At 33.7% G+C, this 66,181-nt stretch overlaps 2 protein-coding genes, 2 long non-coding RNA genes and 1 pseudogene across 5 annotated transcripts; 4 read left to right on the top strand and 1 right to left on the bottom strand.

Annotated features, from left to right (window-relative positions):
• The first annotated feature begins 16,269 nt into the window (after positions 1 to 16,269).
• Positions 16,270 to 17,741, top strand: LOC125844511 (uncharacterized). Its single transcript, XR_007444153.1, has 3 exons — positions 16,270 to 16,595; positions 17,161 to 17,220; positions 17,684 to 17,741. It is a non-coding gene; the product is annotated as an uncharacterized LOC125844511 (long non-coding RNA).
• Positions 17,742 to 18,574: 833 nt separating this feature from the next.
• Positions 18,575 to 20,446, top strand: LOC125844510 (uncharacterized). Its single transcript, XR_007444152.1, has 5 exons — positions 18,575 to 18,671; positions 18,917 to 19,056; positions 19,266 to 19,341; positions 20,037 to 20,234; positions 20,327 to 20,446. It is a non-coding gene; the product is annotated as an uncharacterized LOC125844510 (long non-coding RNA).
• Positions 20,447 to 22,451: 2,005 nt separating this feature from the next.
• Positions 22,452 to 26,194, top strand: LOC125844501 (replication protein A 70 kDa DNA-binding subunit B-like; annotated as a pseudogene).
• Positions 26,195 to 29,035: 2,841 nt separating this feature from the next.
• Positions 29,036 to 35,709, top strand: LOC125844500 (serine carboxypeptidase-like 51). Its single transcript, XM_049523815.1, has 13 exons — positions 29,036 to 29,272; positions 29,762 to 29,856; positions 30,004 to 30,111; positions 31,284 to 31,524; positions 32,275 to 32,318; positions 32,448 to 32,515; positions 32,679 to 32,784; positions 32,893 to 33,092; positions 33,193 to 33,262; positions 33,481 to 33,531; positions 33,870 to 33,922; positions 34,733 to 34,865; positions 35,607 to 35,709. Exons 1-13 carry the CDS (start codon positions 29,137 to 29,139, stop codon positions 35,682 to 35,684), a joined length of 1,383 nt encoding a protein of 460 aa, XP_049379772.1. The 5' UTR covers positions 29,036 to 29,136; the 3' UTR covers positions 35,685 to 35,709.
• Positions 35,710 to 35,931: 222 nt separating this feature from the next.
• LOC125844495 (uncharacterized) lies at positions 35,932 to 64,185 on the bottom strand. Of its 2 annotated transcripts, none has more exons than XM_049523807.1 (25): positions 63,664 to 64,185; positions 59,163 to 59,348; positions 58,565 to 58,639; positions 57,163 to 57,241; positions 51,775 to 51,839; positions 51,474 to 51,563; positions 49,256 to 49,345; positions 49,012 to 49,098; positions 48,710 to 48,793; positions 47,640 to 47,759; positions 47,452 to 47,483; positions 47,227 to 47,359; positions 45,774 to 46,229; positions 44,488 to 45,029; positions 44,353 to 44,416; positions 44,137 to 44,239; positions 43,781 to 43,956; positions 41,603 to 41,725; positions 41,166 to 41,236; positions 39,621 to 39,683; positions 38,391 to 38,463; positions 37,064 to 37,183; positions 36,887 to 36,964; positions 36,468 to 36,518; positions 35,932 to 36,380 (listed from the first exon to the last, which is right to left on the bottom strand). In XM_049523807.1, exons 1-25 carry the CDS (start codon positions 63,895 to 63,897, stop codon positions 36,279 to 36,281), a joined length of 3,297 nt encoding a protein of 1,098 aa, XP_049379764.1. In that variant the 5' UTR covers positions 63,898 to 64,185; the 3' UTR covers positions 35,932 to 36,278. The 2 variants fall into 2 exon arrangements, with proteins under 2 accessions (XP_049379764.1, XP_049379765.1); XM_049523808.1 differs by having other exon boundaries at positions 59,163 to 59,330; positions 63,664 to 64,184.
• Between the last annotated feature and the right edge of the window lie 1,996 nt (positions 64,186 to 66,181).

Genomic DNA, 66,181 nt, shown 5'->3' with positions numbered 1-66,181 from the left:
TGATAGGTTTCTAAGTGTTGAAGATGAAGACTTGGTGAGTCCTCATATATTCGAGGACAATACCCCATTTGTTCTTTTATGTCTTTTTAGTATTGTTTAAGTTGTGTATGGGATTGGTCCCGAATTTTGTACTCTAAAGTATTAGATGGTTTTGAGACATCATGTATAAAGTCTTCCGCTTGCCATTGTTTCTTTTTCTGAAATGTTTTCTTGGTAAAAAAAGTTTTTAATTCTTTATTTTTTTAGTGTCTATGCGATGAAGGAATGCTAAGAGGCTTGTATTAGACCTCTTCGAGGTCGAGTACGCCGGTTACGACTAGGGGGTGCTCCCGGGTCGTGACACTTAGCCTGTTCCCTAAGCTTATCACCCTCAACTTGCTGAGCATGAGTCATGAGCCTAGAGATGTTCGTGTCTCCCAACAACATAGCATTCCTGGAGAGTTGGTTAAACTTGAGCCCGTACTCTTGGACAGTCATGTTACCCTACCTCAAGTTCATAAATTCTTAGGCCCTTGCTTCTCTCAACTCCATGGGGAAAAACCTGTCCAGAAAAGTTTCCCTAAAACAGTCCCAAGTAATAGGAGCGGCATTTGTACCCCTGTTCTCCTTCCGCTGAGTATACCAGATATGAGCCACCTCCTTAAGTTGGTAAGATGCTAACTCAACCCGATCATTCCAGTGACCTGCATTACCTCAAAGATCTTCTGGATCTCATCCAAGAAATTCTGGGGATCTTCACCAGTCTGTGATCCTAAGAAATCAGGCGGATTCATCCTAACAAAGTCACAGACCCTTGCTGCTGCTGATCCACCATTTGCATTCACAGGAGCTTGAACCCGCTGATTGTTCTGGTTAGCGACACTTTGACCCAACATTTGAATGGAATTCCTGAATTCAGCAATTGAGACTTCCTGATCTGGAACTGGAGGAGCTGCGTTTCCATTTCTGGCATTCGCATTCCTGGCATAAGCTCTACGAAGAGGCATGATCACTGAAACGTAGAACGTCGAGTTAGAATGGAATTAGATCATACCTTACGCACGATAAGAGTAACAAGAAAATGAAGTTTTCCTAAAATCACTTTGTAGCCTCCTTCTCATTAGATGTGGTGCACTTCACACCCATGAAAAGGACTCTACTTAGTGCGGCTTTTCAGACATCCTAGGACTCTTAAACCTAATGCTTTGATACTAAGTTTGTCACTCCCCAAGCTACCACCGAGACGCGGACACGGGACCTAGGACCACAAGTGATCCCAAGCTAACCCTGCTGGCATGATCATGAGTATACTAAAGATAATAAATTAATGCGAAAGCTAAATCATAAATAAATCTGAAAAGATGGGGAATACCCATATACTATAGCTGAATATATCAAATCTGAGAGTTTAATACAAAAGAAATATCAAACTCAAAACTCTAAGCTGAATCTAACTATGTCTGAAATAGGCCTCTAACTGACTAGAAATGCTGGGACATTCCCCAACTAAGTCTAGAAAATCTGAAACTAAAGACTAAAAGCGATAAAGATAAACATGTCACCAGTCCTCGGAGAATGAGGACTCACCACTGGTGCTGCTGAACTAAAGAATGGAAACCGATCTAAGCGTGATCTGAATACTGAGAACCTGGACCTACATCACAAGAAGATGTAGCGCACGTATGCGTCAGTACTTGAAAGGTACTGAGCATGCAAGATAGAGTAAAGCTGAAATAACATATAACTGAACAAAACAATAAAGCAATGAAATAATCTGAACATGATATAGATACTGAATGCTGAGCTAACTGAATGCAATGACCAATTTATAACATGCTGAGACTAAATACTGAATATACTGACAAAATGGTCAATGCAATAGAATCTGACTGAACTGTGGGAGCTACTAATAACCGACATAAAACCACATGAGCTAAATGTGGAGTCCGATGTATACGCCCCATCGAGAGGACCCAATATACCCTGCCAGAGGTATAGAGGCATGCTGGCGTGATCACTAAACTGATGTTGCCCACAGAGGGGACTTACACCTACGTGGCTCGTAGTTCTGGGACTATATGGGTACGCTGAAACCCTAGTCCAACTCGGTATTATGCTACTCCCAATGAATTAAGTGGTTAACTGGTTATGACTGAATTTCTGTAAATACTGGATAGCTCGAAACTGAACATGCAAACTGAGAATGCAACAATTAATCTGATAATGATGCATTCATAAACTGAGGCATGTAAAACTGAATACTGAAATATCTGACCTAGCATGTGTAATTCAAGAACTAAAGAAATACATAGCTAGGGTTCTGAAATTCATGCGATAAACTGAGCAATAATATGATAATCTGATTTGGCACATTTAAATAACTAATTCATGATGATCTGTTGAAATTCTAGAAACCCTAGGTCTGTTCATAATCATGGAATCAAGAATCTGACTGAATTCTAGGGACCTAATGGGCGAAAGGAACCCACTAGTGAACTCCCACATACCTGGTGACGAATCCCACAAAGAAATCTTTCGATTTTGGGGCTGGAACTGAAAAAACCTCGTTGCGTTCTTGAACTAGGGTTCTTGACCTTTTTTCTCCTTCTTGATTCTAATTTTCTAAGTTTTGATTAATGATTTTGACTAAGGTAAGTTCTAATTATGTTTCTAGGCTTAAACTGATTAAAACCTCATGATTTAGGGTCTAAACGACATATTTTAGGGGTTAAATGAAATAGGAAAAGACCAAAAGACCCCTGAATTAGCTGCTGTCAAAGTGACTAACGGACGGGACTGACGATCCGTCAATCAATCGACGGTTCGTCGATTGGGTCCGTAGGTCGAGTCTGCCTGACAGGGCTTCACTAAAACGGGCATAACTTTTTACTCGGAGGTCGGAATTTAGCAAACTCGGTGGCGTTGGAAAGATAATTCAATTATCTATATAACCATAGGTCATGGGATACATAATTCGTTTATTGCTAAAAGTTATGACCATCTGAACTTGACCTATCAATATTTTTCATCTAACTAGCTGCTAACCTCATCTACGGTCAGACCTACGGACCATGGATCGAATGAAGGTCCGTGCTGGTCGACTGTAGTTTGTGTCAAAGGCTGGTAAGGGAAGTCTCGATCCACGAACACAGACCACGGCCCGTGGTCTGATCTACGGTCCGTGGGTCTGTCCGTGAGTCGAGAATTAGCCAAATTTTCTGACTGAGTTCTGCGGAAGTTTTCTGTCACGAACCACGGACTTGTAGGACGGACCGTGAGTCTATCTACGGTCCATGGATGGTGTCCGTGAGTGCCACCTGTAACACTAGAAATCTGAAATCTCTATTTTCGAATACGGGGTGTTACATTTTTCATCTAGGGTGTAGGTTCGGGCCGTGACAAAACATTGCCAATAGAAACTAAATTAGCCTTACCAAGTATCCTCTGACTTTCTTCTGCAATCACTAGAGCATAAGCCTTGTTAACACTTGGAGCTCATTCTATCATCATAAACTCGCTCCTACACTGGTTCTAGCACTCATTCAATCCCAAAAGAAATTGCATTAAACGTTGGTACTCAAAATGAACAGCATAGGTCTGTCATATAGCACAGGCACAACCAGGACAAGGCATGAGTCAATCATATTCCATCCACAACTCTTTAAGCTTGGAGAAATAGACTGAAACTAATGAGACTCCTTCATTGAGTCTACCAATTTCCTTGTGCAAGTAGAATATATGAGAGCCATCCACTTTGTCAAATTCTTGAAGCTAAGGTTTTTTTTCCTCCTAAGTTTAGAGGATTACTACTCATTTCGGAATGAAATAGGCTTAAATGAAACAACATGATTATTCAAAACTCTTATATCTGACTTCCCAACTTGCTCGGGTAGAGCAGTATAGCTTTCCCTAGGCCTAAAGTTTCAATTCCTTTTACCTGTATCAATAGTCTAATATCAAATAAAGGTGCTTCGCAACAAGTTCAGAATCCAAATTGTGCTCTTCATGTGGACGGACAATAGTTATGTATTTTACTTCAAATAATATAGAATAATAAAATGTGCATCAAGTCATTTTAAAGTTTGGTTATTCCCATATATGTATTTCTGTTCAGTATGGATAGAACATTGCAGTAAATAAACTCACTACATTTCTTCTTTTGGTCTCTTCTGTTTCCTGTTCAAAAAGAACTTAAAATAAACCTACAAACTTTACTATCTAGACAGAGAATATTACTGAAGTGTCTAAAGTTATCAGGGCAGGTTCAACTAAAAGACAACTGAATACAGATGTCAACTTCATTTTAAAACATGACTAATTCAAACGCGAAGTTAAGCTCTACCTTAGGCGTAAAATGGTTATGGCATGAGCGCTGAAAAAATGCATATCATCATTTCAAAATTAAGAATAATATGATATGTTGAACTTATGATATCACATTAGTATCCAAGACAATAACATGTCAAAGAAGTAAGGGAAATCTGCACAGTTACTTTAACTTTTGAGTCCTTGGATAAAATTTTATTAATCTACATAATCGTTTGTCCTAGATTTCATGAAAAGCTTAAACATCCATTATGTATGTTAAACGAAGTGTTTTATTGACTTTGATCATACTTCTTAAAGAATTTTTCTGTGTGATATGTAAAACATTCATATGCGAAAACCGTGATCAGTTATTTTTATTAGTTTCAATAGAAGAATTACAGTCCAAATATTGTTTATGCTAAAGAATCATTGCGAAGAGGGAAAACTAATTTAATTAGCCTTATATAGGATGAATGTGATAGAAGCTCAATGTGATAGACATGTTCTATTCCTAATCTGTCCAGCTGTTGACAAAGGGTCTATGATGGTGGCTACTCCCATTCTTCTTTCGATATATATTTATGTCTGTATGTCCTTCAATTTAAGGACAATTTGGTTCTTATCTTCAAATAATTTGCTTTTTAGCTTGAAATTGCTTCCTAGAAAACAAATTACCTTATTCTGTTTGTATTATTTTCATTGTAATTCTTATTTTCCCAAATGCTACATTGATATATCTCAAATGTATGGTATTTACATTATACGCGTCCAACATGTTTGATCATATACGTGAAAACTACTAACACAATTTTGCTGCCTTTTTTTAGAACCTAAATATTTTGTCCCATATCAGTCAACAACTCAAAAGGTATGTTATTACAAGACAAGCCTAGTCTCTTCTCTATTGTTTATTTTTTGTGAAAAAATATGTTTCAAATGTATGTGATTTGATCCCACCTGTGTTTCTGTTGAAATCATTTACTGTTGTCTTGATATGTTGGTTTGACTAGATGTGAGACAGAAACGTACACAATTGAAATACAGAAGGATTTTGTGAACAAAATTTGTGCGGTCACTAATGCGGCAATATTTTAGCAGTCAATCTTATTGAGAAGAAATCAACGAGAATAGGTGAAGGTTCTACAAACCAAATTCTCAACGTTTAGTAATAACATTTTGCTCAACTGCCTATTATTTTGGTTACCTTTTTCGCCTTCTTATGCCCTACATTTAAGTTTGCCAAAAATGAGTTATTTAAGCTTTTGTTTGAAAGCCTGCACCAAAGTACTTTGTTCTAAATTGAAATAGTTAACTGCACATGAAAAATAATTTGGCTTGCTTGCAACAGGGCTGATGAAAATTAAGGTCAGAAAAATTAAGAGTAGATCATTAGACACCATTCCTTAAATTCTGTCTGATAGGAGGTAGAACATGTAAAAAGTTTTGATTTAAAGAACCAACCTTTAGAGTAATATGTGTATTTATGTGACGACAGGTCGATATTGCTTGTGCTGGATAGTATGAGTTTTAATCCTAGACTGTGAACTGATGATGATATATTGATGAGTTTATCAGTTGTAGATATGAAATTTTTTTCCTTAGCTACATCACTTTTTGACGTGGCTCTGTTAAGATTTTATCGGAGCATTTTCTGTTCAAAATATCATATTATTTTTCTGATTAGAATTAGTATAGGTTTGGTTCACCAGTACTATCGCGTCTATTTGATTTCCCCTCTCCTATTTTCGATTAGCTTTAAGTAGCTATGACAAAGAATGATTCAAGATTTGAAGTTTATAAATTGCTCTAGCGATGGATTTGGTTTACGGTCACATGTTTTCTGTACATTTAATGGAATTGTTGGTAAAAATTATTGCCACAAACTCATAATCTTAATAGTTGCTTGTACTCCCCCACGAAAGCGCCACTCATGAAACCTCTTTATATTGATGTACCTCAAAAGCGCATTATAACAAGCTTTCAAGCTAGGAAGTACATGCAATCTTTTAGCAATTTTTCTTATTTAGATTTTATTTCATGAAAATGGAGATAAGATGGAACTTGGACAGTAGGAACACCTGAAGATTATCCGTATTTTTTAACCAGAATCACTTCACACGTATGAATAAAAGTTGGGTTGCTTTGAAATGGTGACGAGTCATTTGCAAATGCATAGAATATGTCTAATTTATTTTCCATATGGTGTCTTGAGTCTATTTTAGTGGTAATAGTGACTGATGGTGAGAATATTGTTTATTCTACACAGAATTTTGGAGTACATAGTGTTTTTAGTTCCAGAGAAAAAATCTTTAGCTTATATTTTCTATTGACATCATGTTGCTATTTATGTGTAATTACATAGCAAATATGCTTTCTGCAATTTTGTTAGGTATACAATATTACTTTTCGTTGAAATTAACTCTTGGCATGAACTAATTACTTCGATTTTATCAATTCTAAATATGATTCAATATTTGCAATAATTATCTTGCTTTAGTGATGGTGCGAGACAACCTGAGGAAGTTATGTTTTTCCTTTCCATTCTTCGAATGATCAAAACTGTCCAACACAATAATAACAACAGAATCGTCCTTGGCAGCAACATAAAGTTGTTTATATGGATGTTGAACTACCAAACGAGCTTCACACGGTCAAAACATGTTGTATTAGATAAGTTATCTTTGATTTGTTGTAAAGTAGAATGTTATGTCTTGGAAGACAAGATATCATGTAATGATTGTAGGAAGAAGTACTCATTAAATCAATTGAAGAAGTTTTCTATGCATACTTCCATCGAAACGTTGTAATACTTATATCATGTTTGTCATTAGTCCATATTGGGCTCGTGCTGGCACATGCCTTTATTATTGTCAATTCTACGTATTTTTCCCACATTACATTAAGTTATAAATTAATTTAACAAATCATGAATTACTTGAAACAAAAATGGAAGAAAATAGAGATAATGTGTTTGCCCAAGAAACAACTTCTGACAGAAATTTGCGTCGGCGTACTAGATATGCACAAATGTCACCGGAGAGAAAAGAATCATTTTTATCCCAGCTAAGAAAAAAAAGGGATGAATCAAAAAGACAAAAACTCCTTCATCAATCAAATAGCACTGGCGCTCTTACAATTAGCACTTATTCGTTATCTCCTCAACAAGGTCAGCTAACCATATTCTTATCTTCCTTCTGTGAAATCTCTCTTCTGAATATCTATAGCTATAGTTACACGCTTCAACTGACCTACTCTTACTAGATTTATTTTGCTCATTTTGTAGTTGAAGCTTCCAAACCTACAAACCTACCAGTTACTTCAACTAGAGGAGAACATATAGTTAATTGCTTATCTACCTTCGAAGTAGGTCAGTTCAGAAATATTACTGCAACTATTTTGACTATATTCATTTTTAATAATTACCTAGCTGTGTCTAAATATTTCTATTCCTCATACTAGGATCAACATTAACTGCATCTCATGTTGCAAGCAAATTAACATCAAGACGTACTGCAAATAAAGGTAAGCTTCTTTCTACCAAAGTCATAAAAAAACATGTATTGTTCTGACTTTATATATAACAAATAATTTCTTTTTACCATGCACAGGTAGAAATAAGTTAGAAGTCAATCTACAAAATGATAATTTATTGCCAAAAGATTACTTACTTTTAAAGAAAGTTTCAAATTGCAAATTTTGTGCAGCAAAAAGGTTTCAATATGAATCACCAGGTTTTTGTTGTGATAATGGATCAATTAGACTAACTTCTCATAACATGCCTACTAAGTTGCGAAATTTGTTCTTGGGTGACTCCAAAGAATGTCAATATTTTCGCACTTACAGTAGAGCCTACAATAATATGTTTGCCTTCACTTCACTTGGAGTACATTATGATAGAGAATTAGCAAAGAGAAATCGTGGCATCTATACATTTAAAGTCCAAGGACAAATGTATCACTTCATTGATGATTTGATACCCTCAGCAGGAAAAGCAAAAAATTTACAGTTATATTTCTATGATAACGAAAATGAGCTAACAAATTGAATGACGTTATCAGATAATCTTAATGAGCTGATTGTTACAAAGCTCATGGATATACTAAAACTTAATCCTTATTCTACTTTTCTAAGATCGTTAACAGTTGTTCCAAATTTATCTGAATTTTACATTGCTCTAAACTCAAGTTCCAATTTAGACCAAAGAACACATAACTTACCAACTGTATCCGAAGTTGGGGCAATTTGGATTGAAGATCAATTAAATGATAAAATTTCCACACCACATATTAGAATTTACACTCATAGTAACAAAAGCCAATTGGTCAATTACTATTATGGATGTTATGACCCATTACAATATCCACTATTGTTTCTTTATGGTCAAAATGGCTGGCATTGTTGTTTTAAAAAATTCAACAAGACATACAGTTATTCCAAAACACAAATTTATTGTGAATATAAGCAGCTACCAAGTATAATGAACATGACTTTTATTGATAGACTCCTTCACATCGAATCTACAGTTTTCTCAAAAGGATTAAGAAAAAGAGAGACTGTTTCTTGTCGTGAATATTATTGTTATAAAGTTCAGAACCAAATGAAACTTTACATTCTGGAAGGGTATTTCAACAATACATAGTTGACCAATATATCAAACTTGAGGCACAAAGATTAGATTTTGTTTCATTCAATCAAGATCTATTTAGAGTTGAAGCCTTTCAAGGAATTATTGATTTATTGAGGCAAGGAGAAAGAGATGTTTCCAATATTGGGAGACAAAAATTCCTTCCTGGTAGTTTCATAGGAGGCCCAAGAGATATGCGTAGAAGATATATGGATGCCATTGCTTTGGTACAACATTTTGGAAAACTAGACATACGATGACTTGTAATCCTTGTTGGCCTGAAATACAAGAACATTTACAGCCAATGGAAGAAGTTCAAAACAAACCTGATTTAGTTAGTAGAGTATTCAGAGCAAAAGTAGAAGAACTTAAAACAGATATTAAAAAAACCAACATATTTGGAAATGTTGCAGCTTTTATGTATACAATTGAGTTTCAAAAACGAGGTCTTCCACATGCCCATTTTCTCATTATACTTATGGATGAATATAAATTGCTAACACCATAATCATATGATAAAATTGTATGTGCTGAATTACCTGATCCCCATATTGATCATCATCTATACAAACTTGTGACCAAGCACATGATCCATGGTCCTTGTGGCTATTTAAATCCTTCAAACTCTTGCATGCAAAAAGAAGGAAAATGTAAGTTTAAATATCCAAAAGAACTTACTGAACAAACAACCAAATGAAAGAATTCGTATCCTCTTTACAAAAGACCAAAAATGATCAGACCAATCAAAGTTAGAGGACACAACATTGATAATTCTTGACTGTTCCGTACAATCCGTTTTTACTGAAGAAATTCGGTTGTCATATTAATGTTGAAATATGTTCTGACATTAAGGTTGTCAAATACATTTACAAATATATTTGCAAAGGACATGACAAAATTGCATTTTCTGTACATAATAATGATACTAATGTAGAAATAGATGAAATTAAAGAATACCAATCTGCTAGATGGGTTTCTCCACCAGAAGCTGCATGGCGTCTGTTTGCTTTTTCAATAAGTGAAATGACTCTAAGTGTTTGCCAGTTGCAATTGCATCTTGATGGACAACAATTTGTTTATTTCAAAAATAACCAAACTATCGATCAAATAATAAACAATCCAATGATAAGGAAAACGATGTTAACATAATTTTTTCCTATGAACAAAATGAATAACGATGCTATAAATCTCAATTTACTATATAAAGAGTTTCCCCAACACTTTGTATGGTTATCATCATACAAAATGTGGTCACGTTGAAAACAACGCCTTACTATTGGACGTATTGTCACATGTCATCCAACCGAAGGAGAAAGATATTATCTTAGGTTGCTTCTAATGAACGTAAGAGGACCAAAATCATACGAAGATCTACATACAATGGATGGAAGATGCTACACTACATTCAGAGAAGCTGTAGAAAAAAAAGGCTTATTACATTTTGATAACAACTTAATTGAGTGTATGTCTGAAGCTGTAAGCTATCAAATGCCTTATAGTTTAAGAAGACTATTTGCAACATTATTAGTTTATTGTAATCCTGGTAACCCAAAAGATCTTTGGAAAAAATATGAAGACTCTATGTCAGAATATTTTAAAACAATTTCAAATGTTACAAAAAATGATATCCAACAGTTAGTTTTAAATCATATCAATGAAGTTCTACTTTCAATAGGACGTAACATAAATGAATTCAAAGATATATTTGGAAATGTTAGCTCTTCTAAAACAACTAATGAGGCCAAATAAATATATTTCGAAAGAAATATAGTAGTCTCTGAAGAAGATATACTTCTACAAAGCAAATTAAATGTTCAACTAAAAAGGGCATATGACATAATTCTTGAAAGAGTATATTCCAATAAATCAGGAGCTTTTTTCATTGATGGTCCTGGTGGAACTGGAAAAACTTTTCTTTATCGAGCTTTGTTGGCTGCTATAAGAACAAAATGATGCATAGTTTTGGCAACTGCAAGTTCTGGTGTGGCAGCTTCAATACTTCTAGGAGGACGAACAACTCATTCACGTTTCAAAATTCATATTGACATCGATGAGAATTTCATTTGCAATATTAGTAAACAAAGTTCATTAGCGACTCTAATTTGAGATTCAAAGTTAATTGTTTGGGATGAAGTCTCAATGGCAAAAAAAAATACGATTGAAGCTCTTGATACACTTTTAAAAGATCTTATGAATACAAAAACACTTTTTGGTGAAAAAGTAGTAGTTTTTGGGGGAGACTTTAGACAAACACTTCCTGTTGTTCGTAATGGAAAAAAGGATGACTTTATTAGTCAAAGTTTATTATACTCTCATATTTGAAATCATCTCGAAAAATTGTGCTTATATGAAAACATGCGTGCAAAAAAAGATCAAGCATTTCGTGCATATTTAATGAGAATTGGAAATTGACAAGAAAAAACTAACAACTGCAACAAAATTGAAATTCCCAATAATTTTGTCATTCCCTTTACACATGAAATAGAATCTTTGAATCTTTTGTTTAATGTAACTTATCCTGATTTCCATACATTCTATTCTAATCCATCTTTTATAACTTCCCGTATTATTTTGACAACAAAAAATGATTTTGTTCATGAAATAAATGACATGCTTATACATAGATTTCCCGATGATGCTACAGTCTATACAGCTATTGATGAAACAATAGAACCAAATGATCAGTGCCAATTTGAAGATTTTCTGCATACCTTACATCCTGCTAACTTACCACCTTATAGATTAACTTTGAAAAAAAATTGTCCAGTTATATTATTAAGAAACTTAAATCCTACTGAAGGTTTATGCAATGGTACACGATTGATATGTCATGATTTTAAGTCATATGTTATCAGTGCTACTATTTCCAGTGGTGATTTTAAAAATAAACATGTTTTTATTCCAAAGATACCATTACTAGCATCACAAGATGAGAAGCTACCAGTTTCCTTCAAAAGAACACAATTTCCGATAAGGTTGTGTTTTGCTATGACTATAAACAAAGCTCAAGGTCAAACATTAGATTTTGTTGGAATATATTTGCGTGAACCAATTTTTTCACATGGACAACTTTATGTTGCTTTATCTTGAGCAAAATGTTCAGACAACGTAAAAATATTAATACTCCCGCCTACAAAAGAGGACACCAATGATCATTCTACATATAATGTAGTTTATGACGAAATCATTCGAAAAGCATTCTCATTATACTTTTAAAACCAACAAATGTAACAACTAAGCACCCTCATGCTAGACATTCTTAAATTTTGGATTATTTTACTTCAGCTGTTTTTAAAGATAAGTAAGAGTTAGCTCGCAATCATATTTGAAGATTTTAAGTTTAAAATTTCAGCTTTCAATTCAGATTGTGCCTGGCCAATTAGTTAAATTTCAAATGTTCATTTTAACTAACCTAAATGCTAACATTGCAGGAACAACTTATTCAATAAAGGGTAATTGTTTATATAGTTCTAGCTGAAGGAAATGACAAAGATGACCTACCTAAAAATGCAAATAAATCATGATGAGGTAGACAAAATTTACAGTCATAATGTTATACCAATTAATGCTCTTAACTTTGTTCACTGTACTTTCAATGAATTTCTCTTTCTTATCTTCTCTCTTTGTTTGTTATTTAACTTCTCACATTACTGTATTGACCTTATTATGGTATGTTCATCTTCTCATAAATGTCTTTATTTTGAAATTGCAAGTAATTTTACCATATTTAAACAAACCATTTTCGATTTGCTTTACTTGACCTATGTATTTTTTCTTCAATTTGCTGCATAGGTTCTTTTTCTCTTTATCCCAACGATTTGAGCTGCTTTATTTTCTAGGATATGCATTAAACAACCATTATGTCAGAGCCTTACAACACTCTAAAAAGAAGGGGGGTGGTCACGACCCTTGCATATATAGCTATCTAATGTCAGCGTTATTTGCAAGTATTTGGTTTTTTCCTCTGATTTTTAATATAATACGACTTACAGTTGCTTATTTGCTCACAGTTTTGATGTGCTTATGTCGTAAAATAGTAGAACATATCTTTGTTATTTTGATTTCCTGCTCTTTCACAAGTCTAATAATTCAAATACTTAAGAATTCTTTAATAAGTTTATCCACTCTAAATTTTATTCAAAATTGATTTAGCAAAGAGAAGTCTCATAAACACCGGACACTCTTCTATAATTCTATGCCAGCACAAGCCATAGTGTCCTTTACAATTACAGTTTTAGCATTATATTAGCTCAGTCATCTATTATAACTTCATTGAAAACTATTGTAAGTTTCTCTCGCTCTCTCGCCATTCCTCTTGCTTTAGGATATCGAATAGATATAGCCAATTCAGCGTGGTTCTTATTTTGTTGCTTCAGTGAACATGACTCTTAAGAGAGAAAAATTTAAAAGAGAATCATCACATGGAATAATAGAAAGCAGGTAAATACCATTGTTTAAGATAATTATTTTTAATGAATTTTCTTAAGGATGCTTCACTATCAAGTTCAATTATATCATTCTCATGATTTTGCCTTCGTGCTTCTTCAATATATTTTATCCAACAAAAGAAAAATTAATTGTTTCACATGCTGAGTCTAACCTTTTCACTACAGATGATTGGAGGAAGTGGAAGAGATAATCCTTAACTTATCTACAAAGGCTAGAGAATATCCACCGAGCTCCACAAAACTTGCTTAAATTTGGATCCCATAAAGGTGAATTGTCGTGGAGGTTCTCCCTGCACGTTTTGTGCTCTCAATTGTTGGGTATTTTATTTCCTGTTCTTTTATGATGTATCAGATTTTTTTTATTTTTGGTTAATTTATTATGGACTTCTCTCTTTTTTCGATCCATATGCTCGAAGAAAGAAAGAAGTCACTACCGTAGCTGCAATTTCAGTAACATATGAATTGCCAAGAGAAGATACAATTTTAATAGCTCCATAGCCTAACTTAAATATTTCTCATCAGAGCCTCCATGTTGACAGATAGCTGAGGGCAGCAACAATGATATACATATGAACATGCATATTTGATATTACTTTGGTCTCAATTTTACCTCCATTTACGTCTGACGATTTGGAGGTCCGACTAATTTCACAACTATACATTTCTCTGCGTTTTATGTATTGTCAATAACCATCAACTTTTGGCCATCTATAGATAAAATATAAGTTACATACATAATTCTTATTAAATTTCCCCGATTAATTTGATTTTCTCACCAAAAAATTTATCCATTCTTTCTTATTTACTCTAACTGAAAACTGTTGTTTCAGAGAGAAAATGACAGTCAAAGTTAGCATTAGAAACGTTTGGAGGAGAGAAACCATTTTGATCTGTCCAGATACAATTTTGACACTTAAGTCAAGGTACATAACTACGTAATGACGTTATAGCTAATGTACAGACAATTTTAGAATAATTATTTCTCTGAAAATGATTTGAAGATCTTTGAGTTTTTGTTTTGACACAAAAATGATATTGAAAAGGAAGGGATCTTCGAATTCTTTTCTGATTAGCTTATACAAAGAAAGGGACATATATTTTATAAATATATTTGTTAGTTCTACATTCTTCTGAGATTAGTTTTGTTTTGTATTGTATGTAATATGTGGAATATGGATGAATAGTCCTTATATATGTTCTCTTTTAATTTTTAAACTTTCTAATGCGTTCAACCATTTTATCAGGAGCTCAATCTACATTACTGCTATGCATAGAGGATAAGCGACTCACCAAGCCTTGTAGTTTGCCATAGATTGTTCAGTAAAATTTTGGTATGATTTTTGAGTTCTTCTGAATTTAACCCCTTTGAGATTGAAAAATGTTTTCCATACTTTGCAATTAGTACTTTCGATCCTTGCTTGCTTATTGATAATTATAGTGTAGAGTGAGGGAAGCTGACTGAAAAATATTCAAGTTACTTGTTTGACGTCTTATGTAATAGATTGCATTTTAAGTTGTGATGGTATACTATGCTGGAAATAATCAAGTTTTATTAATATTTAAGATTAGGAGAAATAAATAAGTTCGTACAAGATGCTTTATTTTTCTTCATTTTTGTTGTTATTTTCTGCAATTTGGGATTATAGGAAGTCAAAATTTACTGTTGATTTCATTTCCTAATCAATCGAAATAAGTATTTGAATAACATCCCCTTTATATACAATTTACTCTAAACAAATGAGATTTTACCTGTGTTATAGTGTGGTATTTTGAGTTTTAGTTTATAGGTTGGGGGCGACGATTCGGGGTGGTAAGGGGGTTAAGGGAGAAGATGGGCAGAGAGTAGGGTCTTGGAACATAGGGATATTGATGAGGAAGTCCATAGAGCTCTTGAAGATTCTCAAAAAGTCGAGGGTAACTTGTTCGTCATTTAATACTTGCATATGTCACCTCCAAACCCGTCAGAGTATTATGAGCTTTTATAATATTACTAACTAGGTGTGTTGTTGTTGTACTGTCTTATAAGAAAGCCTGAAAATTTTCAGTTTTTTTTTTAAGCAGATAGCTGCAGAGTATATGGAGAACACAATGTGATACTCCATGGGAGATAAAAATGGTATTGTTCGGTCATCCCTCTTTCTTATTGTTGTATGTTCTTCTTTATTCATGCCTACTTTGTATACAATTGACGTCTCCTTTGTTTTCTTCGACTGTTCTAGAGTAGAATTATTTACCTTATTTAAATTAATTCTTATTTAAGTTTTTTTCTCATGAGTTTATTTGGTCTATGTTCTAACTTGGTTTTGCCCCTGGCCCATTGTGTTTTCCAGTAGTTTTTTTTCATACTTCAAGGATCTGGTGGGCAGAGAAGTGACTGTGGAATTGAAGAATGATTTCGCTATTCAAGGAACACTACATCCAGTTGATCAATATCTCAACATTAAGCTTGAAAACACGAGGATTGTTGATGAGGACAAGTGCCCCCACATCGTAATTCCTTTTTATTCTTTCTCTTATGTCTTTGTTCTTCTTATTTTTTGTTGTTGATTTCATCTGGGAAAATATCATTTATTGCCTATATTTAGTTTGGACATGCATTACATCTTGCTTCTCTTTCACCTTCTCTATTTGTGCGTGTAGATCTGTTGAAAGCCTCTTTTTGGCCATCTCTTTCTCAATTCAACAATTCTTGAATTATTTCTTTATGCTTTTGGTATGCAATAAAAGAAGTAGATGTTTCTCTTCTATAGTACTGAGGATTTTTGAACCCGATAGTTTTGCTGGAAACTACTAATTTCGATTGGATATGTGAATCGAGCAGGTCAATTTGATGTATTAACTTTTTTGTGTGTATGTGTGATATGGGATCCTTAGTCTATATGGGGATGAGATTTTTCTATCAATACGACTATGATTATCTGTAGCTTTCTCCTACAAATGTTTAAGCTTAGTGTTCGTTCATAGTTTCAAATTGTCATGCTTCATCTTCAATTACCTTTCTTGCTTACTATATGTTTAGTTAATGGATTTATGAAGAACTTCTTTTATCTAAGAAGAATAAATGAGTTTATGTTGGCTACTCTATAAGCAATATGGAAATCATTACTACTTGAAATTTGTTTATGCTAAAGGAAAGTGGACTTTGTTGTTCGTAATAGTGCATACTCTTTGGGAGAATTGTTACACATAGTGCAAGTCATGTACACTCTGTAGACGGCGAGAACTATATTGTTGAGGTATCTTATCATTTCATATTTGACTATTATTTTACTCTCACTCAAATTTTGAGATATTTCATATATCATAGACGTCTTATCTTTGTCTTTTTTCTATAATCTGTATCTTCCATGCCTCTAATGAGGCAAGCACATCTTCACGTATTACACTTTAGAACTGTAGTAGGCAATGCCTTCTAGATATGATAGTTGATAGTTCAATTAGACAAATGTAGAGAATAGACATCCTTAGACCCATTTCGAGGAAGTGAAGTCCACAAAACAGAACACTTTAAAATCAAACTATAACATTTACAAGACGTGACAAAATATAATTTACAGCTAAATATAAGAAATAAAATGTTAAATTACCTTCTACCAATATCATGCTTGGATGATGAGGTTGATATCATACACCAATAGTAGCGATGGAACCCCACGAAAATTTGTTCGACGATTAGAACTACTTACAAGAAACAAGGAAATTATAGAAAACCACTAGAGTTGGAAATAGTGAGAATAATTTGAACAATCAGATATAATCAGTTGACTTGAGAATTAAGAAGAAAATGAAAGTATTTTGCAGGGATGAAGCGTATGAACTTCATATTCAAAATATCTGCCCAATTTCTCCATTTCTCATAGGGTAAGTTGGTGATTTCTTGGTCTACGATTTCAATATTGGAAAACAAATTACACTTTTAAACTATGTTTCATCTTCTGTAATTTGATTGTAAGAGTTTCTTTTACTTTTTCCTTAGCATAACATTATACTTGCTTATATCCGACTCTGTCCATAATCAAATTATGTGTACTACCGATAATTCTATTACAATGTTTTTTGCTTTTGTGTCTCTCAATTTCATCAGGTTTTTTCTGTATCAAACATTTTAGAAGTTACTACATTTCTCTATGTTGTTGTTTATCTTAGCTCTTTGTATTGGTGAGACTGTACTCTCATTGTTTATAATAACCCAAAAGAATAATTGGGTTGCTTCTTCCTTTGCTGTAACTTTGTATAGTCCATTCTACTTATCTAAATATCTATTAAGTCTCTATCATGGTTAAAGTAATTACCTCATGTACCTAAACTTAGCTTGTGGATTTAGGAACCGATGAATGAATTTCTTGCTAACTGTGGTTTACTCTCATGCCGAGAAACCACAACATGACCAAAGTGATGCAAGAATGACGTTCTACGCACTGCTTCAATCAGCTGGCACCTCATTGCCAATATAGACGCTGAAGTACCAATAGTGCACCAGGTACCACAATTTTCTATTTGTTTTGAAATCCCTTTCAGGGTTTATTTCTTCTGAACATTTCTCAACTAATATTACAAACTTTGTTCTCATTGAAGGAGTACTGCATAAGACATATACATGTTTCCTGGTAAAGTCAGACGCAGAATGAAAAAAAGTTATTCAATGTGTTAAACAACAATTGAAACAACGGTATCTGAGGTTAGCACTAATGATTTACTTAATTTCTAAATGTTTTTAGATCCATTGTTCGACATATATTGCGAATGAAGAATCTGAATTACATTATTTTTGTTATAACAATAGAGCGGCAGTGATCTTTATGTGTTTGTCAAGTTATTAAGTATTCAAATGTCTTTTACTTTTAGGGAAATGCATTATCTACCTTTAGCCTAACAGTTCAAGTAAGAAGGTATAAATGAAGAATTCGTTGCATGAAGATGTATATTATTTTGCTTTATTTTAGTTTCCACTAATCTCTATATTATTTTTCTTGCAAATGCAGACTGTGACAATATTTATTCCCCCCCCCCCNTCCCCCCCCCCCCCCCCAACCCATAATAACCTTTTTGGAATTTTATCCTCAATAAGAATGGATGACTCCTCCATCAAGATATATAATCCCCAAGTTGGCCAGGTTCAGCTATTCAGACATTTATTTCATTCTCTCATTTTTGGAATATTACTAATTCACAATTTAGTTTGAATTCATTCACATCAACTATGATCCCTTTCCATAGGTAAAAACAAAGCTCAAAGGACATCATAAGAGAATAACTACCCTTGCTTTTTGAATTCTGTCAACGTGATTATATCTGCAGGAGCAGATTGTCAGGTAAATTAGTTTCATATAAATGTATTTTGAAATTATACAGTAAATTAGGGCCTTTTTCATGATAAATAAACACGTGTCTCATTTTCCTTCAATTTGTGTACAAGTTTTGCACTATCATCTCACAATTCGTGTCTCATTTTGCTTCACTTTGTGTACAAGTTTTGCACTATCATCTCACAAATCTCTATAGATTTGTCTCTCCTCCTCTGTTAAGCTTGGTCTATTTTGTCAACTCTTCTTTGTAGATCTCAACTCTTCAATGGCAAATCCATGTGTTGCTGAGTGTCTTCTCTTTGTGTAGACACTTTAAATCTCTCTGTCAAGATTTCCTCAACATTTTTGTTTGTTTGGGATGCCTTGCCGAAATATTTCCTCATGATTTAAGGTAAATTTACATGTTTCTCAATCTGGCTATTATGACCTATTTTCTCTTTAAGGCTTATTATATTCATCAACTCCCTGATTCTAATATTCAAGGGCTATTTTGGGTCCTTGTACTTCCTGTACTATGCTTCAACACAAAAACACAAGAGCAGAAAACCCAGCATTGTTAACACCTGCAAATCTGCATTTATATCTGCATTTGAACATCAGAATTTCAAAGCTCAAGAGACCATCAGAAGGTTTCAGTGGAAACAACCTAAACTCTTATCTTTCAAGATCAAAATTGGTGAGTTTTCTGTCTTTCTTTTGTGCATCAAAGATTGATCTTTAATGTTTGTGATAATGGTGCAATTTCTGTTTTTTCTCCTTCAAACATTTGAACTTTCCTTTTTTCCTTCATTTGTACTTCAAATTTTGTTAGCAGTTTTCAAGTTGTCTCTATTAATTTCTTTGTTTCTCAAATTCTGTGAGTTTTCTGGATTATATTCTTTTATACTTCGTATAGCCTTAGTAAAAATCCTGCCTCCATCATTGAATTTGGAAATTCACTTTTCTTTGACATGTCATTTTGCTTTCCCCTATTTTCTGAGACAACTTTTATATGTTTCTGTGGCACTTCTAAGGAATTTTGACTGATACATGTAATGCCTTAAAGAAACACCTTTTATTTGTGATAATCATTCTAACATTTGTTGTTGTTACCTTAAGTTTCTTTAAGAGTATTTTTAGATTTTTCGTCAATATCTGAATAATTGTGCACATTTCATTCATTTTAGTGTATGTAGCCATTTATACATTTGTCAGCCATGTGGCTAAGAACAGAATAAGTTTCTGCATTATTGTCAAGCTGCTACCTATATTTTCTTCATTGTTGAAGAGGTTACATCACACATACTTCAGCCATGTCAACTGCTGTTCTGAGTTATTTCTAAACATTTTGTCTGTAAAACGTTTTCCATTTCTCCTAATAACCTTGCACAGAGAGAAGACTGGAGCAGTACTACTGAACTTCTTACTAATCCTCAATTTAATGGGACACAACCAGTTGGCAAATCTACCTCCATCGGAAGTGCAGCTGGTCGATATAATTATTCTAAAAATTACAATCCAATTAGCCATCTAACAAGTCAACTGATATCAGAAAAGAGCAACATCAATGCCAATTTAGAGAAAGAGCTGGTATGTTAGATCCTTCAAATTAATTGTGGTTTTTTGAAAATGCAAAGCTTGGTCATTATAGTTGGTAATCTGCATTTTATGATGCTTCCTAGGGTAATGAGTGCTTTAAGCAGAAAAAGTTCAATGAAGCCATTGATTACTATTCTAGAAGCATTGCACTTTCACCAACTGCAGTCTCTTATGGCAATAGAGCGATCACTTATCTTAAAATCAAAAGGCAAGTTTAGTGCACTTCATTGTTCTTTAAAGTAACGTAAGTATGACTTGAAAATTCGAAATTGTCTTACCTCTTTGTATGCACATGTATTTAGGTTTAAAGAGGCAGAGAACGACTGCATAGAGGCCTTCAATCTGGATGATCACTACATTAAAGCTTATTCTCGCCGTTCAACTACTACGAAAGAACTTGGGAAATTGAAAGAATCAATTGAAGGTATAGTTAATCTTGAAATGTTAGCATATGTGGAACTGTTATATTCAGGTTTCCTGTCTAATGCAAATGTAGCAGCACAGATGCTCAATTTGCATTGAGGTTGGAACCACAGAACCCACAGACAAAGAAGCAGTATGGAGAAGTTAAGGCTCTGTATGAGAAGGTGATCGCTCTATTTAGTTTAGATGCAATCTCTTTTTTGTTTTCCTTAAAAAGAGTTTGCATTATAATAATCTGCAATGACTTCTCTCGCTCTCTGGCCATTCCTCTCGCTTTACGATACCCACTAGAAATAGTCAATTCAACGTCGTTCTTAACACATGTTCTTTTTTTCCTGCAAACTATGTGTATACCAAAGTACTTGCCACTTTTCCTAATACCCAGATGACCACTTGTTCTCTCTCCAACTGTCTCTCTCTTTATATATATAGATAGATAGATAGATAGATAGATAGATAGATAAATAGATAGATATTTTTTACCCTTATTTAGAAAGGACAATACAACTACATGTGTCTTCTTCAAAATTAATGGGGTTTTGGTTGCCAATGAAATTGTGGCAAAAAACAGACAAAATCATTACATTTGGTAGTCAAATGTAATGATTTTGTCTCTTTTTTTACTACCAAATGTAATGATTTTGTGTCTTTTTTGGCACAATTTCATTGGCAACCAAAACCCCATGAATTTCTAACAAGACACATGTAGTTTTTTTGTCCTTTCTAATTTTTATATTTCTAAAATAAAAATAAAAAATTAAATAAGGGTAAGGTAATATATATATATATATTACCCTTATATATATATTACTCATACAACACAAATTTAATAGCCTTCAATTGAAGAAAAACTTTTGCTCCCTTTCTCAAGTATTATTTTTCCCCTTTTCATGTTTTCCCTTTTCCCATTTTAAATTTTTCTTCCAGATTTTGCTTGTCACCAAAAGGGAAAATCAAAATAGATCAAAATTACAATTATTAGTTCGACGTCAATTACTCTGGTATTACATTTCTACTGATATTGCAAATGTAAAGGCCAAAGTAATAGCCTCCCTTATGAGTTTCATGTTTGATGGTTCATGTTTCATGCTTTCTATACTATTCAATCTTTGGTAGATATACCATGGGCCCAACAGTATGCTTTTAACTTGATGCCTAACATGATAACAATATCTGCAGGATAGCTGTTTTTTTTTTGTCTTCTTTTTTGGTTTCTTTTTATTGAAATTTTAAATAGTAGCATGAAAGCTTACTTTCTATCAGAATAGGAAACGTTTTTTGTAGGGCTAAATGGTGCATTTGGATATAAATATGAGAGATTAGCTCTCTTCTGAAAACTGTATCTTCCATGATACTAAGTCATACATAAGCCATCAGAGATTCAGACACAGTATGTTACACATTTTCTGACCTGTAATAATCTGCCAAATGTTTTTCCTATCCTTCTACAGCCAGTTTACAACTTCCTAATTTTTCATGTATGTCTAAATTAACTGATAATTACATTTATGTTTGAGGGATAAGCTCAGTCACCAAAACTTTCCATCCCCTCTTTCGGTGCACTTAATTGTATTCAGATCATCTTATTTAATTTAATCCTGCAGAAGTTTGTACTAAATCTGCCAAAATATATCTGACTTTTAGTATGTGGAGGGCAATTATGTTGTTGCATGTCCCTAATTTAATCAACCCTGTCCATAAAAACAGAAAAAAACAAGGACTTTGACTGAATACTCTTGTTATCCTGCAGATACTACTATTTGGTTAACTATATTTCCTAGAAACATGGTGCTAAGATTGAACATCGACCAAATAGAATTAGCAACATGAGATTGGATTTGCAAAGTTCAAATTGTCAAAATGGGATGCCCACGAGAAAGCCTTGACAAGAAATGTACATTCCAAAATTTGATTTTGGAAGATGAAGAGGTGAGCTCATTATTATATTTTATCTTATGAATATTGCTCTTTTTCTTTTTACCTCATCTGAACATTTTTCCTACGTTTGACTGTTGGTAATTAGCTACAGTTAATCTCAACTTAGTTAATCTCAACTTTGTATAACTCTTACTTTCAAGAATGCCAGATTAAGGCAGTTATGTATGCTGACAAAATTGAGCAGTATGCAGATAAGCTTAAACTCATCAATACCTACCTCATCTCTACTGCAAGAGTGAAAGTTTTGCCAGCTTCATACGGCAAGCCAATACATAAATTTTACTGGATTCTTGACAAAGAAACAATAATTGAACATATCAAACCATTTAATGAAGTTGAAAAACCACTTCCACCGCCAACCAAGCTGAATATCACAACCTTTGACCGCATTTCTCATCTGATGGTTGATTTTGCTGCTGAAATTGGTATATCCATCCTAATAGCTATTATCAGACTAAAATATACATGTTTACTGCTACAGAAGACTTACAACAATTCATTATGTATTATATACGCAGATATACTGGCAATCGTTCTTCGTTGTGGTCCTCAAAAATACGCAGGTCGCAGTCATCATAAGTGTCGAGAAATTACCCTTTGTGACAATCAGTAAGTATAAGATTTCACATTATATTTTCCCATTTTCTGCAAATATTTTGAATCAGTAACTACTTTTTTGATTTGTTTGCTCGCATCATCAATTATCATCTGAGTGCTATCATAGTACTTACTCTTCTCTCCTTATGTTCTCACACTCTCAGGAAAAATCAGTTTCTCCTCACTCTATGGGAGGATTTCGAAGAAATAGAAGGACATGAAATTGCCTCTAAAATGGCAACAGAGGCAGATCTGCTTGTAATCCTCGGAAGGAGTATAAGAATCTCTACTTATCAAGGTACATATGCGCTCAACTTTTTACCAACATAATTTTAGATAATAACAAAACATTATACAACATATGTGTTTTACAGGGTTGTCACTGCACACTAGGTACAATTCCACAATACGTGTGAATCCTAATTACCCACAAGCAGTAGCACTCATCAACTGGTACTCACATTTCATAATTATTGTGTAGCTTTAATTTACATGTAAAGAAGCTACTAAACATATTATTTGTTCTAACAATAGGGCAAAAGAAAACAAAACAATGTTGTGAAGTTGTGCGTCAGAGAAAACCTCAGCAAGCTCATATGTCGCTCCCATGATAGTGACTCTTGCTGGCCAACAAGTTATCTCTATTGCAAAAATCTCATCAACACCTTCTGTAAGTCATACTTGAAGCTTCTCATTTGAGAGTATCCTTATTAATTTTCTCATTCTCTAGCTTTGCCTAAATAATCAAAACTTTCGACAGATGGGAGTGTTCTATGTTGAAGCAGAAATGGCCATATTAGATGAATTTCAAGACTTTTGTGTGCTTGAATGCTCAGGATGCAACTAGAAGAAGCACACAAAGGATAGAAAGGATTTTGAATGTCCAAAATGTAATCGGAAAACAGCATTAGTGCCTCGGTACTATACTTTTGACTTCTAAATTACACTTTGTACAAAATATAGCGTATATTATACAGAAATTTCAAACTTGCCATCATTTCAGGTGTAACTTTCAAATTGATCTTATTGATGGTACTGCTACAACCACAACATCTATCTCTGCTGAATTGGGAGAAAAATTATTGTGCATGACAACAAAAGACATATTTGACATAACTTGCACTAAGGTCATCTCTCATTCCCGCTGCCTACTTGTACACATGTATTGTCACAATACCATATATCTTCAGCACAAACACTTTGCCATATATGCTTTGTTCTAAACTGTTTGTTGTAACTCGTTACATTTACAGCGGCAATTATTGCCTCTTAATTATGTCCATGAGATGTTGTCAAACAAAGTATTCCAAATTCAGCTAAGGGAGTCATCTTGGGCCAGCTCAAATACCACGCATGCAATTTTGTCCTTTCTTTCCTACATGGAAAAAGAACATACTCCACAGAGCACTACTGATAGGAATTCTAAAAAGATAAAGCCTTTGGAAATAAGTGAGGTAGAAGTGATGGCAACAACTACTGCAGCTGGTTCTTCAAATGCGACGCCAAAATTTGAACCACCCACACCAACCAAAAAGGTGTAAAAAGTCAGTCTACATCTCACTTTCACACCAAACTATAGGTCACAATGATGATCAATTCCACATATTTAGAAGTATTTCAAAAAGTGCTAGTAAAAGTCTCTACTTTTAGGTGTAGTTTACTTTCTTTTATACAGGTATCCATATAGTTCCTGTGAGACATTGTAAATCTCATACTTATGTTATAGTGCTTCTTTTGCATTTGCTCTTATCTGCTTTCAAATTTCAGAATTTTGTTATGTTTATGTCTCACATCACATTGGAAAGTCTCACATTAATTGAGGGCTAAAAAATGTCTATCCATGTTCATATCCATGCTCAAATCAATTGCTTGTCAATTTCTTTTTTATTCCTCANTTCAATTAGCTTATTTTAGTTATAACAATTGACCAGCTTCATTACTTCACAGTTAGCAGCAGCTCTTTTGCGCAGTGAGCTCTGTGTCTTTGTCATGTTATTAAGCATTCTAATGTCTTTTATTTTTATGGAAATAAATTGTGAATTATTATCCTACCAACAATTGAATACACTTATGGAGCATCTATACTCTCAAACATTGATTCCAACTATAACTCAATTACCAACTTACTTCAAGCAGTCAAGTTTGTACTCTAATTTTTTACTCCTTGCAACAGCTGAACTCACATCCAATCGAACTGCCTTTCAAAACTAAGAAACAGACTTGGGCTTTTGACATTTTATTATGAGCAATGTTGCTGACATTCATATAAATCACAGTCAAAGAAATCCTTATGTCTGCTGTGTGTTTGTGATACCATAAAACTGTAGCCTTCATTTGCTCTTTCGTTAATGTTTGTCATTTCACACTGCAATGAAAGCCTATTTACATGTTTTTCTGGATAACTTGCACTGCATGCATTCTTCTACATTTGTCTTATTCTACTTTGTTATGATGTCGTACACTATAATACACATTTATCAATAGGAAGAATAGGAACGAGATTTGTGTTTGCTAGCTAACCTCATTCACGATAGACTATTAGGCCATTCACAAAGAGATTCAACAGGGAATCTATCACTTTTATCATGATTCCATGACTTTCTTTCTATTTGATCCCTATATTTAAATTGCTTTGCTATGTGTTGCCATATTTGTAGTTTCTAACAGACTTTAAACTGTTTAATTACAGGAACTCCCTCACTCCATTTTGTCACTTTTGCTTATAATAGGGACAATATAATGAATGACTCTCCCTATGCTATGGTTTTTTGAATGAAGAAGATTAGCTATCGAGAGGCAAACTGCAGCGTCCTCTAAATATGATAAACAATGACATGCTAATCCTATATACCAAAACGGAAACATGTACTATATTATTTTGGTTGTATTACATTAGTTAGTATTTGCAAATCGTTCAAATCGGCATCATACTGATGTCTATTGTACATATTATGAATATTTCTAATACTACATAATATAATATATGATATTATCCATCTTCTACAAATGCCATCACCCTTGATTCATTAATATTAATATTTTTACAACCATAAGATTTTGACTATTGGGCCCGTGCTTGCCACGGGCCTCCCCCCAAGTATATATATAAGTGACAGTTTGATTTTTTTTTATTTATGAATAGCTTATATTAATTTCAGCATAGGATGAGAAAAAGATTGTAGCATTTAGAGTGATTATCATAATATAAATTTGTTCACCAACAAAATTTTACTCGGGAGTCATAAGTGAAACTTAGTTAATTTGCACAAATATATTACTAAATATTTCTTTTAAAGATGAATCATTATGATCACGAAACACTTTTTTTTTCTTCTTTTAACTAAAAAAATTCAACAAAATCATCACAATGCCTTCCATTTTGGGCCACATAGATCAATTCAAGATGTTCTTTTTTCTCACTTTTGATAATTCTATCTTAATTGGACCATCACTTTTGGCATACATATAAAAAAGGTTGTTAAATTTGTTGGCAATCAACATCATATATATATATAATTTATGCTTTTTTTAGTAAATTTTTAATAAAAATATATATTTTAAAAGACGATTTCAATACTTTTTGGCTTCAATCTCTCCGAGAAAAGCATAAAAGATAAATTCAAAAGGTACGATTCCTTCAAGAAAAGCATATAAAGATAATTCGAACGATACAATTTATATGATTATAAAATACAATGATTTTGATGAACTTTATGTTAAATAAATAAATAACAAGACTCCAAAATTTTGCTCTTAGTTTTTGGCTCCAAGGTGAAAATAATGGATACATTTTTGTTCTTTTTTCTTTTTGGTAATACATTTTTGTTCTTTTGCATAAATCTAAATTGAAAACTTAAAAAAACAAAATAAGAAAATTGTATAAAAGATGTTTATTCGTATTCAAATTAAGTACAAGTAGCAAAATAATAATAATAATAATAATAATAATAATATATTAGTGTAATAATAACAAAAATCAAAGCAAATATAACACTATATCAAGACATGCTAAAAAGAGAAAAAATAACAATAACAAAGAGACCAGATAGATATAACCAAAGTCGCAATATGTCACAATAAAAATAAAGTAGAAGATATTATGTTATTTACGCAAGTACTAAATGTGGATAACTCAATGAAATTAGTAAATTAAAGTCAAATTTTAATAAAAGATCTCGATATATTCAATAAAACTAGCTTTTATATATTTCACTGTATCTCATGCATCATATATATATTTCGTACGCCATATTTTAAAATTACACATAAATTATTATCAAGCATAGGTGTAAGGTATATATCTAAAGCTAGAAAAGTTAATGCAAGCTCAAAATAAAGACGAGTGATCTTATTTTGACTGACTTGATAGTTTAAAATAGTTGATAAAGCATTTGAATCCCACACATTATTAAAATGCACATGCTAATATTTTCAATATTTGTTAATGGCAGGTTGCTTTTTTTAAAAAATAATCCAAAGAATATTACTTGCTTCTAGAAAGGGAATACTTTTTTGGATTTTTCACTCAATATTCAAGACTAAAAAAAATAGTAATTACTATTATAATGATAATTTTCTTGTAGTATTTGCATTTAATAACACTATATTATTCATCTAAATTGGGAGTATTTCGAAAAATCTTATTATATTAGTGAGGTAGGGACTAGGATAAGCTTTTGGTTTGTTTGAATGGCTAAATAATTACAAATATAATCTAATTATAATTTGAATTTTTAAATGAAGGTGTTTGTTTACGTAATTTAATATATTTGTTAACCAATTGAATTGCTACATTTGAAAATATTCCAAAAATGTTGGCCATATTGATAAGAATTTTACATTTTGGAAAATAAAAATTACAAGTATTCCCACTTGCACGTCACTCTATTAAAAAACATTGACGTACAAAGATAGGATAAAATTGACCCATGAACATCAAATTCCAACACCAATAAATGAAACTCTGATATTTTTTTATTTTTTTTATTCCCACTCGGTGTTCAAAATAAAAAATGATGCTTTCGATTAAATTTGGATCACACACTGCAAGACTCCATTTGGGGGTGATGTTCCTAATAGGATTTTCTACATATCCATGGTTCGAATCTGAAACCTCTAGTTAATGGTGAAATAGTCTCAGCATTGCACCACAACTCATATTGGTCTGAGAATACTATTTATTATTTTTTCATCTACACTCAGTATAATATATATTTATATGTAATAGTCGTTTGATTGGTCGGATAATTATAATACACCGAAAATAAAATATGAAAATTATTTTATTCTATGTTTAGTTATAAATATTAAGAGTAATTAATTGCAGAGTTGTTTTATCTCATCATTTATATTAAAATGATAGAACTCAATATTTGATATAAAATTACTAATTTATGAGATATCCTTATTCATCCTATCGCACCAATCAAATAATTCCTTATTAATTAAATTTTATTCCATATTTAGTCGTAGATATTAGCTACAGATTAGTATACATTTTTTATGTATTTATTAGATTATTACACATCTGAACTCTTCTGTAAAGTCAAATTTCCAGTCCCCTTTTGCCCTTTATTGCTGCCACCTTTTTTGTTATTTCAGTTAAAGAAAAAAAAAAGCGGATTATACTCGTTTGATTATAAATTTTCAAATAATTATTTTTTTAATTTTTTTGTATATATATTCATTTTACTTGATTTTTTTTCTGAAGTTTCATGAGTCATATACCAGTTTTCGAGAACTTGAAAATATTTAATTCTATAATCTAATTTCACGATTATTTTTTTAAAAAAAGTATTTAGTCCCAAAATTTAAAGTCAAATGCCAACTATATAAAAAGTTTTCTTTCATCAATCATCAAACATCAAATTCTCAATTCTCGGTCACCACAACTTTATTTTTATTTTCTTCTCTCTGAATTCCATTTTTCAAGAAAATGGAATTGAAAAAATCCCTTTTTGTTTTTTCTCTATTGTTCTTGATTCCATTTTTTCATGGAGGAATAACAACAGCCATTGCTGCAAGAAATCAAGATTCTTCTGAATCATGGGGTTATGTTGAAGTTAGACCAAGTAAGTATCTACAATCATTTTTTATCGGATTCATTGTTTACTTTTTCTACACAGTAATAAAAGGAAAGTATTAGTTACATGTTCACATGAATTCAATAACTTTTGTTTAGATTTTTATATCTGACTCAGTAAGTATGATGACTATGTGTATGAGTATATATAGATTTTACATTGATTATACATAATTATAGACGTGCATTAATGATTATCTACGTTTACTTTATTTGAATCGAAGGTCTACTGAAAAAACATTTCTACCTTCACAAGGTAAAAATAAAATTACGTACACAATACCTTCTTCATAACTCATTTATGAAAATACATTGAATATGTTGTTGCTGTCAAATGTTTTAGTTTAAACAATTGAATGGACGACTGGATTAATTCTTCCATATTTTTTTTGTCTAATTTACAATGATAATCTTGAGTTTTTTTTTTCTTTTTGTGGGAATTATGAATAATTTTATTTATTATTAAAATAAATTACAGAAGCCCACATGTTCTGGTGGTACTACCGAAGTTCATACAGAGTTGAAGATCCAAATAAGCCATGGCCAATAATTCTTTGGTTACAGGGTGGACCTGTAAGTGCTACACTATTATAAAATATTTTTAAAAAAATTGTACTTTTGTCCATTAATTTATATTTGCAATTTATTCCTTGCATTTCCCTTTAGTAATTTGATTTTTTAATTTTAAAAAAAAAAAAAATTCACTGGTTTAATTTATAGGGAGCATCAGGAGTTGGAATTGGGAATTTTGAAGAAATTGGGCCATTGGACACTAATCTTAAACCTAGGAATTCAACTTGGTTGAGAAAAGCTGATCTTCTATTTGTAGTAAGTGACACTCAACCTCCTCTTTTTTCTTTTTTTTTTTTTCTGTAATTAGTGACGGAAACAGATTTTTCATTAAATAATTTAATATTTACCTATTTAATAAAATAGGGGCAAGATCTATGTATATTATATTTTTTCTAATCCTCATTTTGTTAAACTATACTGAATATTATTATTCAATATTAAAACATTTTACTACATTACATTTTTTTTTTATATATACACATATTATAATTTTACGATAGCAAATCGCGATCTAACTTTCATCCCTCTAGTTCTATTGTGTATTGAAGCCTTAATACTAGAAGTGGATCTAGTATATGTTCAGTTTAATTCATTATTTTTGGTTTGAACTATGAATATATAATAATAGCATAACTAGGTGATGAAATGGGATTCACTAGAAAATTACATTATATTATATATATAAAATTAACTTTTTTTTTTCAATGTAATATTAGTAAACTATATCATATATACAATATGATTTTTTGAATGTAAGGATGTTCATCATTTGAATTCTACCGACTTTGTGTTGAACTTTTAAGACTCAAAACGAATTTGTTATGAATTATGTGGGTTCAACACATACTACATACCAAAATACTGAAAAAATTTAATCTTATATATATAATATGATTTTCTAGTTGAAAGGGGTTCAACTCAAACCATCTTATGTCATGGGTTGAACCTTTAAAATTAGAAGTAGATCCAGTGTGAGTTCTACAAGTCTAACTTAACTTAATGTATATTTTTTGACTAGAACTAAGTATATATATAAATGTAAATATATAATAAGATCATACTGGTCGAGGTTATATCAAAAACAATTTATATACCTCATACAAGATAGGAATAACGTATACGTACATTCTACCTTTTCAAACTTTACATATGAAATCATCACTAGTTGTTATTATTACTCTTTCAATCTGTCCATTTTTACTTATCCACTATACTAAAAACAATTGTCCAGTAATACTTGTTCAGTTTGAAAAATCAAGAGATGATTCACCCTTTTGTCTCTATTTAGTTTACCCTTGTTACTGTTTATTAAGATGTGTGTCAAGTCAATAATGAACAAATATTATTAGGCAGAAAAAGTATAAATTTACATTAAAACTATCGACTCCAAATCATGAATTCGCCTCTAATCTTTTATTTTTTAATAGGATAATCCAGTTGGAACAGGATATAGTTTTGTGGAGGACAATAAATTATTTGTGAAAACAGATGAGGAGGCAGCAACAGATTTGACCACATTATTAATTGAAATTTTCAATAGAAATCAAAGTCTTCAACAAAGCCCTTTATATATAGTAGCAGAGTCTTATGGAGGAAAATATGCTGTTACTCTTGCACTTTCAGCCCTCAAAGCCATTCAATCTGGCAAATTGAAGCTCAAACTTGGAGGTATATATTAATCTCCGTTTCAATTTACGTGACACTATTTGAATTTCGAGAATCAATGAAATTATTCCTTTGACTTAATTTTTTTCATTAAGAAAAAAATAGTTTAATGCACAAAATATCCTGCTTTTACTTTCGAGAGGTGTGATGTAGATAGCCTATACCAGCCCTCATGCAAGCATTTATTTAATAGATGTTTTCATGATTTGAATCCGTGATCATGATTTTTCATACGCCTTTTAAATATTTTAAATTGTTAAAGTTGTGACTTAAAGTTTATATAATTTTTAAATATTTAAACTTTATTTCAAAAATCTCGAAGATTTTATATATGAATTCATTAGATAAAAAGTTTGACTCTAGAAATTTGATTAATTGACATGGAGGGGTGTACTATTTATCTTGAGTTTTAAGTTCTAAATAGTGTAGAAACATTTATATAATTAAATCACGTATAAGATAATTACTTGTAAATCTTTATGATAAGATATGTTTAATTCAACTCTTTAAAAATATTATCGTACTCATATCAATTTCTTACAGAAATGCTTTACATTCAACATAAACCTAACAATATCTTTTAAGAATCTGAACAATATAACTAATCAACTGTCACATGTTAGTAATATTACACTGTCAATGTATGTATCATAAAATCGTATTTATTTTTTTTCAGAATACAATAACCAAATGAATTTGCTAGAAATATTTTAAACCATTTTCTTTTTAAAATTTTATAATATGTGATTATAGGAGTGGCATTGGGTGATACTTGGATTTCACCTGAAGATTTTGTGGTAAGGATTTTTGAACTTATTGCTACAATTTTCAACTTTAATTTATTACATTCCTTTGAAGTAAAGTCTAAACCTTGAATTGTCACTTTATTTATTTTTATCTTCTTTTTTTTTTTTTGGATTTTTCAGTTTTCATGGGGCCCTCTTCTGAAAGATGTGTCAAGAATTGATGGGAACGGCCTACAAAAATCAAACAGGTCAAACATTTTACTATATACAACTACAATTTGGAACCCCCCACCCACCCACCCAAAAAAAAATTACCAATATTTCAATTTTTCTCTTGATTTCAGTCTTGAATTTGTGTTCCAATTATCTAACAACTCTATTTATTTTATTTTTTTCTAAAAAAAAAAACAGTTTAGCTAAAACAATAAAACAGCAAATTGATGCTGGCCAATTTGGAGCTGCAACAGAGTCATGGGGTAAACTAGAAACCATCATAAGCGAAAGTAGTAATTCAGTGGTATATTATTTTATCTTATAAGTGATCTGATTATATAAATAATTTTTTTTTTATATTATCAACGTATATAACTTAAAAAACGCTAATTAATATTTAAATTATTTGCAGGATTTCTACAATTTCATGTTGGATTCTGGAATGGATCCTTTAGCTTTAACATCTTCTGAATTATCACAATCAATTGGAATGAAGAGATATTCAAGATATTTACAATTATCTAAAATTACTCCTGGTAGTGATGCTGATCTTGATGATTTAATGAATGGTGTTATAAGAAAAAAATTGAAAATTATTCCAAAAAATGTTAGGTAATTTTTCTTTATTTTTTTCAAATTTTTTTATTATATTTATTGTTTATTTTAAAAAATAATAAAAAGTTTTAATTTTTTTTTTTTTTTTTTTTTGCAGTTGGGGAGGACAGGCTGGTCTTGTGTTTGATGCTCTAAATGATGATTTTATGAAACCAAGAATCAATGAGGTTAGTTATTTTATTGAAGAATAATTAAATTTCATAGGTAAAATTCCAGAATATTATTATAATCGTAATGACTTTTCAAATACAAGGACGGAAAAGTAGCTAGTGTGCACTATTTTTACTAATATTTGGACAAAAAAAATAATTATGTAAAATTTATTTTATTTAATTTTTGTGCAATTTTGAACAATTGTTAACATTATTTTGTGTGTAATGTGCAGGTTGATGAATTATTGGCCAAAGGAGTGAATGTGACCGTGTATAATGGGCAAGTAGGTCCTTCATAAATTTATTAAATTGACATCCCTATTTTTATGTTCTTGCATGATAATTAAAAATGAAATATAGGAAGAAAAATAGGTACTTCAAAATATCAACTTAAGTTATTTATTTGTTTTTTTGGCGACATTCATGACGGAGTGCAAGAGAGATGTTTTTATTAGAATGAGTTTATAGTATATCATATGTTGAGGCGTCTTTTGAGTTAAAAGTTACTTCATCTGAGTCTAGACTCAAAATGAATAATATAATATTTTAATAGTTGAATCAGAATCGTTATAGTTTTATAATTTGTTATTTTTTATTTGTTTTGGAAAATGAATTTTTGCAGCTTGATCTCATTTGTGCCACTAAAGGAACAGAAGCATGGGTGGAAAAGCTAAAGTAAGTAACAAATTTCTAACTAATTTTTTTTTTTGGATAATTTTCACTTTTCATTGATGTCATGCTTGTCTCTTAGTCCTTTTTGTACATTTTTTTAAAAAAAAATATTAATAACTCTAATCATTATAATATATGTCTAATCATTTATATTTCTCTTAAGTGTCTCACATTTTAATAATTAATAACAACCCAATTATGTGTGACCGGAGAGTATAGGATAAAGCTCAAAATGGAACTTTTCAGCCCAAATTCAAAATTAGTAGAGTTTAAAACAACATGCTCATGTAATTCCACAATTGGAGCTTGGGAGTGTAGGGATCACTATTAGAAATAAAGGTTTTTTTATCGTAAATCTATGAGAATTTTTTTGTTATAGAATATGATTTTTTCCTCTCGTTTTTCACTGAATCAACTCACTGAAAAAATGCATAGTGGGAAACAAATTCTCATTAGAAATTAGAATATTGAGAAGCTTCCTAAATTTTCCTTATGAAAATACTACTATTTTTTTCCTCACTGATTCAATCAAAATATCTGTGGAAATAGCTACTGAACATTTCTTAGTAGGAAAAAAGGTGATTTTTTTAAGTAATTGATATACGCAGATGTTACCCCTGTTTGTATGAACTAGAAAGATTATTTTCAATAAATCCTGGACACAAAACAAATACCAAAATAAAAATCTAAAAAAAGGTGTTTAATTTTCTCTTGACCTACTACTATATGACCTCTTGTTTGAATCATTATTATTCTTCCATTTATTTGAATTGTCATTTTCTCAATTCATTAAAACTATATTCAAAATGATAGGTGGGAAGGTTTGAAAACTTTCTTGAACATGGAAAGAAATCCAATTTATTGTGGAGGTGACAAAGGTACTAAAGCTTTCACCAAATCATACAAGAACCTTCACTTCTACTGGATTCTTGGAGCTGGCCATTTTGTAAGTCTAATTTTGTTCACATCCACTTCTTGTTTATCTCAATCTTATCATGCTCTCTCGTATCAGTTTATGTGGTACTGTTTAATTCAATGCGAGATTTAATTATTTTTTTAAAAAAAATTCTGGTGTGGATTAAGTTAGGACTAAGAGAATGATATTTGTTGAAATGTCACTTTCATCCTCTCAATGTGTCTTTGTGACCACACAACATTGAATTGAATTGTATTGTATCACAATGGAAAGTTCCCTCCTACTTTCCATTGTAGTGTCAATCAAGTATAGTACCTAACTTAGAGGTGGTAAAGTTTTCTAAAGTTTTTGACAACACATTGTGTCCGAGGTAGTTTGCGCACACTTTAATTATTTCATCGGATATATATTTCCTTCCACCAGTATAGATATCAGTACATGCACTTATAATTTCCAAGATAACATAAAGTTTGTAAACATGGATAAAATGTGTATTATTATCTATCGTTTTATTTGCTTTGTATTTTTTCTATTCTACTGTCATATCTTTCTTGATACCAATGACTTTTCTTTTTAGTCGACGGTCTAACGAAACAACCCCGGGTTTTGTGTATATCCTGTCATTTTCATACCTTATTTGTTAGATTACTGTTGACTAAATTTATATATCTTCACATTACATGCATTTATTTGTTTTATATGTTTGTACTAGAATATATATATATAGAAATATGTATCAAAATAATTTTGTTTTATTTTATGTGGAAACAGGTACCAGTTGATCAACCGTGTGTGGCATTAGATATGGTTGCTAGCATTACACAATCTCCAGCAGTTTCAAAAAAATAAATAAACAGGAACTCAAAAAATTAAAGATGAGAAATTGTTGTTTTTTTCTATCAAGAAAGTATTATTTATTTCTTGTACAGTCGCGATCTAATTCAATCATATTGGCTTATGTAGAAATTGTTTTTTTTTTATATGATCTTGAAAAATTCGAAATACAGTACGATTGAATTAAACTCAAGGTCCATCTTTCTTCAATTTAAGGATCACTTTGCAAATTACAAACTGCAGTAAGGTGAAGGAACACTTGTATTTGATAACAACAAAATACATTTACTGTAAACCCAATCCTGCTAATATATACTTATATACTTTATTTGGTACTATTAGAATTCATCGTTACACTTTATATGCCTTGGAAAGGACAATGCTATTAGTTACACAAATGAGAATAAATTTACAACCTTCAAATAATCGCGTTACAACAATCTGGACATAACGTGACAGCCCGATTTACATCAATTACACAACAAAAATAAGAAGAAATCATAGTGCAAAACTGAACATGTGTGATACTCACCGCTAGGGGTGCCAAAGTTAGCCCATGAAAATATGACACGCCCATTTGATACCCTTACTCGTGTCTCGAGTATGAAATCACTCGATCTTTTCCAATATTTCCAACCTGGTTTTCCTCTTCCAGCCTTTCATTGTAGAGACTAGGTTGATTAGACCAACAATCTGACTTTTACTGTATTCCTGAAACATTTGAAAGATACAAAACTTCTTAGTATGTTGTCAAGATAACAACACTAACTAGATTTTTGCATTTGAGCTTTTCTGTACCGGATGAGCACGTGACCAGTGCACAAATTCGGTTTCTGGAAGATAGTAGGCCTGTCCAATGAATTTAGATGAAGTTTAGTAATAACAACAATAATATACTCTGTATAATCCCACAGGTGGGGTTTGAGGAGAGTATAGTGTACAGAGACCTTACCCCTACCTCGTGGAGGTAGAGAGGTTGTTTCTGAAAGACCATCAGCTCAAGTAACACATATAAAGTAGTTTGAAAAGGAAAATACATAAGTAAATGACAACCAAATAATGCGATAATCGAAGCACAAGAAACAACATGTATACATGGAGGTTAGTAATAATGGTTAAATTGTGATGGGAGGTAAGATGCCAATGCAAGAAGCAAACAATGAGATTGTTGTGTATTTGTTGAGATAATTCACTGTTACAAGACCCCTTATACTGACCTTGATGAATGTTTCAACTATCTGTAGTTTAGGTCTCACGTCTACAGAAATGAAATGCTTCAAGCCATTTATCAATACCTGAAACAAAATCAAGATCAAACTCTGTTTCACTTAGAATATAGAGCAGGCAGAGTAGAGACTAAAGCAAAAGAAAATCCTATAATGGTAAGTTGAAACCTGAAGATCTAATGACATAAGAGCTCGTCCTTCATCAGTACACCTCTTCACCCTAGATAGGCCTTCAACGAGAATTTCAGCAACATTATCTACTCCGTATTCTAAGAGGAGGTCTTGGACCTGGATATATTAAAAGGGAAGAGAAGCAAATTACAATCTTCTCCTTCTTAAGAGATTGTCATCTATTACTCTAGCATGGAGGAAATTTCATACAATGCATTGATAAATACATGAACCCTCTAGAGTGGAAAGTACAGGAACCTTACGTTATCATCTTAATTTAGGTGGTCACAGTAGGACATCTAAGGAGGTCTAGAGTAGGACATTTAATCAAAGATGAACTACAAAACCAGGAGTTTCAACCATGTTAAGACAACTCCATCAATTCAAGAGAATTGGTTAAAGAAACCTTTAAACTGTATGAGTGCCTAATCACCACAAATCCAGAATTAGATATGCCGAAGAAACTTTCAGCAAGTCAAAAATGTTCTAGACATTACTCTGTATTCATTTCAAGATGCGTGGATGAGAACACACACAATCAAGGAGAGTAGGTTCTCCGCATAATAATACACCTTTAGTCACAGTAGAGAAAGAACATCGAGTGCAACATGTTTGTAAGTTTTCCCCTTAAGTTCTGACAATGTGAGAGATTGTTGAACAAAACAATCTTTAAATATCAGTTCATCACCAATCCTTTTCTAGACAAGGAGATCAAAATTGATCGTCTTCAGTATTGTGGCTCTTCATCCAACGGAAGCAAGAAAGAGGATTGGGAAGAAAATATTTGGTGCAGGAGCAAACTTTATTTGCAAATAACATAGAACGACAGTTCCATGACCTCAGTTTCATATGAAATGTTGCAGACCCCACAGCCCACGTGTTTACTCCCCAAATTTCCCTAGTGTACTTATGATCTCAGAAATGACTGAATGATCTAAGTTCTAACTATAAAGGAGAATGGAAGTTGACTATCCAGATTCTGACCAAAGAATAAGATAATATTCATGCAAAATGTTTGAGCAGCTGCTTGAATATTACTCCCGTTGTCCCAATTTATCTATCATACTTTCCATTTTTGTTTGTCCCAGAAAAAAATGTCACACTTCCTTATTTAGAAACAATTTAACTTTTAAATTCCAAATTTCCCCTTGATGAGATGTTTATAGCACACAAATGTCTGTTTTGGACCACAATTTTCAAAAGTTCTCTTCTTTCTTAAAATTACATACCCAATCAAACACCGCCTACATAAGTTAGGACGGAGAGAGTAACACATATGATGTTCCACCACCAATTTTAACTCTTAACAGTTGGTGGTCATTACCTCCTTCCGAATTCCTCCATGAGCAAGCCTTGTTTTATAATGCTTAAATTCTCCAAGCAAAAGATCTACATATCTGCAGCACAAAAAGTGGATTAGACCGGGGGACACATGGATGAATATTGATGGTACTTTAGCAACATCTTTTCGGTTAGGTGCTGAGAGAGAGAGCTAAGTGAGAGCAGGCAATCTTATGGTCAATTCGATAAAAAGATCAGTATATTGTGAAAAAATAGAGTGAAGTTCACCAAGAAGTCAAATAGTAGAAAACTCCAAAGTAGCTAACTTTTTTTGGTTATAATAAGCACCACATTTAAAACAACAAGCAAGTATCAATCCCAAGCTAGTTGAGAAGTGCATAATCATGTTGATCATAATGTGCTACATCGGCATTCCCATTTAAGAAAGCTTGTTAGGTTTGTATTAGTTCCACTACTTAATGGGGACCATAGTTGCATACTAACAAAATTGTTTGCAACTAATTAGTAAAAAAATGATACTTCATACAAATATATATGTTTAGTTTCTACATTGGGGAGCTACAACTAACGTATCTACCATGGGAAAACTTACTATCTCCAAAAGATACAGAAGTAACACAACAATACCATAACAATACAATCATCAGGCTAATAAGCCTATTCTTTTTTTCTTTCTTTTTTCCAAATGATTTGCAGAGAATGGAGCAATTTAAAATTCGTCAACTAGTGAAAATACAATAGAGTCAACAATATATATAGTTGGTGAATTGAAGAGGTAGCCAGTTACTAAAAAGATTAAAATACACAAAAATGTCAGACAGTAATATTTAATGTGTCTTTGATAGTAATAGAACATTTAAACATAGATTTTCTCACATATTCTAAACCTTGCAAGTGTTTAGGTATCTTTAATATGCTCGATGGCAAGTTTTTAATATAGAAAAGTGAAAAAAATGGAAAATATCAAGTTTCTGACACAAACATGTTAAAAGTTCAGCCTTCTCAGTTCTCTGTATAGCACATCGAACACATTTTCCATCTTAAGCGCGATTAAATCCAACCTTGATAACACAATTAAGTTGCTGTACTGCCTTAGCTATTTTCTCAGTAACTATTGAAGATTTACCATCCTCAATGTTCCACACTATTTAACACTTTCTACACGCAGTCCAATTATGATGAAAAACATATAAAAGCTAGATTTCAGTAACCATTCCAAGAATTCTGAAAGGAAGAAGACTTCAGTACTTACCCATTGTGCTCTACTCCAAGCTCTTTCACTTCCCATTTAGCATTGGCAATCCGATCAACATACCTGCTTAAATAGTTCCAGTCAACATTACTCTAAGCACTTAAGCTTCACGATTGTCATGTTAGGTTAAATATAAGTTGGAAAGAAAAATAATGTACAAGTCTAACTCCAACAAATATATAGATAACCAAGTTCCAACATGTGCTGGGAATACAGTGGCTGGCAAGTAATATAACTCCTCGTACTATGCCCCTGTATTCTCCAAATTCCCATTTTCTGATATGTCAGTATAAATGTACCAACTATTTTCACGAGTTTTGCTGCATTTTCTAGGGACCAAAAGATCCATCACTTGAAGAAACGCTTTACAACACTCAGAAGTCAAGATTTCCATAGAGGCTAAATAATTCCCATTATGGAGTTTTGAGTGAAACAGAGTTCAAGGTGTTCTTTGCATACACAGTTCGTTCGAGAAACATCAAAATGAAAGTTCAAAGATTTGAATAGCTATATGAATTTCAATTCTACAAGATTGTTAAGAAAAAATCACAATGATAATATCAGTGCAATGGGATTGTACAGACGACCAGAGTTGCTACTTGATTCCGATATACAGTTCACTCTCTTCAATTCATTTGACAAGCCTTTTAATATAGGACGTCATAATATATTTGACACTGTTCCAATTGATAATATTATTCTACAACACTTTAAACAAATTTCAAGAATCTTTTTTCTTCTTTGATAACCGAAAAATCACTAGGATCAACTAGTGCACAGCTTAAAACTCTAGAGATAAAGGGCATGTCCCTCTACCCCTCTCCACTTAAACACCACATTTTTATACACAGCAAGGCTTGAACTAGTGATGTGCACCTAACCTATGCATCATGTGTTAAGTCTTGGGGCCAAATTTCAAGATTTTAAATTTAAATATTGATGTAATTTTTTTATTAAACCAACTTTTCAACAATTATATCAATAATTTATTCAAAAATAAGTCTAAAACATTTTAACCTTTGAACCAACCAACTAGTCACAGATTATGGCATAGGTGGAGTATTTTGTTTTACGACATTTTAGCCCCTTGAACTATTTAGATGCTTCCTTAATCTTTCTCATTATGTTGAATCCTTGAATCTACTGACTATAATGTTGGGGACCTATGAATAAATGGTGTTTTCCCTTTATCTGTTTTCATTGTAGCTTTTATTGTCGTATATTTGGCAGATCTAGTTACCTTACACATTTATCCCCACCTTGTCAAAACTTTCATGTCTAGGTCTTTAGGTTCATGTATAATAAACTTGGGGTGAATCAATCATCAACATCTCATTATTAAAATCCCAGTGCAAACCAAAGAGACTAGATGAGGAAAAAAAACATCATTCAAAATTCTTAACTGTACAGACAGTGAAAGCACAAAACTGCATACATCACCATTGACAGCTACTCCTAAAGAAGAGTGTATCAATATCATTCACCTTCGTAATAGCAAGGTACACCAGTTATCAAAACATAATATAGGAAGGACATATATCTCACCCATTTATGTGGAGAAGTAATCTAGCAGTTGTTCTATGAATATGATCAACAAGGTCCGGTACAGCATCCACCTATGTAAGACAAGAAAGAAACATTTCTTCACTTAATTGTTCTAAATTGTAAGTATGAAATCAAACAATAACGTAATGTAAGCATGTCCTTTGATCAAACCTGACACAGTCAACAACATTTCATTGCTTTATCACATACAAATACGTTGAAGAACCAACTAAACGCTTGCTTATTCTATTCATGTGTACATTAAATGATATCATGTCTATCATTTTTGTGTGGTCGTGTTAGTTTTATCATAAGCCTACACCACTCTTCCATACAGAGTGAAGCAATAGCTCACTACAAAATTCTACATACGTCAACAATCAGGACAATTACAAGGAAATTATCTTACAACAGGCGGAAGTCTGAAAAAGACATACCAAATGCACATAGAAATCCTCAACCAGTGCTGCATTATTCTGAAGCATTGACTGAAGATGCGCTTTAGATCTATGTAATAACCGAGCAACAACATATATAGTGTCAGCACCTGCACATCTTTCCTGCAGTACAATATTGATAGACATTAAACATAATCAAAGATTTGAACTGTTAAATAAAATAGCTGTACATGAGAACAACTATCTGTAGATGATGTGCATTCTGCTAAAGCAAGGAGAGACAAAAACTACATTCATAATACTTTTAGAGGAGAGTTTTATGGTTTTTCTTTGAGATTGTTTCACCCTTACCCAATAAAAATGGCATAATCCTACCCAAAATACGAGATTAAAACAAATAAGTTGTAAAGAAAGTGGACCTTGGGCTTGCTTAATGCAAACGAGACCACAGCCCATACACTTCTAACACCCTTATAAATTGCATTACCACGTTGTCTCAAGGCTTAAACTGGTAGAGATGGGATACTTTTTATTTTTTAACACAACTCTTCAAAGCTTACATTGTTAGAAATAAGATACTTTAATTTTGGAATAGTTACCAATATATACGATTAGGACATCTAGTTTACCAAAAATGGCTGAAGTATACACAACATTACACGGTTGTGTATGGTGTCTATACATATGTATATTATATGTATAGGTATGTAGAGATATGTATAAGTACGTATATTATATGTATATTAGTATAAAGTATGCATATACACTGGGTATATATTTTGTAAACTAGATGGCCCAAAGGTATTGGGCTGTAATTTCTCTTAATTTTGTAACACGCCTCCTCACATGCTGATCTGATTCTCTTTTTTTTTCTTGGGTCAAGCACATGGAAATACTTGACAGATTAAAGATTTGGATCTAGAAACTGTCTGATTGGTTACTAAGCTAAGAAAATAAATTTAGGGTCTAACTCAATCCCAAAAGCTAGATCAAGAAAATATTAGAAGACAGCAGCTGATATGCTTGATTATTGTGGGATTCAAACATAAGCAAGGGGAAATGTCATATTTAGCCATAAGTTGCTTCACTTATATAGACTGTTAACGCAGTTGATATTCAGGCTTTACACTTGCATAGGTTCGATGTCTGTTAGGAGCCTTGATACTCAAGTTAGAGACCTGTTTATCTTGGGATAAGTTTGAGATTTAGAGAACATCTAGTTTTACAGAACCTCCTGATAGTATGAACTTCATATTTTTCAAGTTGAGGGTTGGGGATTTGTAACTTAGTTTAGCCTTGGGCAAGGCAGTATTTATGATTGTACTAAAGGCGGTCAAAATCAGACAATCAAAGAAATCTGCACCGAAATGGTTGAAAAAATCTTCAAATATTTCTAGCAGCCGAAAAACAACTAACAAAAAACACTTCTACACCATGCCTAATAGATAGCACCCTTAACACCATAAAGTTTTTAAACAATAAATTTAGTTGAACTCTGATTCAAAACCAAAACCAATAACTTCTCATGCTCTACAGCTCTTAATTAGGGAAGGACTACACAGATGAATGGAGTAGATTATAACACATCATTATTCATTGCCATCCACTTAAGCATTCAAGGTAAAATGAAGTCTGTAGTAATATAAACATACTGTGAAGAAAGGTGAAGCATTCAAATCAAGGCATGCCATATATTACAACTTGATGATGAAGCTTTAAGACGGACATGAAATTAGCACGACCGAAGTGTATGCTCATTAGTTGTATTCTCCCAAGAACATATTAAGTTTTTATGACCATTTATAGTTAACTCTGCTTCCAAACCTATACCATTTCATGATTTTGAGCTTGTTATAAGGAAGGACTACACAAGTGACGTAAATTGTAACACATCATTACTCATTGCTGTTCATTTGACAATTGAAGGAAAATGAAGCATGTAGGAGTTTAAACACAGTGGAAAGGTAAAGTATACATATCAAGACATACCAAATATTGGAGATTGGACAACAATATGGAGTTTAAAATGGAAATGAAAGTAAAAGTTCAATTGTATTCTCACGAGAACATCCCAACCCACAAGCGAAGAATTGAGGAGAAAGGTCAGTGACCAAGCAAGTATCAATACCAGTACAAGTACAGTTGTATCATAAAAGTGGACCAGATATTTGGAAAAAACGTATCCCATAAACCTTACTTTTGTACAGAAGTAAGTACCTTCAGTCCCAGGGATGCACCAGTTAAGTAACTACGTGGGCTGGTAGGAGTGACATCCATGTGAGGAAATGATGTACTTGAGCTTGAGGGAGAAGAGGAAGAAAATGATTGAGACTGGGGTTTCATCCATTGGTCACAATCGTGTGTTATTCGTAATAATGCAGTCTTCAGTCTATCTGGGACCATGAGGGAAACAGGGATTTTATAAAGGGTAAAAGGCAGACCAAAATTTTAACATACAAGAAAATGAATGAGGTAAAAAATTTTAAAAGAAAGAAAAAAATGCAATAGAAGAATGAATCATAAGTAATTCCTTTTGAGAGTGTTGGAGGAAGTGAATGAATAAAAATACTTACGCGACAGCGTGTCAGTCACAGCCTTTCCACTTGGATGAATACTTTGCTGACCGAAGGTCTCAAAGACGAAGTGAAAGAAGATCCCAAACAATTGGCAAAATCCCTGTCAAGGAAATCATTTTTAAAAAAAAGGATGAAAAGAACATGAAAGCAAATTACCAGACAGAAAGAAATATCTAATTGGAGATCAATGGCATCTAAAGGCAATAAAAGTACCTTAAAAAACTCAACATTAACAATCTCTAACTTCTGCATCAACCTTGCATATTTATCCAATGACCTGTGTTGCATTTATATTCAGCTTGACAGAATTCTTCATCATCAGCATATCCAAGTATGAGCAGTATTTACCTCAGGAGGCTAAGTGATGATCCTGTTTGCTCTTTTATTTGTTCATTGCTCCAATGTGAAGAACGACTTCTTGAATGACCAGGTTTAGAAATCCGGCTAGGTAGTTGGCTATCTTCATCAATAAAATCAGCATGAAGATCTTCATTTTCATCTTCTGATAAATTAGTATTCCCATTGACATGAATTACATCACTGTTTCTCAAAGAACTCTTATCCAAAGAATCTTCATTGGAGTTTCCACTTTCTTGCATTGCAGATCCATTAGGCAAACAAGACTCCAAGTATTCCCTCGAACTACCATTTAGTTTTGGCAGAAATGGATTTCCACCCTTAAGCCAACTTGAAAATCCATTCCTCTTAGAGGATTTAGTTTGGATAGGATGTACAGGCTTGCGTACTTGCAGCAATCGAGTATTCGGAGAGGTCTCAGATGAAACTATCAAAGCTGCTCCATCACCGACAAGCCCAGCGAAGCTTACTACTTCGATTGTCTCTGGCGGCAATATCAGCCAATGCTCCCTTTCCAGCACCATCTTGAGAGCCTGTATGAGGAAAGATTTTTAAAATCTTATCGAGTAGAGGGTGTAAAATACAGATAGGATAACTCTTTTTCCAGATAATGAAGGGTCTTTAATGTTCATATTATTAAATTAAACCTGACAATGACTTCATATAGAACAAGCTTAAATGAGCTAGGTTGCATAACCGATCACCATTTCTCCAAACACAAGCCCCGGTACAGATGATGAACATTTTCATGAATTTGAGGTTGAGTACAAAGATTACCAAGCACAATTTTTCACTACAAAGATTACCAAGCACAATTTTTCACTGTCATTACAATACTAACAAATGAAGTGTAACTGACAGCTAGCTTAGATGAGCTTTCATGGATGAACTTGCAGAAATGACACTCAGGCAAGAAAAAGCTTGAACAATTATATTTTATGCAAATAACAAAAAACATTACATGAAAATTGAGGGTCTAAGAAATATCTTCCAGACACTATAAAAGACCATATTTTTTGTCATGAATTTCCACAAGTCATTCTTCCAAGTAAGAGAAGTACTCAGACATAGACCAAATTCACAGGGCTATCTATTATACACATGCGACTTAATAAAATTTCAACGAAAAGCATTGCCTCTTCCCTTGAAACTCAAAAACAATCACAAACATGAAACTATTTGACCATTCATTACAACTCTCATCCCCCACCCCTGGGGCTGTAATACAAACAGTTCTGCATAATACTGGTATAAACGCATGTATAAGTCTAACTTACATGTATATTTTGCCGATGGAAAGCAGCTAAATAACTTTCACAAACAGATTTCACTTTCTGCCTGAACTCAACTGCTTCACTTCCACAAAAGGCTTCCCCAGCCAGTACAAAAATGTTTAAATCTTCATAAGTTATTAAGAATTGATGGATGCTAGATGAATGAATAGCCGGTGAAGAAAGCAAGACAGCTGCACGACTTGTTGTAAGTTGCCAAAGATTCTTTCGACCTCTAAGTAATGTATGTGAAACAAAGGTCGTAGCATCTTTCCTGAGCTGAAACCAGGGGGATCCGCTGCTTGATGCTGTACTTCCATCATCCCTTGCCTCTTCAACCCTATAATTTATGTTGGATGAACCGTGCATGGCAGTGTCAGATGAAGCAACAGAAGTAGTTGATGGGTCTTCAACAGAGGCTAAAGTTTGTGCTCTCTCAGTGCTTGGTGACGAAATATCTTCCTGTTGTCAATCACAAACAAATTTGGTTAATGTGTCAACAATTCATAGTCTTGTATCTTAACCTTTCCTTAATATATCCGGGAGGAGGGGGGAGGCAGACTGCTCGTTTTAAGCAAGTGTTCTGCAGGCTTGAGCTATTCTAATGTAGTTCAGACATAATAGTCTACTTAGTTACTAACTAAAATTCAAGCCTGTTTCATCAAAATTCATTCTGGACTAGCTTCTCTACTGAACTCTTACCATAAATATTCTATTTTCAGGTACAACCTGACAGGACCATAAACCTTCTACAGAGAGAAAATGGATAAGTATTCAGTATTCATGCAACTTTGATAAGTCAGGCTCACGAAGGAAAAACCAACAGCATCACATAGCAAGCAAATTTTTTTTTTTTTGAAATGGTACAGATCAACCAAATCTTGAAACAAGTAAGGTGAAGTAATGGGATTTTAGAAAAGAGGGTGCTGCCCACGCAAAATTGCCATCATAAGAAAAGATACCATTACCTATGGAAAGGCATAAACTTTGAGAAAAAATTGACTCTTCTAGCAGCTAAAATGATTACTTTTAACTAAAAAAAAGAAAGGTTAACACTTGGTATGGTACACCATGCTTCCCAAAAGAGACCACAAGTACAGAGGAAAGAATGCCATGCAGAGATGGAATAATTTACAAGGTACACCTACGGTCACCATGAACTTATAGAACTTATATGTTTGGACCTAAGGCATACATTTAAGGCAATCTGGTGCACAAAGCATCCTGCGTTCACGCAGGGTCTGGGGAAGGGCCACACCTCAAGGGGTGCAATGTAGACAGCCTACCCTAATGCAAGCATTAGTGGCTGCTTCCACGGCTCGAACCCATGACCTACAGTTCACACAGAGACAACTTTACCGTTGCTCCAAGGCTCCCCTTTGCCTAAGCATACACCTAAGGCATACATGAAGCACTTAAAACCTGTCATGGAGTAAACATTAATCATCACTGTACACACCTTATCCTCGGGCTGGAAGCTCTGTATTGCATGATATGAACACATCAACCTAAAAAGTACAGCTAATGTTGCTAGCAAACATTGCCTGAACTTGGATTCAGGTATCTGAGTGCACAGATCACTATACGTGAGCCTGAAAAAATGGGACACAAACGACAAATCAAGAGTGAGAGAGAAGAAAACCACAATTAGTGGAGGAAGTAGAAAGGCATGAAAAATATGTACCTAGAACTGGGCACATTGTTGTTATCCAGATCCTGCAACAAGAGGAGCTGTCTTTAAACAAATAAAATAAAAAATTCAATTTTCTTCAAATCTCCTCCATCAAAAAGGGTATGCAAACTAAGCTTAATTCTATTCCTTGTATACCTAGTACTTTAGCCATATATCCCCCAAAACTGAATACAACACACCTCTTGTACAGTAGTCTTCAGCGCTGAGTGGGTTTCAGATAGAACCTCCTGCATAAAGAAACTTTGTATCTTCTCAGCAAGGCCAGCGACATCTCCAATTAGTGCATAAGCGTCAACTACCTGAGATCAGCGCAAACACAACAATGAAAAATAGAACCAGAGTCGCAATTTAAAAGAAGAGAGGAAAATGTACTCCTTTCAAACCAAAAGGTATATTACAAGTAAATTTGTTCTAAATCCAATAGCAATTGAAGCAAGAAGCTTAAGTAGTAATTTGGTTTGAGAACAAATTATAAATGTCAGGATTATAATACTAGGATTAAACAATAATGGGATTCTTTTGTGGATATATAAAGTGCGTACATTCTACCCTCCCAGATCCCACTTGTGGGATTTCAGTAGGTATTTTGTCGTTGTTGGTTCATTGGATTAAAAATGGGATATACAGGTTATAATATAAAACATGTGTTTGGTTTGGTACTAGATAAACTTGGAATAACTTTTGTTTCCAATTATTACTTTGGCCTTCTTAATGGACTTTGGGAGAAGAGCTTTGAGAAGGGCATATTTGTCATTTGGTTGTTTTATCCCAAGATTGTTATCCCACATAGAATGTGGTGTAAAAATAATACCACAATGGTGGTATAAATTATTCTTGGATTACTTATACCGGAAACAAAAATTATAACAAAACATAAGATAAAAAAATCCCATATCTTATCTTGGGATTCTTATCCTTATCCCTTCACCAAACGACTCCTTAGGTGGTGTATATCCCCCCTAGAAGCAAAGTGAGTGTGTGTGAGAGAGAGCGCGCTTCTACAGAAATATCAAGGCATAAGCCAACTTAAACAGTGATTCAACTTAATCGTTTGTGCATTTACAAGAGCAGAACCAAGGAGAAAAGAAAAGAATGAAGAAGAAGAGAAAAGCATATACAAAATAGATTTTGAATAGAGAAGTAGTCTGTCTCCCCATCCTCTTTCCACTTACCAATCAGTACCCTGGACGGAAAATAAATACAATGATATTTTACCAATTTATAATGTGAAGAAGGCTGATTCACTCACAGTTACATAGTTCTCCTCTTTGAAATCCTGGCACACTCCTAATAGAAGTGAATCCAGCTTTTGAAGAGTTTTCCCTAACCAAACCTGCCAAAGTTTTGCGAATATCAAAGAGCATGATCAAGTTGTTCACATATCCAAAAGGTCCAAAACCACCACAAGCAAAGATGAGAAAAGCAACCACGAAGAAGAGGAAGGGGAAAAATTAGGTGAACAAGTGTAAAAACTAGGAGAAGATAAGCAAAAGAGTTTCTCAAAATAAAGAGAAGTTTTTCTTTATTTAGATGAGGGATCCAATTAGTTACCTCAACACCACGGCTCATCTCTTGTGCGGCAGAAAGCTCTGAAAGTGTGTCCAAAAGTTGTAAATATTCTGATAGTACTTGGAATGCCTGCAAGTTCGTTGAGTGAGCATTATGACAAGGTACGTATGCTATAATCCTATAGCAAACATGATAAGCCATAAGAAGGAACTATATCACTAGGAGGAAGAATGCACAAGATGTCATGCTAGATGCTACCCTAAGTAATATCAGAAGTTGAATGAACCTTTGAGAATCTTCCTTCCTCAACAAGAGTTTCAAGTGTTGATTGCATGTTTAGTGCATGGCGCAGCTCAGTCAGGACAGGAAGAACATCCTACAAAGAGAAACAATTCTTAAAAAGATTCAAATACACACAGAAAGGAGGAGGGAATCCTAGACTCTATATGGAAAACTAGTACATCACAAAGAGAGATAAATAAGAACAGCTCCATCTGAAAATACGAAAAAAGAAGAGCAACTTTACACATCTACTACATGAAGGTAGTAGGATAACAATGTTCCATTTTTTAATTTACCAAAATACCCTTACAATTTTGTGCCAACACATTAAATTTAAGGACCATTTTATCTTTCATCAAAATCCCCCCATTTCTTCTCTAGAAATCCCACTCCTCAACAGCCATTCTGAGTTCTGACGAAAAACAAGGATTGTAGGACTAAGTTCATCTCCAAAAATGGTTCTTCTCAAATTTCACAGAAATTATATCTGTGCATTTGTACAATATTAACACTGAAGAAGCAGACGCATCTTACTTCTTGTTTTTCATTTATGTGTTACATTGAACTAAACGTTGTCAAATATTATAAACGAAAAAGTCGAAAGCGAAATTTCGTAGCATGAACTCAAGTACAAGGACTTATTTGGAACTGAATATAACCCCAAAAGAAAACCATTCAATAATTCTCATAGACTATTCATAAAACCTACTATGGACCGTTGCTTCTATTTCGTCTTCTGTTATTTTCTGTAGCCTTTCTCTGTTCTTGAAAATTGAAGGCCCAACTAACTCATCTCTCGACGCGTGGAATTCTTTTAGTTATAGTTCTTCGCTGAGAAAAAGAATATGACCAAATGGGTTTCAATCTCCTTCCCATAATCATCAACAGGCCTTGAATCATTCTTTGTATTCCTTTTTTTGTTTGGAATATTTAAGTGAATTGGAATTGCCTAGAATTTCAATATGGGTATGCAAAAGAAAAAAAAGGAGGCGGAAAGGACTAGAAAGCAACCTGATGGAGAGAAAAGAAAGCTAGATTTAGTTTTTTAAGATGGAAGACAAAAGTACCCAGTTCACTAATGTGTTGACTATGTATTATAAGGCGTATTTAAGAGAAACAAAAAATGGGTACAATGCTAAAATGCTACCTTCATGTAGTAGTAGGTTAGCAAGACTCATATATATACACACGCACAGACACACATAAATATTCAAAAAAAATAAAATCAAGTATGCACCTTATATTAATATATATATTCAGTAAAACAAGAAAGTGTGTACTTTGAAATGTTTCTCGTTTCTAATGCAAACTTAAGGAATTGGAATTAAGGAAATAAAAACTTGGAACTGTGAAAAGATATTTACTGCTTTTATTATGTTACCATACAACGAAATAATGAAGTTCTTATCATTAAAATGTTAATGCCTTCCTAGTGTTACCATACAAGGAAATAAAGAGGTCTTTTAAGTAATTAAAAAGGTCAACCAATGAATAAACGGAAATGCTGAAGATTGTAAAAGTTAATTATAACTACAATTTTATCCAACATATAATACACGTATGAAGGGTAAAATTATCAAAACTTCATGTTGGAGCATCATGCTTTCGTAATAGTATAGATATGTACATTTGTTTTTTATACATATGTACATTTGTATCGTATACACACACACACACACACAGGGAGAGAGAGAGAGAGAGAATGAGTGGGTACTACAATCATCTGGTGCAAGAAAAAGTGTCTTTTCTCCTCGATATGTGTGTGCACGTACAAATTGGCCAGTCAGCAAATTCAACATTAGATTGCAATGCATATCACCACTGTACCAATGTTCTAAATTTGTCCCAATAAAGTAGAGAGGAACTTATGGAAAATTTCATCGAGAGTTCCAGTAAAGTTTGTCCTCCAGGTGGAAACACATAAAATAGCAAGATTTTGCTTTCAAGGATGCAAAAAGTTACCAAATCGTACAATTTATTTGAAACTAACTTTAAAATGTGAAATACTTTTATGAAACATTACCAGGAGAAATGTGAAATTCTAACCATTGACGAGGAATGACATGGAATCTCATTGCTGAGTAAGAAACAAATATTGGACATAATTCTATTACTTCCCACTAAAGGTAATATATATGTTTTTTTCAGGAAAAAAGGGGTGGTGGGGGAAGGGGAAGCAATAGTATCACTGATCTGTGAAGGAGTTAAGGATGGGAAAGTACCAAGAGTGCTTGTTTTCTTTTAGAATTGTTGGAGACAATGAGATCCCTTGAAACCTCATTCCTTGAAGAGGTTAAATACCGGCGACCATTCTGCAAAACTCAAAAAAGAACGAAGTTTGGAAAACTGAGATGAACCTGTTTCTAACCAAACTGTTACAGAAACTATAAGAAGCAACTCGTATTATCTTGATACAAAGAAAAATGTAAAAAGGTGATCTATCACTGAAAGAGCTTGCAACAATTAGGAATCTTCTTACTAGAACAACAAAGAAGTTCAAATGCAACAACATCAGCTGCTTACCATGCAAATGACATTCGCAATCTTCAAGTCTCTTTCTAGTTGTCTCACAAGATCCATTCCCTTCACTGCCGATATAACAAAAAAATCAAAATTAGAAGGAAAAAGTTCACATGTTAACTAAATGAAAATAACCAAAGTACTACCCACTAGGGACTCGCAAAATGACTAACATCAATTTCATCAATAATGTTATTCTATAAAATTTTCACAAGTTAAGCAATTCAAAGGTAGGTATGGAAGAGGGGAAGGAAGGGAGGGGGGGAGAGGGAGGGAGGGGTAAGGGTACAACTATTTTTTATGGATAGTAAAAATCATTAGTTGGAATGTGAGGGTAATGAATGACCCTAACAAAAGGGCCATCATCAAGGTTGATTTAAAGGAATTGGGTGCTGTTCTTGCATGTTTTCAAGAAACTGGCATGGAAGTGGTGTTTGACAGTATTGTAAGAAGTATTTGGGGAGGAAGGTGGGTGAAATATGAGTTTGTTCCAGCTAGTAGGGATGGCAATGGGTCGGGGGGTGGGGGGGGGTGCGGGTTGAGCCTTAACCCACAAAGTTTTCCACCCACCCCACCCAACTCTACATTGTATTTTATGTGTTTTCAACCCGCCCTGCTCCACATGTTTTGCTTCACTTCCGAAAAAGGATTAGGGATAATTTTTAGTTATTTCATATTTCCATGTGTGTAGCAGAAGCAGAATACAATACTATTTTACTATTTCAAACAGCAAAACACAATGCTATTCATTTCTCCTAACAGAAATGAATAGTTAGTTTAACTTTTGTTAATTTGAAATAGCAGAATACAATTTTATTCCTAACATTGTAGTTAGTATTTCGCAAGATTTTAGAAGTAAATTTTTTTAACTTTTGTTTTGTTTGACCCCACATAAACCAGCAAACCGCCCCACATTAATTTATTTTTTAAAATATTTCAACCCACCCCCCGCCCCCTGCCCCCACCCCACATATCCTTAAACCCACTCCACCCCGCTTAGCCCAAAACCCACCCCACCCCTCCCCGCCCCATTGCCATCCCTACATCCTTAAACCTGCTCTGGCCCGCATAGCCCAAAACCCACCCCGCCCCTCCCCACCCCATTGCCATCCCTACCGGCTAGGCGAAATGCAAAGGGTATCCTCTTATCATGGGATGAAGGAAAGTGGGTGCTGATGGAGGTAAAGAAAGGAGAGTTCTTGTTAGCAGTTAGACTCTGCTGCAAAAATGGAGTAGAGTGGGGATTTGGGGGAGTGTGTGGCCTTGTAAGGAGAGGAGTTCAAAGCCAGGATTTTGGGAGGAGATGATAACTACTATGGGGGAGTGGGATATCCCATGGGTTTTAGGTGGGGATTTTAATACAATTCAATATCCGGAGGAGAGGGAAGGGTGTAGGGTGATTTCTAGTGGTATGGAGGAGTTCTCTAAGTTCATTTAACAACCACATTCTTATTTAAGAATGTAGTTGGTAGAATAGTTATGTGGTGGTGGGGAACCCATCCTTCCAACTTGCAAAACATTTTGATTAGTCATGCCATCAAAGTCAAATTTCCATTGCCCTCCTCTCCTTACAGTCAAGTGGCTTTCAGTTCCTCTTCTTTCAGTTCCTCTTCTGTGACAGCTATTTCCTCGTCTGGGAAGCAATCCTTAAACTCATGTTCCTCCTTGATAGGGTGCAAGGTGTTCTACCATCACCCTTCCTTTTTGGTTACATACGTGATGTCGAATTCAGACAAAAAAATGAAGATGCTTAAAAGGGATATTAGGGTGTGGGACAGAGATGTTTGGGAGGGTTGAGGTGAAAATAAAATAGATCATTAAGTGAGGGTGGGGGAGTTGGAGAGGGTAGACGAATAGAGGGGGTTGGATGCAAGGGAAAGCGAGGAGGAGAGTATAAAAATGAGCCTGCTTCCTTGGGTGAATCTATGGTTGATATTAGGACATATAGCTATTAGAATAGATGATGCGGCAATCTTTCACTTGGCTAGTGGTAAGGAGGTGAATCTAACACTAGGAACTTTAGATGATATGAGAATCAGATATGCTAGCTTGTGTTTTATGTGTATATTTTCAAATGAAGATGTGAATCACCTCTTATTGCATTGAAAGTGACTACACAATTGTGGTCGATAGAATCAAATTGGTTCAACTTGCAGTGGAAAATGTAGAGATCACTGATCAGAAAAGATGTACTTCATTCATAGTTGTGCCTTCAGAATAAAAAAAGAGAAGTTGCAGGGCATCGGATGTTGCGGTCTAGCCATAATGTGAGTGATGTGGAAAGAGAGAAATAGGAGAGCATTTGAGGGAAAGGGAATAACTTTGTACATTTGAAAAATAGTGTTTCATTCTTCAATCTTGGTGCACTAGTGAGTCCTTGGTTGTGTAGAAGATGATTAATTCTTAAAATATTTATGTTTTGTTGTATGTCCTCTATTTTTCACAGAAGATTATCCAAATTAAAAATATTAGTTACCTTGTCAAAAGAGTATACGATTAGATTTGATTTGATTGGTTTGATGTAATTGTGCCTAGTATCAGGAATTTACCTAGTCTGAAACATGTGCAAGTGCTAGAAATTCCCAACAAACTGATGGAATAATCAAAGTTGTTCCATCATGTAATGACCCGGTTGGTCATTTTTGAAAATTTTTGCAAAATTACTATTTACCCCTCCCGATGGTTGCCCCGAGTCATTTCTGAGGTTTGTGAAAATTGGTTTCAAGTTGAGTAAAAAGTTGTGTATTGTGGAAATTTTTGAGTTTGAAAGGCTAAAGTTGTTAAAAAGTGGTTTTTAGTGTCTTTTGGAGTTTCGAGTCTCAAAATGGAATTCCGTCGATTCCATCAGTCCCGAAATGTGGAAATTGGTATAAGAGATTTGTCTGTTTCAGATTTGGAGTCCTTTCGTGGATTTGAGGTCCTAAGTTGGAAATTGGTGAGATTTTAGTCTTTGGGTTGACTTTGGTCAACATTTGAGGTTTGGATCCTTGGATCAAATTTACAACAGCTTCGTTGGATTCGGGGGATGATTTTAGATCTAATGGAGGTCTTGGTTGAATTTCCATAGGTCTCTAGCTTATTTTGGCCTTTTTAGGCATTATGTTTGTTCATTGTGCCTTTCACGGGTTCCGAGTTGAGGAGACCTTGAATTCGTGTTTCGATGGTTCCATGGAGTCCGGACGTCGAGTTCACTCTTATCTGGTTTGTGTGTACAGGGTTCCGAACGAATCCCGAGGGTCCTTTCGGTGAATTTTGTGCCTTGTGATGTTGTTGGTGGTAGTGACTGAAGACAGACCTCGGCATTTGCGAAAGAGCTCCCATGTTCGCGAAGGGTCGGGATGCATACCTCTGTGTTCACTGAGACTCTCCCGCGTTTGCGGAGAGTTAATGCACCAAGGGTCCATGTTTTGCGGTGGACCCCTGGATGTGTTTATTTCCAAAATTTGGGGTTTCTTCCCCATTTTTCCATTTTTGAGCTCTGGGAACCCTTGTGTGGCGATTTTAAAAAGGGTTTTCAAGGTGAATTAGTTGGTTAAATGTATATAACCCTAAACCTTCATATCCCTAATGATCATTTGTGAATTCTAACATCAAATTTGGGATTTTGATTGGCAAAGTTTGAAAGGTTTTCAAGAACTTCAAGTTTTATAACAATAGTGATTATGAGTTGAATACAACTCCGTATTCGAAATGGTTTTCACCAATAGATTCCAAATGCTTTGGGTAACATATTTATGTAACAAGTTTCAGATTCAAGCCTTATTTTTGGAATCGGGTTTTTTAGACCTATTTATTCAAATTGCTTGATATGGGTGTTTGTTAATTCCGGAATCTCATTGGGAATACTTGTTTGAATAGATTGTGTTCATTTGGACATCGTTCGAAAGGGAAAAGCTCAAGTCTTCGATTGATTTGTGATTGATTAAGGCAAGTGAACTTCTAAACCTTGTTAAAGCTTGTAGAATCTTGAACTCTCTTTGTTGTATGTGTTGGGGAGTAATGGGAATGAGGTGATGGGTTAATTGCTCAAATTGAATAACCTTAATGATAGAAATGAGGTTAATGAAAAAGGCAATGTGTTGATAATGGTGTATTGTGAATTGTGAATTGTGAATTGTGAATTGTTTTGAGTGTTGATATTGATTCAGTGATTTATGTGATACTTTGATAGTATTGTTGTGGATGTGAATTGCTTGTGATTGTCATCTCTTCATTATTGTGTGAACATGCCTATTTGCATTGGTTCTGGAACACTGTGAGGTGATATACTGTATTGATGCAAAGGTCATAGTCGGCGAGTGTTATTGATGCTGAAGTCATTGCCGGCAAGTGTTATTGATGCCAAGGTCATTGCCGACGAGTGCTATTGATGTCGAGGTCATTGCCGATGAGTGTTATTGATGGGTCTTTGTCGGCTAGAACCTAGACTATGGGTGTTCCCCACGAGTCCCGATTGATATTTGTGATAGATAAACCTGATAATTGTGATTGATGACTTTGATGCTTGTGATTGATGACCTTGATAATTATGATTGATAAACTTCACTATTGTGATTGATGAATTTGACACTTATGATTTGATGAAATGTAATTGTTAAACTATGAATATGAAACCTTGTGAACTAGGCATTGTAAATTGTTAGGTTAGGTTGAAGTTCTATGCAGATTATAGTGTGGCGGTTCGGTTGGGATGAAAGGAGTTCTCGTACTCTAGCTAGTTTTACCTTGTCTTTAGTGGGTTGTTTGTTGAGTACCATGTTGTTTGGTACTCACTCCTTGCTTTTACACTTGTGTAGATTCCGAGTCCGGTTCTGCGTGATTACTTTTCTCTATCTTTTCCAAGGCTTATTGAGAAGACATTGAGAGGTAGTTGTTTGTCATCCCGACAAGCCATCTTGTTCCTTATTTATGTTTTTGTTCTATACAAAGACATTGAGACTTGTATTTATCTTTCAAATTATGTATTATTACATTAATGGCTTGTACACATGACAACCAAGTTTTGGGGTATTTGAGAATGACTAAGTTTTCCGCGCTTATCTTATTTTTAGTTTATTTCCGCATTTCTTTCGTATCATTGGGTTTTAGGCTAACTTGTCTTGGTGGGATTAGACGAGTATCATCATGTCATTTTTTTTGGTTGTGACACATCATTTCTTACCCTTTTTCCTATCTTTTACACATCTAAACAAGATACCAAGTAATAGAACTACTATTGCACAAAGAAATTAAAAATATTAAAGAAACAAAATAGACTGAAATAACATCAAGAATCAATACTCAGAAAGCATTAACCAAACAAATGTGGATGAGACAGAGACCACAGCAACCTTCAAGCACTTTTAATGGTTCCACTAGATTGAGGGGGAAAACACCAAGAACAACTCTTACCCATTACTTCATGATGCTCCATAACATGGCGAGACAAGCGTTCAGAAATTCTGTCCAGCTGTGATAATCTAAGAGTGGCCTATAGTTTAATACATAGCAGAATCATTTTTTTAGTAATGGAGAATTCATTTATACAGTTGATACATATCTTATAAAAGCATACTGGTAAAAAGTTCCAACGCTCTTTTATCCATGACAAAGCCAATTATATAAGGTGATTTCTACACTTTTTTGTACTATGAATTGCCCTTCTTATGAAAGGAGAATTATTAACAAAATAGGAAAGCAGCTGACAAAAAAAACATATACTCAATTCCATCAAATAAAGGCAAAATCCAAGAAAACCAGCTCCATCATGTCATTGCAGATTACCAACTCATAAGCCATCAAACAATCCCAACTACTTTTTACAATGAATAAATGTGAAGAAAAAAGGGATAGAAAGAGTGGAGTATCCAACTACTTTACTCTCACCAAATGTACAACAGCACAAAATATTAGCACAATTCCAAGCTTACCCTCTTATTGAACCGAGCCCAACCGAGCTTACTATGTACCGAACCAAGTGCAGCTCAACCCGAGCTCGATCGAACTTTCCCTATTAAACTAGGTATAGAATATATATAATAAATAAAGGAAAGACTTCTCGAACTAAAGGTCTTAAATATGTCCTGACAGGAGATCTCTGTGCTAATAGAGCATGTCCTTAACACAAGACAATCTTAAGAGAAGGGGTTTTCAGTTGGTCAACAGATGCAATATGTGTACGGGAAGTCTAGAGAGTGTCAGTTATCGATTTCTACATTGTTCAGTGGCTACTGACCTATGGAGTACGTTCTTTGTATTTTTGGTTTGAAATGGGTCTTGCCACAACACTTGAGAGAGGCATACATAAGTTGGAGCCTGTGAAGAGTTGATAAGGCCATCAAGAATATCTGGAGGATAGTTTCTGCTGTGATTTTTGCTGTTTGAGAAATGAGAAACTGAAGATGTTTGGTGGCATCTCAACTCCAAATCACTCTCAAAGGTAAACGTTATCATTTTTGTTGGATCAAAAGTTAACACTATATTTAGTACTGAGCAATTTTGGACTTTGTTAGCTCCCTAGTGAAAGGTTGACAAATTGTAAAGGCGCTTTCAAATCTTCCTTTTGCACTTTCAAATCTCTCTACCTCCCAAGGTAGTAATGCCTGCGTATACTCTATCAATCTACCCTACCCAAATCCACTTGCGGGATTACACTAGGAATGTTGTTGTATCATAAAATAAAGATGTGTATTGTTAATTGCAATACAGTTGAAACATAACAAACAACAATCAAACTTGTACAATATGTCAATAACAAGCATTCAAATGGGGATTCTCTCCCTCCTCCACCCAAGAGAAAGAATTGAAGTAATACCTGATCTTCCAAGTAAGCTAATTCACTCTCTTCAGATGGCATATGCTCCAGAATATGTCCGACAGGATCAAATTCCTATACATATCTCAGGAACTATCACAAAAATTGTCGTGATATGGATTGCAACTGCTTAAGTACAGGGACAACTAAGGGGAAGAAAGGAGATAAAATGAAGTAATTAGATGAATAAAAAATAAATCTGCAACAAGCTGGCAATGGGGGGAAATCATCATCTGTACAACCTCAACTCTGTCCAGCATTATAGCTCCCACTTGCATGTGCCCCCCATCCCACTGTGTGTGTGTGTGAGAGCGCGCGTGCGTGTGTGGATGTGTGTGAAATGTTTGTAGAAATTTCAAACATTTGGAACCCATAATTTTGAAATTGTAATATGTTCAGGGGTAAAAACCTAAATGCTGGACCCATCAAATTAAAATCCAGCATCAACCTTTACAAGGCTAAAGCAATGTCAATTTTTTACCTAGATCTTTCTTTCTTCTGTTTTTTCTGGGATTGCTTTTTTGCAGTGATCCACTAGAGAATGTACATGACAGAAACACATATGGCTACAATATTTATTAAGATGCAGAAGGTGAACCTCTTCATAGAATTCTTCCTCCAGCTCCTCGACAACTTGACCAGGAGGTTTGCTCCCATATATTGAGCTCAGTTCTTCCGAGCTTGATGAAAGAGTGTATCTCTGATGAGGAGGTAGTCCAGCTAGAACACGTGCAAGTGCAGCAGCAGCTGCAGCTCGTTCAGGAACCTGCAGGCAAACTTTCATCTTGTGAAAAGGAAAAAAAAAACGAAGATTGTTCGTGGCATAGTCATCAGAAGAACAGTAGAAAAAACGAGACTACGAGAGTGCAAAAAAATGTTAAGCTTATCATGATTTCTATCCGTCCCTTAGAAAGAAAGACTGAATTATGGCACTTCTATTTCCAGTCATATCTACCAACTAAAGGTGCACAGAGGGAGCATGCATGCAACATGTTTATTGTTCTTTTAACGCTTACACCCCAAAAGTTGACAGATAAAGAAATCTTAAGTCATAAGATACAGTGTACACATAAGAGAGAAGTAGATACCTTCAAGAAAAGTACATAACATGCCATCCAATTTCTACAATCATTATTCTTAGGTATACCAACCTTTTTAATGATGATTAACCCAATTCCATTGAAGGTGGAGAAGAGAAAAAATAGTCTTTGAAATAATATTATTATTTTTTTTGAGAATGGTAAAGTTATATTCATCAGCAATGAGGGTATGCTGGCAACCAAACAAAAAATAAAAAGGCAAGTAATCACAATTACAAAGAGCCTAGGAAATCTACTAATTGATCTACTTCATCTATACCCTCTTCTTTACACCCAAAATATAGAGTATTAATGCAGTTTTCTTTTACTTTCTGCATTGGGTTAGTAATATTCTCAAAACATCTATTGTTTCTTTCCCTCCAAATTGACGACCATATGCAAGAAGAAACTAGATTCCACCATTTTTCATGTGTTTCACTCCCCCCTCGTCTCATCCAGCAGCAGCTTAGTAGATCTGCTGAAATAATTTATTGTGGGATGGCAATGCTGAAACTAGAAAAATGCATCTGGTAAAGTGGCAAAAAGTCACAAGATGCTAGCCCCCAAGGCCTAGCTCGAGTGGTAAAAGGTGGAGGATTTGTGGCTTAGGTCGCAGGTTCAAGTCCCAAAGCATGCAAAGCGAAGCCTGGTATTTAAGTGGAGAAGGGTAGAGGGGCGGGCCCATTATCCACCGAGTTTAGAAGGTTGTGATTGGTCCAAAGGGCGGGTCACAACAGACGGATTTCTCGGTTATCAAAAAAAAAGTCACAAGATACTAAATAGGTGTTGTCCTTGAGGTGAGGAATATTCAAAGCAGAACGGATGCATGCAATATAATGTTGCGGAGGCTTAATGAATGAAAACTGTTTTGTAGAAATCTGTTATTATCGCTAAGAGCCTGTTTGGATTGACTTTTGGCTTATTTTTATTATTTTGACTTAAAAGCACTTTCTTTTTTATCCAAACACTACAAAAATTATTTTGGCTAAAGAGCACTTAAAATAAGTCAATCTAAACAGGCTCTAAGTATGGTAAAAGACAGTTTTGGAGATCCTAAACCTGATAATTTCCCTTATGGAGCTGCTATCCAGGAGCAGATTGTTAATTCGTGGGGAGGGAGAATTCAAGAGTACAATTAAACTGACAGGTGGGGAATGGGAAAAGGGGAAAAAGGTCAGACTATGGAAAGACTTTTGGAGTAAAGCTGGACTGCTTAAAGACCTCTTTCCAACCCTGAATAGCATTGCTGTGAATAAAAACCGATTGTTGGCTGATTACTTGTCTAATGTTGGACGTAATATTCAGTTCAGACTGGGAAATCGCTGAAGCTGGTCTATTTCTGCAAAATTCAGCCGTGATACTAAATGATTGCAAAGAAGACTCTCAATAGTGGTTCTTTTTCTTTTTTATAAGTAAAAGTATTAAAGACTCTCAATGGTGGTTAATGAATTGAGAAGGAAAGCTTACTGTTAAATCCTGTTATGACTTGCGGCAGAGAGAATCAGATGAGTGCGTTGATTATTGGCCTTGGAATATGCTATGGAGAACTAATGCCCCACCCAAAGTTGCTTGCTTTGGATGGGTTGCCTCACATAGTGCATGCTATCTACAAAGAAGAGGCTTTATATTATGCAACATGTGTTTTTTATGTGAATGTGCTGCAGAAACTGTGAGTATTTATGGCTGCAGTGAAATTTACTTGGCAGCTTTGGTCCTTATCTTTTAATGTTTTTGGGGTCCATTGGCCGGTGCAACAAAGCTTCAAATATTTGATTAGTGGTTGCCAGGCACAGATGATTAACAGAAAACTGAAGAAGATCTAAAGGACATCCCTTTGCACATCATTTGGGTAGTGTGGGTGGAAAGGAATAAAGGATGTTTTCACGGAAAAAAAAGGAATTGTCATCTTTTGTGTAGTTCAGATGCATTCAAATTTTATTTTATTGGCAAAACGGTTTTTTGTCACAAACATGACTGAGTTTATGGACTTGTATGTTTTAATTTGTACTTCTGTAAATTTTCTATTTACTCAAGTACTTCTTGGTACTTCATTATAAATAAAATGACCTTACCATGGAAGATGATATGGAAGCCTAAGGTGCCTTACAAAGTGAATTGTTTTAATTGGCCCCGAGAAAAAGAAGCTGTTCTAACACATGAGAACCTGAACAAGAGAGGTTATCAGTTGGCCTCTAGGTGATATTTGTGTGGGGAACAAGCTGAGACAGTCAACCATCTTTTCAAACATTGCAAATGGACAGAACAGCTATAGAATGTTCACTAGCCTAAAAAGGATCAGGTGGGTGAAACCAGGATGTTTTAGAGGAGTACTTAGTAGCTGGAACAGGGATGGAAATGTTACAAAGAAGGGGGAGAGACGGAAGATTGTGTCCCAGCATGCATTTGGTGGTCAATTTGGAAAGAGTGAAACAATAGGAGCTTTGAAAATGTACAAAATAGTCTTCAGGGTTTCAAAATGAAGTGTCTAGCTCTATTCTACTTTTGGTGTAAACATAGTTTATTAGCACAAACAGAAGACATCTTAGATGTTCTAGATTGTTTATAGGCAACACATATAGTTTTGAACTTTTGATAGATTGTAATACTTTTGAAGGGGAACTATACTTTAGGTTGTAGCATACCTGTGGATATATAGAGTAAGGTTACCAGTCTCAAAAAAAAAATTATCTTGCCATGATCCAAGAAAGGAAGTATACCACATGTGAGAAGCAAAGCATTGCACTCCTAGCATTCATGTGTGTATACCATAAGAGAAAGGAATGTGGAGAGGTTTCAAAGGGGAGGAACATTACTTTGTACAACTTAGGGCTTAGTCTTAATTTTAGCTTAACTTTAGGAGCACCCACAAAATTCCTATAAGCATATTATTGATATCTTCTTTTGAGAACCAAAATTTTGTCTAGGCTCTCTACTTATTTATACCTCTTTGTACGGTGGGGGGTCCTTCCAGCATCAAATAAGCATTACTTTCATGAAAAAAGGGAGGATATCATGAATGAGACCACTACCAAGTAAAGTCTTTTGGCACTGTTATGGTGCAACTTTAATATATATACATATATATATATAAAATAAAATAAAAAAATAAAAGTAGCTAGTCTCAGGGAGCTCTATAAACTTTTTAACAACCAGAAAAAACCTTCTGGGTAAAAACACCATTTTTATCGCAAGCAAGAGCTTGGAGATGCTCAAACACTTCCATAACTACCTTATCTCAACCAAATCGCTTAAAGTTTTAATCAAGTTGTAGTCTCCAATTTTCAACACAAAAGTTAACTCCATTCTGGTATCATTACCGTAATTTCTAAAACAACCACCTCAAGGACAAGTTTTAGTCCATATTTTTTACACTCAATCATCTTAGAACACCAGCTGCGTCGTACAAAATTAAACTAATTCTAATCAAATTGTACATTTCATTGTTCCAAACAATTCAGATAACTCAAAATTACCTAACACCTATAACACTACCCACTGAGAAATAAAGATCACCATAGACAACCAGGAGCTGATAGCAATTGTTCGATCACATGTTTGCCCAAACCCACATACTAATATGGAATTCACTGTCAAAAATGAGTGCCTAATGACTTAAAATCCTGAATATGCCTCCAATACAAAATTAACAAAAATATTGTAAGCAGTGGCGGATGCAAGATAGAGATATCAGATTCAGCTAAAGTCTAAACCCAGTACTTCTAACGTGGAGCATAAATTGATGAACAAAAACCTACTAAAATTGCAACAAATAGTAAGGCAGGACCTATAATTTTGTAGATGCAATGGGTGGTTCCTCTAATTATAATCAAAATTTTACATTTCAATGTTCTAGACAATTCAGATAACTAAAATTAGCCAACACCTCAATAAAATATCCACCGAGACATAAAGATCAACATTTAGACAACCTAGAGCTGATAGCAATTATTCGATGTATTCACTGACATAATTAGGACTTGAAATCCTGAATCCGCCTGAAAGAGGGCAATCGGAATTTACCTCGGGACGATCAGAAGAAGAAGGGAGAAGACCAAGAGATCTAGCAGAACGAACGGAACTCAAAATCTTCTCTCCAACTTTAGACAAGTCCATACCGTCGTCGCCTCCTTGAGAGAAGAGCAAAGAACCCAAAAACAAAAACCTAGATAATTCAAACCCACCTTCGCTCAATTGACCGCCATTGAATAGAACAAGTGGAATCAAAGGAAAAGGCGGAGAAGAATTTGACTGCATTTCAATCCGCAATTTCCAAATCAACCCTTTTCGATCTCATACTTCTGAGATCCGGATCAAAGAAGAGAAACTCTACTGTTGTGTTTTTTACAATGGCTGGCTTCAACACTCACAATATGATTGAGAAATTGTTGGATATTTTACTGATGTCAGTGAAGAAAAGTCTGTAAATTTGAGTTGTTGAGTAGAAATGGTGGTGGGGTTAGACTTTTTTTGGTTGATAATTTTGGTAGTGACATGTGAGAAGAAAGAAAAAGGTAGGAAGGAAGATGGCTCGGGGCTCAAATTGGTCGTTTTGGTGGGACTTGGTAGTAATTACATGTTGATTTACACCTTGTTTGGATGGTTGACAAGTAGGATTGTTTATTTTGATTGTTATTTAAATTATATTATATTAGTATAATTATTTAATATTATTGAATTTATAAAATAATTTTTAAAATTTATGAGTCATTAAAATTAAAATACTATATTATCTTACATACAAGATTACATATAACAAACATTAATAATGTAAAGGAAGATGATAATTATAATATCGTATCATTTATCCTTCAATCAATCATCTTTAATTTGATTTTATAATTTATCTTTTTACCCAAGAAGTGTTATTACTTGATATTTTTGGGGATTCAAATGAACATCAACCATACCGAAGATGTTAAATTTTCTAATAAATAAAAAATTGTTGGTGAATTAATAAATAAATTTTAAAATGATGAAAAAAAATGAACAAATACTCTAATTCTAACGTGTAGAAAGTCCAGCTATACATTTTGCTTTACATATATCATTTTAAAGTTCCCCATTTAAATGTATCATAAGTAATCATTAAAATGAAAAATTAAAAGGAGAATGTATCATATTGGACAACAATTCAACTTATTATATATACTTGAAAGGGAAAAAGATTACACAAATTATTCAGTTTGTTTGGGTGTTTTTTAAAAATCAACATATTAGAGTGATGAAGTTCAATTTGAAACTACACCTCTATTCCAATCACAGTATCGAGAAACACATCTATTACTTCAAGAAAGTTTTTACAACTTGCAGTAAACTTGAAAATCTGTCCATACTTCATATTGACTATGAGCAATTAATTTATTGTGTAGTTATTTATGTCTTTGGGATTAAAAGAAGCTCCAGTCTAGTCATATTCTTCTATAGATCATCCGGCACATCCTTGAACCCATGTCAAAAGTTTATTAATTATTGTCTTCTTTTCCTGATTCACTTTGCACATCAAGGTGTGATAAAGTTTTAAGGTCTTTCTGTCCTTACAATGGCATACCAAATTTGAATTTTGTCTTCAAGAGATAATAGCATAGATCTTTAAGGAATTTTTTTACTGTACCTTCAACAATTTCAGTAGAGAAAACCTACGTGAATACTTAATTAACGTGTGTTGTTTAATTTATACTAACAAATACTGAAACAATAATTTGCAGAAACATAAACAACAAAGTTTAAATTCAAAAACAGCAATTAATAACATAAGCATAAATTAATGACTGTAAAAAAACATATCAGGATCTATAACAATAGAATGAAACAAAAAGGAAAAAATTGTACAGGAATATTTAATTGTATAGAAGAAGAAGAAGAAGTAGTTTAGATTTTTTGTTGTTTTAAAATAAGAGGAAATCCTTCTATTTATTGCTAGACAACAAAGGATAGTGTGAACAAATGTTTATTTACAACTCTTTGGAAAAGTTACAACCTTTCAAAAATGTCATAACCTTTCATAAAAAACACAACTTTTCATAAAAGTCACAACTCTTCATAGAAGTTACAACTTTTCATAAAAGTCACTATTCATTAAAGTTGCAACTTTTCATGAAAGGGAAAGGTTAGTTTTGTAAATATAGAAACTAAAAAAAAAAATCTTGGTTTGTAGTGGCACTACGTAGGCGGGCCTAGGGTTCTCTTATATATATGATTTTACTAGGTAAATTACTCGTGCTTCGCACGGGATTGAACTATTTTATCAAGCTTGCATATGATCATTCGATAATATTTGTATTTTCGATACATACACTACACTGTCAAGAACATGTTATCTTAAGGCAAAGCGTTCCTCCGAAATCTTAAAGTGCTATATTTTTTTTAATTTTCATTTTTGTTATACAAAAAGTATGAGTCATAGATAGATTTTAAGTCTCAGAAAATCTCTCTGGCAACAGTTGGTCAAAAGTAATAAAAAAAATTAATTCCAAAAATTTATAAAGAACAACATCAGACGTTAAAAAAAGAGACCAAAAAACATCGAACAACAACACTC

The sequence above is a fragment of the Solanum stenotomum genome, chromosome 11 (assembly GCF_019186545.1).
Source record: "Solanum stenotomum isolate F172 chromosome 11, ASM1918654v1, whole genome shotgun sequence".
NCBI lineage: Eukaryota > Viridiplantae > Streptophyta > Magnoliopsida > Solanales > Solanaceae > Solanum > Solanum stenotomum.
Note: the sequence above shows the minus strand (reverse complement) of the source record. Positions and strands in the feature narration are given on the sequence as shown.

What these genes read in the sequence shown, in the direction of transcription:
- LOC125844500 (XM_049523815.1), top strand. Translation starts at nt 29,137, where the DNA reads ATGGAATTGAAAAAATCCCTTTTTGTTTTTTCTCTATTGTTCTTGATT. An exon ending in GGCCTACAAAAATCAAACAG is followed by an intron (nt 32,516 to 32,678) that starts GTCAAACATTTT and finishes AAAAAAAAACAG; the next exon opens with TTTAGCTAAAACAATAAAAC. An exon ending in TTCTTGGAGCTGGCCATTTT is followed by an intron (nt 34,866 to 35,606) that starts GTAAGTCTAATT and finishes ATGTGGAAACAG; the next exon opens with GTACCAGTTGATCAACCGTG.
- LOC125844495 (XM_049523807.1), bottom strand. Translation starts at nt 63,897, where the DNA reads ATGCAGTCAAATTCTTCTCCGCCTTTTCCTTTGATTCCACTTGTTCTA. An exon ending in TGTGACTGACACGCTGTCGC is followed by an intron (nt 43,957 to 44,136) that starts GTAAGTATTTTT and finishes TCATGGTCCCAG; the next exon opens with ATAGACTGAAGACTGCATTA. An exon ending in ACTGGTCACGTGCTCATCCG is followed by an intron (nt 36,381 to 36,467) that starts GTACAGAAAAGC and finishes CAAATGTTTCAG; the next exon opens with GAATACAGTAAAAGTCAGAT.